At 43.2% G+C, this 72089-nt stretch overlaps 2 long non-coding RNA genes across 2 annotated transcripts; one reads left to right on the plus strand and one right to left on the minus strand.

Moving 5' to 3' along the window:
• Nucleotides 1-14522: 14522 nt before the first annotated feature.
• On the plus strand, nt 14523-18385 carry LOC308477594. The gene is made up of 2 exons (XR_013986649.1): nt 14523-17050; nt 17172-18385. It is a non-coding gene; the product is annotated as an uncharacterized lncRNA (long non-coding RNA).
• A 14329-nt stretch (nt 18386-32714) lies between these two features.
• Nucleotides 32715-36979, minus strand: LOC308477340. The gene is made up of 3 exons (XR_013986503.1): nt 36740-36979; nt 34058-34116; nt 32715-32868 (listed from the first exon to the last, which is right to left on the minus strand). It is a non-coding gene; the product is annotated as an uncharacterized lncRNA (long non-coding RNA).
• Nucleotides 36980-72089: the final 35110 nt, after the last annotated feature.

The raw sequence follows: 72089 nt of genomic DNA on the forward strand, positions 1-72089 counted from the left end.
TGAAGAAAAGCAAATTTACAGTGGTACCTTGGTTCTCGAACTTAATCCATTCGGGGACTCGTTCGACTTCCGAAACTGTTCGAAAACCAAGGCACGGCTTCCGATTGGCTGCAGGAGCTTCCTGCACTCAATCGGAAGCTGTGGAAGCGGCGTCGGATGTTCGGCTTCTGAAAAACTTTCACAAACCGGAACACTTACTTTCGGGTTTGCAGCGTTTGGGAGCCAATTTGTTTGGGAGCCAAGCCGTTCGGGAACCAAGGTATCACTGTAGTTAAAAGATATTAGAGAAAGGACTAGTTCTCATCAAAGGAGTAAAAACCAGTGGCTTCAAGTTACGAGAAAGGAGGTTCCAAGAACTTTCTGACAGTAAGAGCTGTTCGACAGTGGAACAGTCTCCCTCGGGAAGTTGTGGACTCTCCTTCCTTGGGGGGTTTTAAGCAGAGATTGGATGGCCATCTGTCATGAATGCTTTAGCTGAGATCCCTGCATTGCAGGGGTTGGACTTGATGACCCTTGGGGTCCCTTCCAACTCTACAGTTTAATGAGTCTATATATATAAGTCATGACATAATACTACAATTAACAGCCAATGAACAACTAAAGTTGACAAACACTTATTCCAGCTTATTACAATGAAGCATCTAGGTTTCTTAATTGGCTTGTAAAAGTTGCCAATTTCTGAGAAAGACTGAACTCCTTGGCTCCAGCTGGAAAACGTTATGTGTATCACAGTGTTTCTGTGTTTGCCTCCAGCCACCCTCCCAAATTGCTCCCAACGATTATGCCTTTTATTGGCAGGCTAGCAAACTTTAGCATCGCATAAAATTCTTCTTCACAGAGGATGGCATTAGGAACTCAGAATCTTGCTAGGTTGCCAACTAAGGTTGCAATTTTGTAGCACGAATGCTCATTAAGGTGTCTTTGTTTTAGACATTCATGCATCAGAAACAGGGGAAATTGCGGTAGTTCACAGTTTTTTAAAGAAATACAATGAAACTGAGTTTGTGGCTAAAGTAACATCTGTACATTCCTAGGAGCTCCTGGCTGAATAACTCAAGGCAGTTGAGCTGTGTGTGTGTGTGTGTGTGTGTGTGTGTGAAAACACACACATAATATGAATCAACACATGGGCATTAAAATCAGTCAAACGTTTTCCAACTTCCTTTAAATGTAGTTGAGAATGCTTCCAGAACCGCTCAATATACCCCGAGGGATACCAGAACAAGCACCAAGACCTTCCAAAAGAGAAGCCGAATGGTTACTCCCTCTCGACAGGAATCTTCCAGGACATCTGTTGAACACTCAAGTATGTTTTTCCCTTTACTAAGGTAACGGTTGACCTGCTCCCCTGTTCCAGCCTGGGCTTCTCAACTGCAAAGCTAGCATGATGACACTACCATAATTCATCTGGAGACATTTCAAGTCTGAGGTTGGAGGGACAGTTCATGTTGCTTCTGGGAGGCTGGCTTTGGACTCCTTGGAAAAACAGGTGTGTGGTGGAGCCAGCACCCTCTGCAACTGGGAGAGGGTGGGGAACAAGCTGGGCATAGCATAAATGTGATGGGACCTGTCAAGGCGAGCAGGGGAGCAATCTGCAGGCAAGCGTTGCAGAGGCGAAAGCCAGGGTTCATCAAACAGCACAGTTCTGCTAGAAAGAGCTTGGCATTCACGCTCCCTGTTAAGCCCATTCAGAACGTACCAGCAGAACATCTGCACTGACATTTCTGCCCTGTGTCATACAAGCAAGGGGAGAAAAGGCTTGGGTTTCAGCAAACCTGACATGGAGTGGGAATGCAGAACAAGTCGGTAGTTTTATAAGGCAATGCGGTTTCAGACTTTTCATTACCATAGTACTACCACCAATCCAGTCATAGAAAATCCACAACCGTAACAAGCATGTGTCGGAGAGGGGTAACTAGTGAATGAGCTGTCTGGCTGGAAAGTGAGGGAAGAGACCCAACACCCTGCTTTCATTCTTCTTCCTCCCCAATCTAATCACCTTCCAATGCACACCTTCCTTACGGGGTCCTCGCTGCAAGATCACATTCACCCGGTGCTATACCAGCTGCACTGGCCACCGGTGGAGTACAGGATCAGGTTTAAGGTGCTGGTTTTAACCTTTAAAATCCTATACGGCCTAGGACCCTTGTACCTATGGGACCGCCTCTCCTGGTATGTCCCACAGAGGAACTTACGGTCTTCAAACAAAAACATATTGAAGGTCCCAGGCCACAGAGAGGTTAGGCTGGCCTCAACTAGAGCCAGGCCTTTTTCGGCTGTGGCTCCGATCTGGTAGAACGCTCTGTCACAAGAGACTAGGGCCCTGCGGGATTTGACATCTTTCCGCAGGGCCTGCAAGACAGAGCTGTTCCACCAGGCCTTTGGTCAGGGCACAGCCTGACTCCCTCCTTTGGCAATCTTCACAGAACTCTAGCCCAATGGTTGCCATCAATTTGATTTGAATTAATTTTATAATTAAATGATTTTAGAATGTTGTACTATTTTATTGTTGTTAGCCGCCCTGAGCCCGGCTTCGGCTGGGGAGGGCGGGATATAAATAAAATTTATTATTATTATTATTATTATTATTATTATTATTATTATTCCTTTTTACATCCCAAGCAATGTTCACCCCAACTTTCCTCCTCCTCACGACAACCCTTTCCCATGAATATGCCCTATCCCTATCCTTCCCCCTCCTCTTCCCCTCTCTGTGTGGCCTCATTTCACTCCCGCCAGAGGCAGGAATGATGGACAAGAAGGTGGTTGGTGGGGTGAGGAAGAGAGAAGAGAAGATTCTCACCAGCAGGGCTGCTCTGACAGTGGAGCTTGACTAAGGAAATTTGAAAGTAAGCTTAGAACAAGTAGCGGTGCTCAGGCAGCAGCCCCCTCCTCCAATATCACGGAGCCAGGTGACTTGTGCGAGAACACGGCCCCCCAAAACCGGCATCTTTCAGGGCTGTGCTCTCGCAGGATCCAAAATAGGACAGCCTGGGATATATTCTGATTTACATTTCAAAATATTTATTTAAACAACCTTAAATCGATGACGTCCCTTCTTCTCTTTCCATGGTTCATTTTGCATACCATCCATCCCTGCATATTTTACATAAACTAATAATAATAATAATAATAATAATAATAATAATAATAAATTATTTATACCCCGCCCATCTGGCTGAGTTTCCCCAGCCACTCTGGTTGGCTCCCAATCAAGTGTTAAAACAATCAATAATCCATTGTTGCATCCACCGGAACTTATTTTCACTGTTGAATTTATCTTGATGCTACCAGCGTTTTTAAATGAACACAATTTTCACCCATCTCTTCAGTGAATATTTTCCAGCCTTCTTTAAACGTACATTCTTCTTGTTCTCTTCTTCTATATGTTAAATCTGCAAGCTGTACATATTCCATCAATTTAAGTTGCCATTCTTCTTTAGCTGGGACCTCACTCGTTTTCCATTTTGGGGCTAACAAAACATGGGCCGCAGTAATAGCATCCATAAATAGTCTTTTTTGACACCTGGGAATTTCCCTCTGAAATATCCCCAACAAAAAAGACTCCTTTTGGGTGGGGAGGAGTACTTTTAAACATTTTTTTTCAATTCATTATGGATCATTTCCCAATACTCTTTTACCCTTTGACAGATCCACCACATATGAAAGAATGTTCCTTCCACCTCTTTGCATCTCCAGATGCTAGTTTCTCCAGCTTCCAAGAGCTGACTTTGAGTATAGTTAATAGAATCGTAGAATTGTAGAGTTGGAAGGGACCACATGGGTCTTTTACCCTTTTACAAGTCTACCACATATGATAAAACATACCCTCAACATGAGGTTGAGGGACAGCCTGGGATTCAGTCAGAAGCCAAGATGGCTTCTGTAATTCCAGGACATCCTGCTTAAAGCAGGACAGTTGAGGGGTATAGGATCGCAGACAAGCAAACTCTTCCACAGGCTTCCCCAGCAACGACATGCAGCAGGCACCTTGAAGAAAGAAAGCAAAGATGAATTTCAGATAGGGAAGTGCAGGGGAAAGTGTATTCAGCTGCGTAAATTCTTAAAGCCACGTCATCGTCCGAATGCAGAAATGTTTACTTGCCACATAACTTCTCTCTGAAAGTTTGCCTGGCTGCTACTTTGCCCCTTCAAAAGAAAACACCTGCACAAAGCTCTCTCCAAAATATGTCCAGAGTGCAACTCTTGGAGTTTAGATGGTTCATTACTGAGTTATTTGCAGTTTGACACTCTCCTTCCCAGGCTGAGAGGGAAAATGGCGAATACAGTGGTACCTCGGGTTACATACGCTTCAGGTTACCTATGCTTTAGGTTACAGACTCTGCTAACCCAGAAATAGTACCTCGGGTTAAGAACTTTGCTTCAGGATGAGAACAGAAATCACATGGCGGCGTGGCAGCAGCGGGAGGCCCCATTAGTTAAAGTGGTACCTCAGGTTAAGAACAGTTTCAGGTTAAGAACTGACCTCCAGAACGAATTAAGTTCTTAACCCGAGGTACCACTGTACAGGTTATTTGTTGGGACAGTGTGATGTTTGCAGCTGCTGTTAAAGTTGAAAAACAATGAAGCACAGGACAGAGCAATGGAGAATTTCTGAAACAACAATGGGATATTAGTTCCGCCCACGGCAGGATGGAGAACAGCAACAAACAGGTAAAGATAGACATAATATTTTACAAGGACAGGAAGAAACATCATGGACAGAATAATTGCCACACACAGGAAGAACAAGGATATAGTCTGAGTGCCTCACTTGCAGTTTTATAAATCATTTAATGTGCCAACACAAATAGAAGTTATTAATATCGCTGTTGTTGGACTTCCGGAGGTGGCGCCAACGGCAATGGTGGATTCCCTCTAATTCGGAGGGAATCTGCTCCACAGAAATTGGGTCTGACACCGCTTCGGCGCAGCGGGGACCCCTTAAATCACAGGCGGGTGAAGCCTGTGACCCTGGGACTCGGCGGGCACTGTTTGCGCCCCCCCAATCTGCAAAGGAACCCGGCAACGGGCTCCGGAACAGAGCGGGGAAGTGGCGCTGTGCTGTGAGTCGTCTGCTTCTTTTGTGGAGTGAAGCTGCGTAGCTGTTGCCGGAGAGCGCTGCCTTTTTTCCTGGACAATTCGGACTTTAAAACAAATACCCGTGAGTACTTAGAATTTGAACAAATGGGACAGTAAATGAAGATTTGTGAAAAGAACAGAATTGGACTATAAAAAATAAAAGAAAAAAATCTATTGAATTCGGTACGGAGCGGGAAGGGCTAAACAGGAAGTCATCCTTCCGTTCTTTTGTAAATAGAACAAAGCAAAGGCAATTTACACTAGAGCTTTGAAAATCGCTTTTAAAAGAGTGGATTCCAACATTCTAAATTGGGAATATTTTTTTTTGGACTACTTGAAGTAGTAAAAGGAAGTTATTTTCGTCCTGATCCTGGAGCGGGGAAGTCAGGACTGACGTGAATCTATCAAGATAATTGTGTGTGACAGATAGCTAAAAGAAGAGAATCTTTGTGACTTTACTGTTCCCTTTCGCATTTTAAAGCAATATATATGGACAAAGTATTTCAAGTATTTTGGAAATGTAGCAAAAACAAATATAAGTCTTCCCCCTAGGGGGAGCCTTTGAAACTGTAACTAATTCCAAGGACTTGACAGCTGCTACAAAATAACCGTGGGAAAGCATGACAATGTTTTCAGAAGTTGTGGTGTGCCTGCTTTATAAAACAAATACTCTACTGGAAGAATTACATGATAAGGTGAACCGGATGGCCAATTCGACTGGAAATCTTAGACAGGCAGAGGAAGGTTTTGACCAGACTGTGGGAATATATGTGGAGTCTATCCAGGACTCAAACCAGGAGTGTGTTTTGACAGAACAGGGGTTTGTGGCATTAAATCAGGAGTGTGTCTTGACAGAACAGTCCCAACAGGAGTTTGATCCTTCGGATTTGACAAAAGAACTTGGAAAAAACCAGATCTGGGAAGGGAAAGTTCGGTGTGGTTTGGAAATGGGGGGCTGGATTGACCCCCCTATGTCGGGATATCTGGACTTTTTAAATATAGTAACAGGCTGCGATATGTTTGGAATTGTGGGGGCCCACAATTTCGGAGGGCCCTTGAAGCATGCTCTTAAATACTACATGGAATGCAGCGATGAATACGGAAAAGGGTCTGATCTGATGAGAAGGGCTAAAAACACTACTAAGTTGGAGTTATCACGAGCAAGTGACTACAGCCACAAATATGAAGAAAAGCCGCGGAAGGGCCATGGAAGTGACCTGAGGGCCTCGGACATAAGGTCACCGGGTTAGATTGAGGAATAAGGACTGACAAATCCCGGAACCAGGAGGAAGGGACGTTGGATAAAGATTGGACTTGTTTATATGCTTTTTTCTCTCTTTTTTTAATTAATAGAATGTTTTATAAAGTTGATGAATGATAGAATGATAGAAAAATGAATGATAGAAAAATGTTGGAAGAAATTACCTGGCTTTAGTAAAGATGCATAAAGAATTATGAAAGAACATTATGAACACAAGAAGTTGGTAAAGTTAAGACTTAAATTTTAAACTTTAAGGTTTATTTTATTATAGAAAGATAGGATTAAATTAGTTGAGAATTCCTTTTATGTTTTATTTTTTTGAAATATGGAAAGGAAAGGATTTGCTGGGATAATTAATAACTAGAATACAAAGGAAGGGAGGAGGAGGAGGTCTAAGAAAGAAGGTAATGACAGTTAAGGATCTGAAAATAATGAATTTGTTTTGTTTTCTTTTATTTTTCTTCTGTATCTTCCATTTTCTCATATTTTTATTTTTATTTTTTGTAATTTTTTTTGTGTAAGCTTTTGTATTTTTTACTTTTTGTTTTTGTGTAAGCTTTGTATTTTTTGAAATTTCAATAAACATCATTTTAAAAAAAAATATCGCTGTTGTTGTATAAGGGATTATTATTTTGACTGGAGTGTAATTGAAATTAATAAGATTTTGGAACTCAGAAACAAAGTAAATCATCAAACCATCCATTCTAGCAGGCGGGGGGCCACCTAAATTATATAATTTGGTATATGAATTATTGGTGTTAGTAATTGTATCATAATTTGGCATTGTTATAATGAGGCTATTATTGGATTATGGTAATTGAAAACTAATAAAAAATATTATAAAAAGAGTGCAACTCTTGCTACTGCTTTGCAATGTATCTTCAAACACCAGATGGCCCCGGGTTTTGATAAAGGGGGCTGGCGCCTGCCTCAGAGCAGATCTTATTTCCAAAGCTCACGGCTGCAAGATACAAAATAAGACGACTCCACCTGCCAGGAAGGAGAAGCAACTGGTCAAGAAGATAATTTACAGTTGATGTAAACCTACTCAGCAGGATTACCAGCACATTTATATGCTTACAAGCACGCTTGAGTGGCATACGATGCTAATGGATGTTAAAAGGAGCCCTGCATGATGAATGATGGTAATTAATGATTGGAGGAGAGCACAACACATTCAAAAGAGGGAACGCCAAGGAAGCGTTGCAAAGTTCAGACGCAGAAGCCAGCCATTTCAGAGGTCTTGGGGCTTTTCAAGACTCCGATATAAAATAAAAAACTTATTAGCCCTGGCTCTTCACCTTCCCATTTATGGAGGAGACTTAATAATAGTTACAAGCAAAAGGAGATTCTATTTTTGGATTCTATCACTTTAAATACAGTCAGTCAGACACACACAGCCTTTTTTTCTTTTTTGAAAGTCTTGTTCCTCCCAGCCTGCCAACAAATCATGCTTTTCATACAATACAAGATACTCCATAAAAGTTGTCCCTTGGGTTATGTCACCTTTTTTATATGCTTAATTATTCCTAATAACTAGATAAATTGGCTCAGCGGGACGGGGGGCAAACTATCCTACTGATTTCTAAAAGCAATGGCAGGCTGTGGGAAATAAGGTTATGGGTCCATCTCTTTTTATTTATTCTTCAGATTTTAATTCAGTTTTATTCAGGAGGCTCAAGATGTGTAACAACCGATTAGATATGTACACCATGCAATTGCAGGTGCTCACTTCCTCCAGGAGCTAAGTCTCGATTTGCTCCTCTCCACACAAACTACTGGCTGTCACCAAGACTTGCTACTCGTGGTTTGTTTGAAGGAAACAAGCAACAAGCCCAGGTTTAGTCATAACACTAAGCCAAAGCCCATTTCTCCAAAGGAGTCGCAGACAATTTTCTTCCGAGTTTTTGGGTGCATAGATCTTTTTCCCCCAACAATTAACCTAACTGCTTCAGTGAAGTTGCGGTGCTGGTTATCTATTTATTTCCCATTTTGAGCCCCTCCAATTTGCCCACAGCTAGGGTTGTCATAGGGTGGCGCTGTGGGTTAAATCACAGAGCCTAGGACTTGCCGATCAGAAGGTTGGCAGTTCGAATCCTCGTGACGGGGTGAGCTCCCATTGCTCGGTCCCTGCTTCTGCCAACCTAGCAGTTCGAAAGCATGTCAAAGTGCAAGTAGATAAATAGGTATCGCTCCGGTGGGAAGGTAAACGGCGTTTCCGTGCACTGCTCTGGTTCGCCAGAAGTGGCTTAGTCATGCTGGCCACATGACCCGGAAGCTGTACGCCGGCTCCCTCGGCCAATAAAGTGAGATGAGCGCCGCAACCCCAGAGTCGGTCACGACTGGACCTAATGGTCAGGGGTCCCTTTACCTTTACCTTAGGGTTGTCATATTTCAAGAAGTACAATTCCTGACACCCACAAAATGGTTAAGCTTTTTTGGGGAACAGCCCCAAATTGTTTTAAAGCTTTTTGAGCTGTTTCCGCTGCTTTTTCCATTGCGTAGCCATACATCTGGGTTTTCCCTGACATTTTACCACTTCAACAAAATTCCCCCCTGACGCCATTTTTACATCTGAAAACCAGGACGTCAGGAATTTTCCTGATGTATGGCAAGCCTACACACAGCTGTAACACCGTACATACAAGCCGCTGTAAATATAGTCTCTCCCTTTCTTTTCTTTTTAAACAAATGGAGTCTGATATAATCCTATTCATTTATACTCCCATGAATTCAATAGGATATTCTTTGTGCTGTATGTTGGAATATAATTAAAAGTTTTTAAAATTATGCAGAAGGAATAGGCAAAGAGATGTTAGGTCACCCGATGAAATAATTTAACAATAGATTTCAGACACACAAAAGAAACTACTACTTCACACAATACAGAATTCACAACCACAAAGTGTAATGATGGCAAGTTGCTTGATTATTATTATTATTATTATTATTATTTAAGGATTAAGGCCCTAGTGGTGCAGCAATAAAACTGCCAGCACATTTGCGAAGCTAAGCAGGATCTGGTAAGGTTTCAAATTGGATGGGGAACTGTGTGTGAAGAATCCTGCATTGCAGGGAGTTGGACTGGACAATCTTTGAGAGTCCTTTCTACTCTATGATTCTTGATTTGGCAATGTCATGGAGATTAGGCCTAATCAGGGACCATTAGCCCTGATACCTAAATGAAGCTTCCATGTATAGAGGCAATTTTTCATGGAATACCAGAGGCCCAGTGAGGGGCAACAGGAGAAGGCAACCTCTCTCCTGCCTTGTTTCTGAACTCCCAAAGGAATTTGGTTGAATGCAGGATGCATAAGTCTAGACCAGACTTTGGTCTAATCTCTCAAGGCAATTCCAAGGTTCCTATATATAGGCATGATTTTTTTTTAATAATAAAAAAAAAAGATCAGTGTGTTTGGGTATTAATCCAGCACCTCAGCAGCAGATGGATTTGTTCTTTCTCACCTTATACATTCAAGCTGGAGTGTCAACAATTCTGTTTTTAGAAGCCAAGAACTAAGTCGCAAAGATTCCTGCTGGATGCCATGCCAAAGAAGAAGGGCATTCGGTTTCCGTGCTCTCTGAATCTCCAGCACAGCTATGAGGAAGCAGGAAAGGCTAGCAGCGAACTTCTGAGCATTAAAAATAAGCCGACATTCAGGGGGTGAAACATTAAAGCCCGGCCACAATGTCGCCACACAGTTCATCGGCAAGCGAAAAGCATCTGCCTACAGGCATCCAAAGGATCTCACAAACGATATTGACATTTTTAACATCAAGTCCAAAGAGCTGGAGCTAAGCCAAAGGAAGCCTTGGCCTCCACAATCCAAATGTACCTCCGTCATGACAGAACATACTCAAGTATTTGTATGTTGTAGGGCTTTTAAAATAAAGCTTCTTGATATTTCGAACGAAGGTCAGACAAATACTTTCCAAGATGCTGCAGAGATCCTGTGCAGATCCCATTCATTTCAAGAGGGTTTACACAAGAGAATTTGCAAGGCTGAATTGTGACCTTAAAACACTTCAGTTGATTCATAGGAAGAAAACAAATTTAATGGGCGAGGTCAAATTTTAATAGGTGTAAAATAAAATAAAAAGATTAACATATTTTACAGGGAGACTGCTGAAGATTAAGTTCTAAAAATATGTGTTGTGTTATTCAGACATCAGCTAGCACACTTACTTTGATACCTCAGGAAGGTACCTGGATTCAGCAGAAGGAGGGGACTGCCGCCATTTTCTATTTCTGTTGCTTGCATAGGAATATCAGCTGTCAATAGCAAAATGGTGTCCACTTTCTGTCAGATAGCACACGCTATCATCATCATCATCATCATAAATGTGTATGCCAGCCTTCCCCTGAATATCACAGGACAGTTCACAATACAAAAATACAAAACGAAAACGCAAAATATATAATAAAACAAGAACAAAACAAAACAAACACCCCCCACACAAAAAAACCACATTTAAAAGTTCATAGAATGTTCAATCAGCCAAAGGCCTGGTTTTTGCCTGGTGCCTGAATATATGTAATGAGTATTTTGTAATACTGATGTAATACTTGGAGGTACATCCCATTTATTGTTCTGTTGGGGTACTTTACGAGGATGGACTATTTTCCTGTTTTACTTTGTGGTGAAACTTGAACAGCACTGAGTACTGTTCCCCCTGCCCAATACAAAATATTCATCCCCTGTGACAAGCAGCATGCCAGCTTACCACTGCCCAAGAGGGATGGGTTCTCCTGAGCTGCTGGGCTTGAACATTCCCAACATGGGCAGAGAGTTGCTAGAGATCCCATGAAGAAGAAGAAGAAGAAGAAGAAGAGTTTGGATTCGATATCCCGCTTTATCACTACCCGGAGTCTCAAAGTGGCTAACATTCTCCTTTCCCTTCCTCCCCCACAACAAACACTCTGTGAGGTGAGTGGGGCTGAGAGACTTCAGAGAAGTGTGACTAGCCCAAGGTCACCCAGCAGCTGCATGTGGAGGAGCGGGGAAGCGAACCCGGTTCCCCAGATTACGAGACTACCGCTCTTAACCACTACACCACACTGGCTCTCACATGAATGCCTGTTCAATGCACACGTTCTGCTTGCAGCAGTGTAGCTCCCACCGTAGGCTTGCAAGTGAAGAAAAGACAAATGTTGAGCAAAATCAGCTGAACCAAAATGCGGTTACATCAGTCCTGATGCTTGGTATCTTATATCTATATAAAAGGCGTATGATGTAACTGGAAGATGATGATCCAGGGCTATTGCTTTCCTTTGGCTGAATATCAGCATTGTCTATCGCAAGCAATACCATGTGAGCCTGCAGGGGGGGAGTCCCAACAGCCCAATTCAAGCAATTCATTGAAGTGGAAACATTGAGGAGCAAATGGAAAGCAGAGATCAATGGCTCCCAGTGGCAATGTCGCCAATTATGATTTTTTAAATATAGAATTAGAATGAACTTGCCATTCTGGCTTGCTCATTATGGTTATGTCATGTTATGAAAAACATATTCTTCTCGAGTATAGGAAACAAATGAACCACTCTGACTTTTGAAATAGAGCACATGTGAATGGTGAGTAGATTAGTGCCAGGAATGCATCCCAAACTAGGATTTTAAGGAGTCATCTGGCAGCTGCTAATATGTAGTAAAATAATGAATGTCATCATGAGCTCTGTAGTGATGTTAGGAAGTCTTAGTTAGACAAACTTTGGTCAAGCTGAGGAAAAGCATTGTGGGAGAACCAAAGGCCAAAGGATTTATGGGAAATGTGTATCTGTTACTTTACAGTAACAGTCTTTACAGTCGTCATTCTCTCTACATCCATATGCACGTTCTTTGTGATGTAGAAGTCCTGTTGTCTTCTTGAGATGCGGATTCAGTCGAGAACTTTATGACCTGTCCTAAGTTTCTTTGTGTTCTCGTTTGTAAGTATGTTTAGCCAGCTATACTGAACAATGTTTTTATTTTCTTGTTTGAACCCTGTAAGTGATGTGCCTACTTTTAAGTATGATTAATTTTGTTTCAAAACAGCTGAAACTTTGGCTTCCAAGAACTCTCCCTTGTACACTTGATGTCCAGTATTCTCCGGCTTCTCTCCTTTCCAGTGGAGAGGCGACTACAACCTTCCTCCCCCAGCCATCAACATTAGAGGGTTAGGTAAAGGTAAAGGCACCCCTGACCATTAGGTCCAGTCGTGGCCGACTCTGGGGTTGCAGTGCTCATCTTGCTTTATTGGCCGAGGGAGCTGGCGTACAGCTTCCGGGTCATGTGGCCAGCATAACTAAGCCGCTTCTGGCGAACCAGAGCAGCACACGGAAACGCCGTTTACCTTCTCACTGGAGTGGTACCTATTTATCTACTTGCAATTTGACATGCTTTCAAACTGCTAGGTTGGCAGGAGCAGGGACCGAGCAATGGGAGCTCACCCCGTCACGGGGATTCGAATCTCTGACTTTCTGATTGGCAAGTCTTAGGCTCTGTGGTTTAACCCACAGCCCCACCCTATTAGAGGGTTAAACCTGGTATAAAACTGAGAAAACAAACATGAGTAAATCCATAAGTCCATTAACATTAGTACAGGATGATATAATCCCTTCCTAAAACACTTTATGTTTGTAACACATCCACCAAATGTGAAAGAAGTCTGCTCTGTTTTTAACACAGTACCAGCAGTTACTATTTCCAAATTTATAGATCATATCTAATTTCAGACATGTTAAATGCCATTGCCATTTTTGCACGGTCCTCTCTTAAACCTCAGTAAAACCAAGTTCCAAGCCTGAAAAGGAAATACCAAACCTCTAGAGAACTTTCCCTTTCTAAATCCTTTCCCCTGTTTTCGTTAATAACATTTTGCACCTGCAATATTACTGTGTAATATATTTTAAGGGAAATATTTTTGCATGGATTCAGAATCATTCCCCCCCCCCCCCCAAATCAGTCAGATTCCTGAGAAGTTAGTCAGAATTCCTAAAAAGTGAACTTACTGTATGTATACAGGAAAATTCCTCATTTGGAGATACTGAAATCAGGTGAGCTGAAATTGTGTAGCTCATTGACTTAATTCTTGGTAGAAGTGAATATAGTTTTTTATTATTATTATTTTAAAAAGTCTAGATAACAGTCTATTTTATGCTTTCCCCATAAATGAACAATTCCAGCTTTTCTGTAGGGATTGGAGTCTGGATCTCTAAGAACTTAAGCAAGTGAGGAGATTCACTTTCAATCTTTCTGTGTAATTGTCCCATGTGGACAATAATGTATTAATAATAACATTTTGAAACTTTGATATATTTGTATATTCTTCTTTGTTATTAACATGATGGAACACAAAGGAATTTTACAGGAGACTTATTCAATATTTTCAGTTGGTGGGTTGCCTCAACGTTTTCACCAATCATTCATTTTACCAGACAAGTTTATCAAGTAAAAGAAGCAATTTCCACATTCTCCATGGTTCCAGTTACAGATAGGTAGCCGTGTTGGTCTGCCATAGTCAAAATAAAAAAAATCCTTCCAGTAGCACCTTTAAGACCAACTAAGTAAGACCACTTAGTTGGTCTTAAAGGTGCTACTGGAAGGATTTTTTTTATTTTCACATTCTCCATGGTTTACTGTTACGCCGGTGTGCAGCCGTTAGCTTATCTAAGGTCACTTAGTAAGCCCATGACAGAGACGAGATTCAAATGATTCCTAGTAGCTCAGTCTGATAAGCATAAGGCTTATCAGCTCTATGCTATGGTTATAGCATAGAAAGAAAGTCACCAATCTTTCCCATGAGAATCTATGCGACCAGAACATTCCTCACCTGTTTGTGATGTACAATGTGACAATTCTTTCCACTGACCTCATTAAATCTGAACATTGTGAGTGTGCTTCTGGAAGCTAGGACTTCACATCTGCCAGCTCAGAGTAAATGGCCAAAGTTCAGCATATTGCTAATCAATATCATTTATGAAAAGTCTCCAAATGTTACCGGGACAGGAAGAGCAAGGAAAAGAAGGAGCAAGAAAAGCGCAAGAAGGCTGAAAAAGTGGCAGGTTTTATGTTGGCCACCATTCCTTCCATGCCCCTTAGAACAAGGAATTTTGGGGAATCTAGAAATGGCAGTTGCCAGCCAGAGCTTTGAAGAGCTTCCGTAAGTTTCTGCACTCATGAAAATTGGGCTTCTAAAAAAGATGAAGGAGAGGAGACGGTTTCAGTCTCCCTTTTGCTGCTGATCCCCTTCCACAAATTCGGGGGGATGTTTGAATTTTTCAAAGTATAAACTTTAGAGTTGGGAAGAAGCTAGAAATGTGCTGTGTGGAAAAGAGCTTGATGGTTTGGTTTGGTTTGGTTTGGTTTCCTTCTTCGTGACATTTGCCTCATTCTCGGTGAGAAGGAAAAAGGGAACCCTGAAACTTCAAAGTCGAACCTCAGACCTGGCAAAGTTTGGGGAATCCATTATGGACTGGAACCATGAGCCATTTGTGGGGAGACTGTGAAGCTGGATTCCCCACACCCCACCTTTTATCAAGGGCAATGCAGAGGCAACTCTGTTTTCTGTCAGCAGAATCTGGAAAGGTTGGGTCACTCACCCAATGGCCTGTTTTCTAGCGCTCCACTGCAAGCTACTGGTAAGATGGGAAATGTCACCAAGTTGCCTAACAATGCAGGGGTGTCTCTCTCTCTTTTGTGTTCATCTGTTGTGAGCCACAACAATAGGAAGTGTTACCTGGTTGCCTAAGTAATGGGTGCATGCCTCTATTTTCTGGCTCACAACATAGCATGAGAAGGTAGTCACGCAACATTTTATAACCTGAAATCTTCCAAAAATTTGTGCCTAAGCATGACCGAGGTGATACTTTGGGCTCAGCACTAGTTTATATCCCTACTTAGCCATGAAGTGGTGCTAATACAATTACTGCCTCTCATCTTTATTTATTCAAAGGGCAAATATTTGGGGATCATTGCTAATTCCACTTGTCCACAAATGAAGTATCAGAATAGAAATAACTAGATTACCATCATAAAATATATTCAGCTCTGTATTGAGGTCAGTTAAACACACATATTAAGAACAGCACCTTCAGATTCTTTTCACCTCTAATGGTTAAAAACTTTCCGCTGCCTAACAATCCAAATTTGCAGATATCCAAATTGTGGATACTAATTCCTGTATCCACAAGCAACCTTAAATCTAAATGCCTTCGGTTATGTATACAGTGGTCTATGTTTGCCTGAGCTTGAGTATGGACTAGAATCCTACGCCCTGTATTTTGATCTGATACATGCCATCCATTCACATAGTATTGTCAGGATCTGGGCTACTGGCATTGGCTCTTAAGCTCTGGGTTACGATTTGCAGCTTGGGGGTTTAGACAGCCAATCACGTTGAGAATGAGAGTGGCCCAGGCCTTCAGAAATACTTATAAGCAGTTGCTTTGCCCTGTTGGACTGTCCTGTTCTGTTAGCCATTGGCTCACAGAAGTCTCTTGCTGTTATCACTGTGTCTCGCCTCGTAGAAACTCACATACGCTTCACCTTTCTCAATTGGGTTAGTCGTAGTGCTACAGGACATGGTACAAGCAGCACATCTGGAGAAAATGGCTTTTGGCCAGACATTTCCAATCCATCTTAAGTGGCAGTGACTACACACTCCCACCTCCAATATTTCAGTTTAATGAAATATGGTTCCATGCCAAAAGTCCTAATTTGCTGGCGGGTGCCAAGGAACATTTAAAACTGTATGTTCAGAAATAACATTATGTTATGTAAGGTGCAGTATGCATTTCTTTCAGCTGCTCTTGAGCCAGACCAGCAGGAAAGGAGAACTTTAGTCTATTGGTTTCAAAATTCTTCTGTAGCCCAATAGTCATATGAAGTCATAGGTCAAAATAACAGAGCTTTAAACAGGAGCCACGGGGAACAGAAGTGGCCAGTAGCCCCAGATGTTGGCCCAACCAAGCCATTAGGCAAATGTGACATTTGTCTTGACGAAATACCAGCGGCAGTGCTGAACAGTCATCTGTAGCCCACCCATTTTATTTCTTCATCTGCAACAAAGCCAGCCATTTTTCTTACTCCAAGGTAGGAGGTAGAGGTTAAGGAGTGGCAGAGAGGACAACTGAGATAGAAAGTTAAAGGTTTTATTGGACTTTTATTTTTAGCAGAGCTTATCAGTGCATTATCCATCCCTTAATAATTCCCCACTAAAAATAAATGTCTACTAAATGTCTATGATATTCTATTGGAACTGAAGGGAAATGACAGTACATATAAGAGAAAGCGGGAACATCTTTCAGAAAGGACCTTGGCCACAGACAAATGAGCATTTATTTGCAGAAATTGTCCTCCAGGACAATTCACAAGGGCAGGGTTACCATCTCCTGGGGGCTAAGCTCTTTTAGGACCCCCAATAATTTGGGGGGGCATGTGCCCCTCTCATGACAACAGCATCAGAGGAGGAGGAGCTGCCAGCCATTGAAGACATGCTGGCACCACATTCGGTTCTGACTCAACCCGACATCATGGCAGAACATCTCTCTCTCTCTCTCTCTCTCTCTCTCTCACACACACACACACACACACACACACTGTGTGCAATGCTGCCCCCAATCTTCAGCACAAGTTGGCATGCCTGTACCAGGACTTGCAGCCGAACCCTCTTCTGGAGCATCTAAGGGGAAGAGGAGGAGGAGTCACAAGAAGGATTCTCACTCTCAGGGTAAGATTTCTAAGACTTTTGCCCGAGTGCAAGAGTCCTCCTTGCCTGAGATGTTCCAAACAAGTCAGGCTACTGGCTTGAGCAGATCACGATAGAATCAGTTGTTGTTGTTGTTTTCTAGGAAAAAAAGAGCTGGAACTCACCATGAATACCTCCCTTGTTCTCTTATTACGGCAATGGAGCCCACCTGACAGGTGTTGGAACTGAGTTCTGGCTGGGGGAAAAAGCCCTGGCTAGAATCATTTTGCCAATAGAGCCTGTGTTATATTCCTTGGAGGGTCCAGCAAAACTGGAAATGGATTAGTATTTGTTGAATTTGTCCTGCTGAGCTCCTTCGTCTCTTAGCGGAACTTGACACATCTGGACATAGGGAGGATACTTGTGATTTCAGCCAAGAAGCTTGGTACGCATAGGGTACCCAGAGCGGCAGCTGAAGATGGCTGGAGTCCAGGCCGTAGCATAGGAAGATCAGGAGCAAGCAGAGGAAACACTGTTGGAGAAAGCCATGCTTCCATCCATCCTTACTGTACCTATATAAAGGAGCTTCCTTCTAGAGTTGTCAGGCGTCGATTATGGCTCAACTGTTTAGATTTAATTGAATGAGACAAGGATAACACCTTGGAATACATCGCTCTGCAGTGTTGAGTCTCACTATCTAGTCCTGTTCTATAGGTCATAAGGCTCAACATGAACCAGGATCAGGTTCAGCTTCCACCCATATGCTATGTCTTCCTTGGAGGAGAGGAAAACAATTGACTTGGGGACTCTGTTTCGGTGAGAGTGAAACCTACCCTTCATGCTCGATGCTTAGTGGCCTGAATTTGACCATTGGGAACCGCATAGTTGGTTGCACTGTGTCTCTATGTGCAGAGCACACAGTCGTACTGCAACACTTATGGGCCTCGTTTTTACCCATCAAGACAGCAGGCATTTTTGCTAATGTTCAGTGCAAAAGAAATAAGAGTGGTGTTTCTTATGGTGGTAGGGTCACCAATGTACAGACATGTCTCGAAGGTGCTGAAACACTGGACATTGGCGGTTTTGCAAACAGAAGGAGGAAGCCAAAGATGAACCCAGCTTGAAAGTTTGTGTAATGGAAGATACCAGAGTATCTCCTCTGGTGGGGAAGTGAGTGGACTGTGAGAGGAAGTATAAGGTATGGAGGCAAATGTTGGTGAGGTAGAAATATGGGATTGGACAGAAGAGGGGAATTCAGTGTTGGAGCAAGATTCCTCTAGACTCCAGGCCCTAGTTCCTAGTGATAGAAGTTATACAATTCATGAAAGTCCTTGTGTACCAGGAAGTTAATAAATACATCTAAAGAATTGTTCTTCACCATGTGAGAAAAGTGTCTGTGTGGGGAAGGGAGTGAATGGGGAAATTGCGAAAGCCAATCTCATAATAAACATTTTCTGTCTCGAAAGCCAAGCTTCAGAGTAAGTATTTCTAGAAAAGCAAGTACTAACGCTGCACTTTTAGGTGTCAGTAAATTCATTATTGCATTAACTAGGCCTAAATTATTAAACCTTAATGATGTGGGTTCTCCGAATGTGCTGGGCTTCATTTTCCCACACAGAATCAATGTTAAACATTACAGTATAAATTAAGTAATACTTTACCCTGGCATACTGCTGCTTTGAATCGAGTTAGCCCAGGAAGATGTATATATTTGCGACTACAGGCTCTGTCTGGCCTCCTAGCAAGGATGGTATAGTTTATTGTAACAAATGATCACCAGACCCGTAATGACTTAAATGATGCATCCATTTTTGCCAGGGAAAATGTACGAGCCACGACGCTGCGCCGCTTACGGCGATGAGGAGCAAACAGAGATCTCATACTATAAACATAATTTCCATGGAAGCCTGGGGGGCCATCTCCCTTTACAGGGTTTAAAAGCATGACGCATATCACAAAACATTTTAGGGCGGTTAAATTAATAGAACATAGATTCAGGCGAAAATTTGAAAAGGATAATTTTAACCGGATTTGGGCTTTAATCCTCTTTACATTTTAAAGAGAATTCTGAACGGCACAAAAGAGAGACTGAGGAGGCCGTGGAATAGCTCCCTCTGTAGTCATGTGAGGGCCGTACCGGAGAGCAACCTTTTGCACAGCAACCCCATCATTACCCAATAACTTTGTATTTTAGTTCTCTGCCAGAAAGAGGTCCGCCCTACAGTGGGAATGTGCATGGGGAAATGGCTCAGTGGGGAAAAACACCTGCCCCTACCTAACCATTGAAGTGTATTTATGGAAATAGAGCAGGCCCAGACACGTCCACTCAGAAGTAAGTCCCGCTGAATTCAGTGGGGCTTCCCCCCAAGCAAAGGGATATGGTGAGCAACCCACAGGCTAATTTAGGTCTCCCCATTTGGCCCACAAGGCCATTTTGACCAAGCCAGGTCTACCCATCCCACACCTGCTCTCATATTTGATGCCAGGTGTTGAGGTGGGTAAGGACGTGGCTTGAGCTGAAAGGGGGCTTGCAGGAACTGCCTCCCACCTGCCACAACCTGTGCACTTGGCTCCAATGATCAGCTGATCTGCAGAGAAAAAGAGGAAGAGGAGGAGGAGGAGGAGGAGAAGGAGGAGGAGTTTGGACTTGATATCCCACCTTTCAATCCCCTTAAGGAGTCTCAAAGCGGCTTACAATCTCCTTTCTCTTCCTCCCCCACAACAAACACTCTGTAAGGTGAGTGAGGCTGAGAGACTTCAGAGAAGTGTGACTGGCCCAAGGTCACTCAGCAGCTGCATGTGGAGGAGCAAGGAAGCGAACCCGGTTCACCAGATTATGAGTCCACCGCTATTAACCACTACACCATGCTGGCTCCCATGTTGGTTTTCTGCCACTTACATTTGTTTAGAATCTCCTGAACTGTTTTTTTTTTTTTTTTTTTTTTGCAAGGGACTTGGATTTTCTTATTTATAGCTTGTGGAACCAGCTGCACTGGGCTTTGGACAACCCGACCATCAGCTCTTTGTTGGGCTTGCAGAGTGCTATGCAAGGGCTGTGCCGGCACCTGATTTTGGGTGGTTCCCTCATACAAGGCCATGGGGATGCAAAATTGAGATGATCCATAATTGAGAATATCCATTTGGGGGCACCCAATTTTGGCCTTGCGCAGGGCACCATTTTACAAAAGATTACCAAAGTCCACCTTTGCCTACATGGTTTAAGTTCAAGCCATGCAGGCAAAAATGGGTCACTTGGCATCGGGTTATTGACAGGTGGGCAGCCCCACCCACTTGTCAAACTTGGCCCATGAGAGGCGGGGGAGATAACAATTGGGCCCACTGGCCAGGTCCAATTCCTCACTCTTGATATAGGGCATCAGCCTTGTTGAGATCACTGGTCCAACTTTCTGTCCTGATTGAAAGCAGCTGTCCAAGTTTGTGGTCCCACATCTTTTCCAGCCCTTGTAGTACTCAACATCATTTTTTCACTGGCAATGCCAGGTTCTGAAGCTAGCAGCTTCTGTATGCAACGCATGCACCTTACCAGTGAGCAATGGAAATCCACTGGAAATTAAAAAAAAAGCTTTCCTTTCTTGTTCTCCACTGGCTTTGCCTGTTACTCACTCAAAGGGTAGTTGACGTTTGCTTATCTCGCTCTTCCATGTGAATTATAAACGACTGGTTTGCCTTGAATCCAAATCGTTTGTATATGGGCAACAGCAGGACACGCCAGATGTCTTCAGACTTAACAATTATTTTTTAAAACTTATAGAACACAGGCTAACAATTTTAACTCATAAGAGGAACATAAACATTAACTGAATAATGGCTTGATTGCTGCTTATCTTGGCCAGAATTGCTCAGGACTTTTGAGGGCTTAGCAGACCCAAGGTCTTTCTCACGTATTGCATCCAAAAGTGAAATCATTCACTTCTTTTCCTCTCACATGATCTGCTAAGCTGAAGCCTTCTGAGCTTGCCTCTCTAAGACATTTTATCACATGTGGTGGTCATGTTTTAAGGTAAAAGACTTCTGGGAAATGATTTATAATGAATTAAAGAAAATGTTTAAAAATACATTTGTTAAGAAACCAGAAGCCTTTCTTTTAGGTTTAATAGGTGAAGAAATACCAAGAGAAGATAAAATACTTTTTACGTATGCAACAATGGTGGCAAGAGTGCTACTAGCCCAAAAATGGAAAGAAGAAGAATTACCAACAAAGGAAGAATGGCAGACAAAACTGATGGAATATGTGGAAATGATGAAGCTGACGGGGAAGATTAGAAACCAAGAGGATCAAGTATTTGTTAGAGACTGGAGTACATTTGTAGTTTATTTAAACAAACCACTGTAAACAGTTAAAATCATTGGTAGCATTGTAATGACATTTTTAATGTGAAATTGGTTATGTTAATTGGGGATATACAATAGTTGGATAAAGCACAGGATGCAGAAAAATTAAACTTTTAATATATGAACCCATGGGAGGGGGGGAGGAAGTCTGAAGGTTCAGAGAACCTTGTAATTTGATGTTTGAATTGGTGAGAGATAAAGTGTATAAAAATGTGAAAACCTAATATATATAGATTTTTAACTTTCCTATACAGGGCTGCCTTCAGATGTCTTCTAAAGGTTGTATTGTTACTTATCTCCTGGGCTGGGGGGGGGGTCACATAACTCTATACCCTCCATCATTTCTCCAGTGAAAATAAGGACATTCTGGGATCAAATCAGAAACTGGGACGGCTTCTGTAAATCTGGGACTGTCTCTGGAAAATAGGTACACTTGGGAAGTCTGAGATTTGAGGAGGCCTTCAGCAAAGTACTGAGTCCTAGGCAAGTCCAAGGCATTTTGCTGCCTAAGGTGGAACAGGAAATTGCCCCTTCCACCCCAAGTCAAGGAATGTAGTATATAAGGCTACCTTTTTTTTTTTTTGGACAACTTAGATGGAAAAATTGTGAGTAAATACACACCATAACAATAAATTAAGCAATTGCCCATTTTACTCCCCGTTCATGACACCCAAATTTAACTGCCTAATGGTAGGAGAGCATTCTTTCATTGATGGATCATCTCAGGTTTACTTGGCGGTGGTGGCAGTTCCAATGTTGGCAGCTGCCATTTTTAATTTCCCACAATGCCGCAGAGCATCCAACATAGGGACACTCCAGGGCAAATTAAAATGGAATCCTAAACTGGGACCCTAAAATAGTTGCCCTAGAGTGTTGTGTGCTTATGCCAGGCCTACATTCTTCTACATGTCTCAAACACAGCCCTGGGAGCTACGTGAATCACACATTTTGTCACACACACTTGATGAAACCAGTAGATGCCGAGCGCAAGGATTGTACCTGCCTTCAAGGATTTATATATCCAAGCATCCTTTTAAAATTTGGGAGTCGCATTAGTGTCTGAGTGATTTCATGGGCTTCCTTAGACAGGTATGTAATTCAAGCTCAGACATGGTTAATTCATAACAGGGTAATTTACATTCTTGTTTTTGAAAACACAGACGCACAGGGCAGATTAAATGATTTAGGGACCAAAGAAAAGATTCCCTTTGACACTGGGAGGGGACAGCAAACTTGGCTGCATGCGTTGCAAGGCATAGCCAGGCAATCATAATTCACTTGGCAGAGCAAGGTAAACAGAGATGAACCAACCCTTCTCAACTCCATCACATTAAAAGGGCTTTTTGAAATAAATTACGCATAGGCTATCAAGGTTAGGCAGGGATGAGGACCTACAATCCTGCTCAGCCTCAGACCTTGAGAAATTATTAGCTCCAATAGCTTATACAGTGGTACCTCAGGTTAAGTACTTAATTCGTTCCGGAGGTCCGTACTTAACCTGAAACTGTTCTTAACCTGAAGCACCACTTTAGCTAATGGGGCCTCCCACTGCTGCCGCACTGCTGGAGCCCGATTTCTGCTCTCATTTTGAAGCAAAGTTCTTAACCTGAAGCACTATTTCTGGGTTAGCGGAGTCTGTAACCTGAAGCATATGTAACCTGAAGTGTATGTAATCTGAGGTACCACTGTATTTAATAAAAACACAACATGGGCCTTCATAAGTATATAAGCAAACCAAACACAATAGTAATAGTATTAGTATTCATAGAATCATAGAATCATAGAGTTGGAAGAGACCACAAGGGCCATCGAGTCCAACCCCCTGCCAAGCAGGAAACACCATCAGAGCACTCCTGACATATGGTTGTCAAGCCTCTGCTTAAAGACCTCCAAAGAAGGAGACTCCACCACACTCCTTGGCAGCAAATTCCACTGTCGAACAGCTCTTACTGTCAGGAAGTTCTTCCTAATGTTTAGGTGGAATCTTCTTTCTTGTAGTTTGGATCCATTGCTCCGTGTCCGCTTCTCTGGAGCAGCAGAAAACAACCTTTCTCCCTCCTCTATGTGACATCCTATTTTCCATCCTATCAGTATGTGACATCATATTGATGATGATGATGTTTGTATCCTGGCCATCTTGACTGGGATGCCCCAGCCACTCTGTATGGCTTACAACAAATGTAATAAATAAAACATGAAAGATCCAAAACATCCCTATATAGGGCTGCCTTCAGATGCCTTCTAAAAGTTCTATAGTTTTATAGTTATTTATCTCCTTGACATCTGATGGGAGGGCACCACTGCCAAGAAGGCCCTTCAGAGTGCATTGATGTTTAATTGCCTTAAGAGACTCTGGATTGTATATTGCACATTTCTGGTTGCATTTATTTATTTAATAAACGAGGGTGGTGGTGGTTGCTTAAATAAGTTTATAGCACCATTATGATTTTACTGTAATTACCTGTGCAAAAAAAATTGGGGGGGGGGGTGTTGATTCTGTGTGTGTGTGTGTCACAGATTTTAGCTTGCCCATCTCTTTGCAGCAGGCCAGCCACTTTATCCCTTGCTATGCAAAAGAAATTGCGTGAATGAATCACAGAGTTAAACCTACATTTACAGTTAAACACATTCATTCTAACCAAGGCTGCGTGCCTGGTTAATAAGCTTGTGCCATTAGCTAATGTTAGTATAACTCACCCCCAGAGCTAACTGCAAAGGAATCTCAATTGCAGAATACCCCTCTGGTGAACTCTAGATAAGTATACTGCTATAGTTAGGAAGGCGGACAAGAAACCTGAAACTGGATTTCCATTTAAATAGTATACTTGTGATTGGAATTATTGGTATTTACCCATTTCCTCTTGGGTTTCACTCCTGACTCGATAGGTCTTTAATCTATAGAACCCTTGTGCAACATTATTCTAATATAGCAATTCAGGTACATACTTTAGTTGAAAGTTCAGAGTATGCAGTGTCCCCAAAGGAATTAGCTTTCTATTCACACAGCTTTAAGTACATAGAATGCTATTCCCAGTGAGGTAATAATAAGCCCCTTCTTTGACCTCTTTAGCGGAGCCTTTTGCTGGCTGAGAGTATAACCTTTCAGCTCCACAATTATTGTGGCAAAGAAATGTATTGAACTATTTCTGTGGCCTTCCTTTCCGAAATCTATTCAGAAAAGCCTGGCAAGAATACACTGTACCACCAGTTGTTGATATAGACAAGCAAGTGTCCAGAAAAGCAGCTCAAGGCAGCAGCACAGTGGAGTCAGTAGCACCTAAGACTTAATTTCAGGGTTGTGGGTTTGAGACCCACGTTGGGCAAAAGATCCCTGCATTGCAGGGTGTTGGACTAGACAACACTAAGGGTTACTTCCAGTTCTATGATTCTATGAAAAGGAGCTCAGAACACAAGTCCTTGAAAAAGAATTCATCTCTATGAACAGTACCATTGGTTGACGAAAATCTTGGAATAGGCAGAGATGGCAAAACTGACAGCAGTGATAAAAGATACAAATTTAGAATCTTTTAAAGAAGACTGGAAGCCCTATCTAGTCTATCTAAAAAGTTACCTTCCATATGCAAAGACCACAGCGGGGTTTCAAGGGTAAGGAAACAGCAGACTGTATTAATAAGCATGTTAAAGGTAAAGGTAAAGGTAAAGGGACCCCTGACCATTAGGTCCAGTCGTGACCGACTTTGGGGTTGCGGCGCTCATCTCGCTTTACTGGCCGAGGGAGCCGGCGTCCAGCTTCCGGGTCATGTGGCCAGCATGACTAAGCCGCTTCTGGAGAACCAGAGCAGTGCACGGAAACGCCGTTTACCTTTCCGCCAGAGTGGTACCTATTTATCTACTTGCACTTTGACGTGCTTTTGAACTGCTAGGTTGGCAGGAGCAGGGACCGAGCAACGGGAGCTCACCCAGTCACGGGGATTCGAACCACCGACCTTCTGATCGGCAAGTCCTAGGCTCTGTGGTTTAACCCACAGCGGCACCCGCATCAATAAGCATGTTAGAGAAGATTAAATAAGACGGAATCTTTAAACACAATTGTATGTAATTTGAGTTATAGACATTGATGTTAGGTGAGTCACTAGTTTTGTGGAACAGGAATAGAATTGTAATCAAATGTAACTTTCTATATGTGAAAAAAGAATTAAAGATTATTACAAAAAACAACAACACAAAGACTATGGGCAGTACCATGGACAGTAGCAAATAGGTTGCTGTTCACCTTACGCAATATCTGTACAGTGGTACCTCAAGTTACAAATGCCTCAGGTTACAAACGCTTCAGGTTACAAACTCCGCTAACCTGGAAGAGCTACCTCGAGTTGAGAACTTTGCCCCAGGATGAGAACGGAAATTGTGTGCCGGCGGCGCAGCGGCAGCAAGAGGCCCCATTAGCAAAAGCACACCTCTAGTTAAGAACAGTTTCAGGTTAAGAACGGACCTCCAGAACAAATTAAGTTCATAACTAGAGGTACCACAGTATGTCTATCCATCCATCCCTCAGCTTCCATTCTAGGGAGGTTCAAACCATTTCCTGCCATACGAGAAAAAACTGCAAGGGGGTGTAGCAGGGCCACACCAGCTAGCCCGCCAAACCCCAACCCACTCCAGCCACAAGTGGCAACCAAATGCACCACCATAGCCCTATGTGCGAAAGAGCTGTACAAGTGGACCAGAACATTCACAGGGAAACCAAAATGCTTATTTACAAAGCTATTGCACTACTGATCTTACTGTAGGTTTGTGAAAAATGGACCGCTTATAAATGCCATTTCCAACTCCTCAAAAGATTGCATCAACGGTGTCTCCGGAAAAATTTACTCATCACTTGGGAAGACAGACGAACTAATGCCAGTGTACTGGAAGAAGCAAAGATCACCAGTGTCAAAGCAATAGTTCTTCAACATCAACTTTGGTAGACTGGCCATGTATCGTCTTCCAAAGCAACGACTCTATTCCGAACTTAAAAATGGAAAGTGTAATGCTGGTGGTCAACAAAAGAGGTTTAAAGACTCTCTCAAGGCAAATCTTTAAAAATGTAGTATAAACACCGACAACTGGGAAACACTGGCCTGCGAGCGCTCCAATGGGAGAACAGCCTTTGTCATGGGCTTTGAAGACGCTCGAACTCAGGACGAAAGGGAGTAACGTGCTAAGAGGAAGGCATGTTTGGCAAACCCTCACCATGATCAACTCCCATCCAGAAACCTAAGCCCCCCTCCCATCTAGAAACCTATGGATGGATCCAGAATTGGCCTCCACAGTCAGTTAAGGACTCACTGTTAAGACTGTGTTCACGGAAGACAATCCTACTTGGCTACGAGTGATCGCCAAAGAAGAAGAAGCCAAATCTCATCCATTTCCAGTTCTGCTGGCGCCTCCAAGGGACTTAACACCATAGCCACAAGCTCCATTGGCAAAATGATACTATCCAGGCCTCCCCCCCCCCGAAATCAGGTGGGCACCACTGCCGTTCTAAGAGAACGGGAGAGGTGTTCATGGCAAGTTGCGGCACCTCTTTAAAAATAGCACTGCCCTTAACACAAGAAACAAAACTGAGAACAACATGCTATGCAGATAGGAGCAAGCTCAATGCAACACTTTTTGTGGGGCAGTCCTTGCCCCCAAACAGTGGGTCCACCACAGACATGAGGCAGATTTCGTCCTGGAACAATTCTGAACCTGAAAACAACCCTTCACCTTTGTCCGTATAAATGAGAGCTTACCATTCCATACAACCTTATGCCATGGTAACCAATGTGGTAAACTCTATATGTTGCTGCCCTGCAACTTTCATCATTCCATGCTGCCTGGGGCTGCTGGGAATTATAGTCCAACAACCTGTGGAGGGCGCCCCCTCGACTACGCCTGCCCTGCGTAGTGAATTCTCTTCTGTGAGCTTGTAGCTTGGATTATTCTCTATTCCAGTTTGTTTCATGAACTCGTGCGAGGAGATGTTAATCTATGCAGATAAATTTCGAAAGGTGAATGAGCTGCCGCACTCCAGTGTAATTTATGTGCAATAATAGATGTTATTTATGTACTCTGAAGGCTCAGCGAGCCAAAACATCACCATTTTGTCTACTTTCAGAGTGACTAAGTAAGGCATTGCATTGTGGTGAAATTATGCGGGTGTGCAAAAGCTCGCCTCTCTTGTGGTAATCCATATACACAGCCTTTACCACAGGAGAAGAAAAATGGTTCCCTAGAAAAATGCAGGGATGTTACTAGATGGCTGAATTGTGCTATTTGTTATTTTACTAGTACTAGTTGCTTGTCATGATGAGCAAAGCATGAGGAAGGAAGAGCCTCTATACGAAGAGGAAACCCTGTGAATATGATGTGCAGTCCGGACACAGATACTTGCATCCACTCCTATTAAGTCCCTGCTGGGGACATCATTGTCAAGGGCAATGAATGACTTCCCTTTCCTAACAGAAAATGGCCCTGAACCTGTTGCCAGCAGGTTTGCTGCATGCATGAAAGACATTCCGTGATGTCATGGCAGCACAGCCAAACACTGCGAGGGGTTTTCAGTACCACAGTTGTGATCAAATATAGACACAGCATTGCTAAGTGACTATTAAAACCCATGAGAATAAGTTATAGGTGACCGAGTGCATCTTGAGGTGAATTTGTTTTTGACTCAGCATCATTTTGTCCATTTTTCTCAGGATTGTGGTGCATTCCCACCACAATACTGTCAGCCCACAGTATTTATCAGGGAGATTTTCAATTATATACTATAAGTTAATTTTCTTTAAATATTGAACCCATTAGTAATTTAATAAATACATTGCAAGTTTTCAAATGTACCTTTGTCCAGTTATATTTTAATAAATTTTCAAAAATTTCACATATACACCCCAATACATAATAAGTTTTTATTCTGTTTTTGCCGACTTCCCATTTCCCATTGAGGTTTTTTTTCTCCCTCTTTGCTACACCTTATCTTCTATCTCTTATACCATAACAACAATACAATAATTTCTAATGCATTTTTCAGGCGTAAGTGTTTGAAGAAAATAACATAACAGTAAAGTGCTGAAAAAGCCACATTAACTAAGAGGGAGAATTATTTGGAATAATTCAAACAACTCTCTCTCTCTCTCTCTTTCTCTCTCTCTCTCTCTCTCTATATATATATATTGAGGTATTATGTCAACACCTTTTCTTCTCTCCTGAAATAAAATCACACTTTATCTTGCAACCTAGTAAAAAGTAGGCCGGTACTATTGCCACCATATTGCAGATGGAGGCTGATTCAGAGAACAAAAGGTTTGCCAAGGGGGTTATCAACTCAGCTCATTGCAAAGGTAGGATTTCCTAACTCATAGCACACTTCTAAATGTTCTGTCACCTGGCGGCAAGTCCCAATGAATTCAACCAGGCTTACTTCGAAGTAGACATGTATAGGAGTTTGCTCTTAGCATCTTAAAGCCTCTCCTCCTTACAGAGGGGGGAGTTGTGAGTAGGAGCCATTTCCCGTGTTGGCAGGGGTCGTTCCAGCCCCCTGCCCAGCTGGCCTGGCTGCCGTGCCACACCCCCAGGTTGCCAACCAACCAGGTGGAGGCTTGGGGGCAGAGTTTTGCCGCTCAAACGTGGCCGCAGCAGCACTTCCCTTTCATTCCACTGCTGGGTGGCGGTTAGGCATTGGAATACCGTATGTTTGTGTATTGGAGAGCAGGGTGTGGCCATCGCCTACCCCTCCACTTTATGGGTATTCAGGTGAAGGAATCCGGCGGTCGTGGATCCTGTCCGACGCCCTTGCTGGTGGCTAGGGCCATGCCACGACCCTCGGTGACATCAGGGGGAGCTTTCAGTTGTATTTGCATCAACAGGCTCCTCCCACTAGTGGTTAACCCTTGTTAGACTCGCCCCTCCCTGAGGGGGTGGAGTCACGCTCTGTTGTTTTATCCAGTGCCTAAGCCAATACCTCTTACATGCTGGAATCAATAAAGTTGTGGCCTTTTTTAGCCCATTAACCTAATATACTGTGTCCATGTGTCTTTCTTATCCCCAAGCGGGTGGCGGGTCCTTGAATCACAAATACAAATGGCACCAGAACAGTCGTGGCTTTCAGTCGCGAGGAGTGACTCCCAAGCCTTCTATTTCTCTCTTCCTTTCTGCGTTTCGAATGTTCAACATGAGACAGGGTAAGAAGCAGCCACATTTCTAAGGATTTTCTTTTTGTTTGCTTTTTAGGCTACCCCAACCCCAAGCAAGCACGAATTCAAAGGCCTCGTTGGGTGGAAATGGAAAGCAGCTTCCTTGCATTAATTAGCCAAGCTTTGCTACGATTGCACTAAATACTTTGTTAATAATTTATCTGACGGGGAAAAAATTAGGCACTATTCTCCCTGACTTTGATTTTCAGAAATGTGCTTGATATGTGGAATTATTTGATGTATCTGAACACATTTCTGCCTGTGGCTTGCTCATGCATTATTCACTGCAACAACTAAAGTATTTGCTTTATAATTTGCCCTTTTTTGCTCTCCACTCATTCCTCACCTAAGTCACGTAACATCATTTCCACGCGGCGTGAATCCTGACCCAATGCAGAACAAATGCACAGTGGGAAGGGGGCTGGTTTTAAGGTAAAGACTGGCCACTGGATGTTGGGGCCAGAGGATCTATACTAAAGGAGACACGGGACTGTTCTCTCCAGAAGGCTGTCAGTGTAGGATTTCTTTCACAGAGAGTTCAGCTGGTTGGCCTCTGTCTGTCTCGGGAGACAGTGGAAGAGTGCTCCTTCGGATGTTAACTCAAACCGTTGGAGAGTTACAGAACCTTCTGTGGCTGTAGAGACCACAATATGGGTTGTTGTTGTTTAGTCGTTTAGTCGTGTCCAACTCTTCATGACCCCATGGACCAGAGCACACCAGGCACTCCTGTCTTCCACTGCCTCCCGCAGTTTGGTCAAACTCATGCTGGTAGCTTCGAGAACACTGTCCAACCATCTGGTCCTCTGTCGTCCCCTTCTCCTTGTGCCCTCCATCTTTCCCAACATCGGGGTCTTTTCCAGGGAGTCTTCTCTTCTCATGAGGTGGCCAAAGTATTGGAGCCTCAGCTTCAGGATCTGTCCTTCCAGTGAGCACTCAGGGCTGATTTCCTTCAGAATGGAGAGGTTTGATCTTCTTGCAGTCCATGGGACTCTCAAGAGTCTCCTCCAGCACCATAATTCAAAAGCATCAATTCTTCGGCGATGAGCCTTCTTTATGGTCCAGCTTTCACTTCTATACATCACTAATATGGGAGAGACTGTCTATTGAGAGGTTTCTGGTCATGGTGGAGCCCAATTCAACAAAATCATTGACCACCTCACAGACCAGTGAGACATGACGATCTCTCCTGACGACAAAGGCAACCTGTGGTGTTTCTACCTTAACGCCAATCAGGTTGAGCTTATAACTTGCAACTGCTCCCTCCAGCGTTGTTTTTTGCTGTGTTAGCAGTACCAAAATGATCTCTCCAGGGTACAGGCCTGGGCAGTGCGTATTGAGGTCCTCAGCTGCCCAGATGACATGATGCCCCTCTCAGCTTTGCTGATGTGGTCCAAAGGAAAGCAGAGCAATGCACTTGGCACCAGATTAGCTGAAGGCGTTGTGGGAAGGAAGCATAAAGATGACATCCGACTACCTTAGGGACTCCATTCCAGATTTGTGTAGGGTTTACTCCTTAGTCTTTTCTTCTTCCAAAGATGTCCTACAAGGCAGCAAATCACCAGATTTAGGGTTCCCAAGAAACGCTCAACCCGATGATGGGAGAAAATGTACCAGGCTGTTGTAAGCCTCTAACCATGCTTTAAAGTACCTGGTCTTCCCTTCGTGAGCCATTTAAATTGTTAATGCATGGTTGCTTGACTTTTGCTGCAACCAGTCAGGTTCTACTGATGGAACCCAGCTGAGGAATAATGGGTATCGTTATTTTGGAGAACGTGGGGCAACTTTGTTATGGCTTAGGCCAGGGCTAGGTATGGAGGACCAGGGTTACCCTCCAGTTGTGTTGAACTCCATCTTCCATCAGCATCCAGCCCATCATCACAAATGGTCAGGGATTATGGGAGTTGCAGTCCAACATTACCTGGAGGGCCACCATTTCCCCATCCCTGACTTAAGCCAACTTAACTTTGGTTTTTATGCTGATTTGTGGCCTATACCAATGCTAAGATTACAGGCCTTGAGGTTGAGGAAGATTTCCTAGTCCTTGTGTATCTGCTGTGATGGAAGGAATGAAGATTGTGTTGGTCTGGAGGGCCGCTACAGTTTGATTTCAGAAGTACTGATCTGTTGGGGATGACCAGAATGGAGTCATCACTTGGGAGGTGATGGGGCTGGGAGGTCAATAGCAAAACAAAAACCAAACATGCTCATGGGTCTCTGTGCCAGGTGAAAGGCTGCAAGTTTCCAAACACGGCCTATTACGTTCATCTCCCAATTAATTTTCAAACCATTTTTCTGCCTCTGGCAGCAAAGTACTGCAGCAAGAAAGCATTGAACTGCATTAGAACATCTGAAGTCCTTTGGCTTTCCATATCCCAGTACTAGAGCCCCATTTTATTGGCTAGACTTGAAAAATAAAGAGTAGCTGGCAACCCAGATTCCCTAAAAGGTAAAAGTAAAGGGACCCCTGACCATTAGGTCCAGTCGTGACCGACTCTAGGGTTGCAGCGCTCATCTTGCTTTATTGGCTGAGGGAGCCGGTGTTTGTCCGCAGACAGCTTCCAGGTCATGTGGCCAGCATGACCAAGCTGCTTCTGGTGAACCAGAGCAGCGCACAGAAACGCCATTTACCTTCCCGCCAGAGCGGTATCTATTTATCTACTTGCACTTTGATGTGCTTTCGAACTGCTAGGTTGGCAGGAGCAGAGACCGAGCAACGGGAGCTCACCCCGTCACGGGGATTCAAACTGCCAACCTTCTGATCGGCAAGTCCTAGGCTCTGTGGTTTAGCCCACAGCGCCACCCGTGCCCCTCCAGATTGCTTATTGCAACTCATAAATTAAAATATGGAACCCAATAAAAGCCAAATATGCATATATTTTTTACAAAGCATGGAAGTATAATTTGCTTATGAGGGACGTATCTCAAAGGCACAAGTCCTTTCACTTTTAAAAAGTGCCTGTTGTGCCTGGGTTGAAAACATTGCTATATCTGTTACAAGGTTTAAAAGTAACCACAACAAAGAATGTTACTTGCCCAAAAATGGAAAGAAGAAGAAGTCCCAGCAAAAGAAGAATGGATACAAAAACTTACAGAATATGCAGAAATGGTGAAACTTACCAGAAGAATAAGAAATCAAGACAACAAATTTCTTATAACAAAATAGAAATGGGTTACTGAATATTTACAGATAAATTGTAAACAGACATTTAAAGCAGTGTGTGTGATTCTTTAAATTCCTCACTGTTTCGGATGATTCCTCAGGATCCAAGATACTCACATGCAGTTTCAAGGCCAACCTTCTACGCGTGTGCCCCGGCCATTTATTCACTGATAATTAGATAAAACAAACTGGAGGATTTTTAAGGGATAAAAAATTTGCACGTAGTAACGGTAATATATTACCGGAGGGTTGCACTTTGTTACATCCATTTGTTAGTCAAGACGGCAGAGCTGCAATTTAATAGGCAAGAAATAAGTACAGTAGAGGAACAGGGGGAAATTAAATTCCGCATGATCAGCAAGGTTTCGAACAATCGCTAGCCAGCTGAAGTGGGTGCCATATCTATAAGTCATTTTGTTTTATAGGCCATTAGGATCTCCTGAGAGAGGCTGCATGGAGACCGCTGCTTTTTGTTGAAATTAAAATGTCAGAGAAAAAGAAATAGAACAAAACAGGGAATCTGCAATTAATTACAAGGCCATAAAAATTCAATAATCAGGAGGCAGTGGTGCTATAGGCACAGCGGTATCTGATTCAGGCTAACAGGAATGGAATACATTAATCTTTTCAAATTAGTTTTTTAATCTGACAGGGATATATAGTGACGTGTTCTTTTACTGTTCAAGCAGGGCTCCTGTCTAATATATAACGCTGAGTGTCTTGAATTAGGACATCTATAGCCATTTGGTGACTACAACATTTTCTCGGCATTTATTCAACCCTATCTGTACACCTGTCCTACAGCAATCAGGCGCAACATGTTCAAAGTTCATGTCCCTGATACTGCCACCGGAAGGAGGAGAAAAGAAAAGGATTTAAATGCCAAGCACAAAGGCAAAAATATCAGCTCCCCAAACAAGCTAGCACAAATGCTTCGAAGAGACAGCCTGTTCTTTCGCAGACTTCAGTCGCAGGCGAGGGAAGAGGTTGTCTCATTTTACATGGGTGCAGTGGAATCGCCCAGTTCACTAAACCCACCCTTGTAACATCCCAGTTGTTAACATTTGCACCAATGTATCTGTCCGCACCAACTGAATGCTTGGACTATGCCAGCAGAAATCCTCATTTTGCAGCGCCCTTGCCAGTTAGCTAGCATTCCACCCAGATGGTTGGCAAATAAGAATAAGCAGTACGTGGAGCTATCCATCACTGGTGCTCTGAAACCAGGAACTCCAGAGTGCATTAATCTCTGCATTGTGGGAGTTTGCCAAAAACGAGAGAGAGAGAGAGAGAGAGAGAGAGAGAGAGAGAGAGAGAGGAGGGAGTTTTGTTGGCTAGATCTCTTGCTTCACTTACCCCATTAGGTGGCCAGACAGTGTCAAAGTGGTTTGCTTTGATCTCCAAAGTTGCTGTGTCTTTAAAAAAAGAAAGAAATGCTTTTCAGGTTTATACCTTTCACTAATTTGACAATTATTTTAACATTTCACATTGTTGACTTCCTTCCCCCTCTTTCTGTGGTTCCTTAAATTTATTTTTAATATCTTCTGCATATCATGACTTAATTTGCTCATTTATTCATCTACTTTAAATACATATTTATAAAACTGCAGGTTATTACAATAATCTTGCCAATGTTCTTATGTGTTTACAATTTATCTGTAAATATTCAAGAAACCATTTCCATTCTTTATCAAAAGTTTGTTATCTTGATTTCTTATTCTTCCTGTAAGTTTTGCCATTTCTGCATATTCCATAAGTTTTTGTATCCATTCTTCCTTTGCTGGGACTTCTGCTTCTTTCCATTTTGGGGCAAGTAACATTCTTGCCACTGTAGTCGCATACAAGAATAAGTTTCTGTACAGTTTCAGTAGTTCTGTCCCTACAATTCCCAAACGAAAAGCTTCTGGGTTTTTCACAAAAGTTGTTTCAAACATCCTTTTCAATTCATTATACATCATTTCCCAGTAAACTTTAACCTTACTACAAGACCACCACATATGATAAAAAGAACCTTCTTCTTCTTTACATTTCCAACACTTATTTGATTTAGATTTATACGTTTTTGCCAATTTACTCAGTGTTAGATACCATCGATATATCATTTTCATATTTCTTAGACTATAACAAGCTGTAAATCTGATATCCATATTCCACAATCGTTCCCATGCTTCCATGTCTATATTATGACCAATATCTATTGCTCAATGTATCACTGAGGATTTTACTTGCTCATCAAAGTTGCTGTGTCTACTTTTTCCAGCATAACTTCTCTTGAGCCAGTGTGGTGTAGTGGTTAAGAGCGGTGGACTTGTAATCTGGTGAACTGGGTTCGATTCCCCGCTCCTCCACATGCAGCTGCTGGGTGACCTTGGACTAGTCACACTTCTTGGAAGTCTCTCAGCCCCACTCACATCACAGAGTGCTTGTTGTGGGGGAGGAAGGGAAAGGAGAATGTTAGCTGCTTTGAGACTCCTTAGGGTGGTGATAAAGCAGGATATCAAATCCAAACTCTTCTTCTTCATCATCCTGCTTGCCTCAGACAACCAGTCCTGAGATGCTAGTATCTATTCTATTGTTTGCTATCAGATGTCAGTGGTTAGAATGATTACTGTGAGTTTGATTTACAGCAGGAATTTGACTGGGCCGGGGTGGGCCGGGGGGGGGCGACCTGTGGTCTTTCAGATGCTGTTGGACTACAATGCCCATTGTTCATGACTATTTACATGCCGGTTGCAGATGATGAGAGTTAGAGTACAACGCAACTGGAGTACCAGTCAGTTGGGAAACAGAGAAAGGAAGAGATAACGTTGAGCCCTGGAATGTACTTTTGTGGGGCTGCATCTCTGGCAGATCATTTGTGATGCAACGGATTGGCTGTTGTATTGTTTAAGCTGTCTGCCTTCCTCCTATGCTCAACCTGTATGCTTCCTAATAAACTCAAATTTTGCACAATGTCTTAAAGGCTTCAGTGCCTTCCAGAGGAGACCAGACCTTCCCGCTATAAAGCGGTACCTATTTATCTACTTGCACTTTGCCGTGCTTTTGAACTGCTAGGTGGGCAGGAGCTGGGACCGAACGACGGGAGCTCACCCCGCCGCGGGGATTCGAACCGCCGACCATGCGATCGGCAAGTCCTAGGCACTGAGGTTTTACCCCCAGCGCCACCCGCGTCCCCCGTTTTACAATATAGAATACTCATTTAAACATCCTTAAAATATCCATGACTTCCGTTCTTCTCTTTCCATGATTCATTTTGCATATCATAAATCCCTGCATATTTTACATAAACTAAACCTTTCCATATTCCATCATTGCATCCATCAAAACTTATTTACACTGTTGAATTTATCTTAAAGCTGCCAACGTTTTCAAGTGTACACAATTTCCCCTCATATGTTCAATAAACATTTTCCAATCTTTTCTAAACGTATGTTCTTCTTGTTCTCTTCTTCTATATGTTAAGTCCACAAGCTGTGCATATTCCATCAGCTTAAGTTGCCATTCTTCTTCAGTTGGGACCTTGCTCGTTTTCCATTTTGGGGCTAACTAAACCCGGGCCGCAGTAGTGGCATACAAAAATAACCTTTTTTGACACCTGGGAATTTCCATCTGAATTATCCCCAACATATTTTTGGGGAAAGTACTTTTAAATTTTTTTAAAAAATTTCATTATGAATTATTTCCCAATACTCTTTTACCCTTTAACAGGTCCACCACATATGAAAGAACGTTCCCTCAACCTCCTTGCATCTCCAACACTTATCTGTTTCAGTCTTATAAATCTTAGCAAGTCTGCTCAGAGTTAAATACCATCTGTAAATCATTTTCAAGTAGTTCTCCTTCAAAGAATAACACCAAAGTTCAGTATTACAAGTTGGGTGGGGTATAAGTATTATTATTATTATTATTATTATTATTATTATTACTACTACTACTACTGACAAAAAATTCAGGATCTGGGGAAAGCTGGTAATACAGACAATGAAACTGTTGTTCTTTGAGAACTACCAAATGTTCTCGTTGACATCAAATGCTTACTTGCTTTGGAAAAAGTTGACTTTTTTTTTAGTATGCTGATTCTGCCAAAGCATTTTGAAAGAGATGGATGAGACTGAATTCTAATGTAATTTATAAACGTGCGAGGTTCAGTTATATTTATCTGCATAGTCCATGTTTAATTTATGTAAAGTCATCATTGCAGGCTTAAAAAAAATCCTTTCATATTTTGTTATAAGAACATAGGCAGAGCCCTTCAAAAGTCTACTGAGTCCAGCATCTTCTTGCCAACAATGGCCAACTAGATGCCTCCAAGAAACCCTCAAGCAGAACATTGTTACCATTCCTCTCCCATTGTTACCATGCTAGTCACTGAACCTGAAGGTTCCATTTGGCGTTATCATTCTCTCTGCATGCATAGCTCAGAAGCAAGCGTTTATCTCTCTATAGCCAAAAGCCACAAGAGAGAGAGGTGTAAACAGGCTTAGGTGAACCCTAAAGGTAGGAGAACCTCCCCCCAAAATCCAATGAGAACTGAGCATGCTCACTTGGTATGGAGCATTGAGTCAGCTGAAGATTTTTATTTTATTTTATTTTTGTAAGGGTACTCCAAGTCTATAGAAGTTCAATGTTGGTGGAAAGGATTTGGGATGGGATAATTATGAAAAATGTTGGATTGAAGTGAAAAAAGACTTAGAAATATGGTCAAATTTGAAGTTATCATTGTTGGGCCGAATTGCTGTGATAAAAATGAATGTGCTGCCAAGGATGTTGTTCTTGTTCCAAACATTACAAATTTTGGATAAGATGGATTGTTTCAAGAAGTGGCAGGAAGATATTTCCAGATTTGTTTGGCAGGGCAAGAAGCCTCAAATAAAATTTAAGATATTAACTGATGCTAAAGAAAGAGGTGGATTTGCCCTGCCAGACCTAAAACTTTATTATGAATCAGCTGCTTTTTGTTGGCTGAGAGAATGGCTGCTACTTGAAAACACTGATGTGTTGGATCTAGAAGGTTTTAATAATGTATTTGGTTGGCATGCATATTTGTGGTATAAGGTAAAAGCACATAAAGCGTTTAAAAATCATATTGTCAGAAAAGCATTGTTTAATGTATGGATAAGATATAAAGATTTGTTAGAAAAGAAAACCCCAAGATGGTTGTCACCAATGGAAGCGAAGGCACAGAAAAAACTCAATATGGAGGCCAAATGGCCGAAATATTGGGAAATTCTGGAACAAGAGGGAGACAGACTAAAATTGCAGAGCTTTGAAAAATTGAAAAAGAAAGTGTGAGATTGGCTCCATTATTATCAAATAATGGAGGCATATAATTTGGACAAAAAAGTTGGTTTCCAGGTGGAAAAATCAAAATTGGAAACAGAATTGTTAGATTCCAAAATCAAGAATTTGTCAAAAATGTATAACTTGCTGTTGAAATGGAACACTCAGGATGAAACGGTGAAATCAGCTATGATTAAATGGGCACAAGATGTTGGACATAATATAATGATGGCTGACTGGGAACAGTTATGGACCACAGGTATGAAATTTACGGCATGTAATGCCTTAAGAGAAAACTTAATGAAAATGATTTATAGGTGGTACATGACACCAGTCAAGCTTGCAAAAAATTATCATATGCCTGACAATAAATGTTGGAAATGTAATGAGACTGAAGGCACATTCTTTCACCTTTGGTGGACGTGCCCAAGGATTAAGACATTCTGGGAGATGATTTACAATGAAATGAAAAAGGTATTTAAATATACCTTTTTGAAGAAACCAGAGGCCTTTCTCCTAGGCATGGTCGGCCAAATGGTGCCAAAGAAGGATAGAACCTTTTTTATGTACGCAACAACAGCAGCAAGAATACTCATCGCAAAGTATTGGAAGACACAAGATTTGCCCACCCGGGAAGAATGGCAGGTGAAGTTGATGGACTACATGGAACTGGCGGAAATGACTGGCAGAATCCGAGACCAGGGAGAGGAGTTGGTGGAAGAAGACTGGAAAAAGTTTAAAGATTATTTACAGAAATATTGTAAAATTAATGAATGTTAGAAAAATGTTGAAATGAAGTTATATGGCTTTAGTAGAAATATTATAAGGAATTAAGTACAGATAGGTTAATAGAATATTAAAGGAAAAAAATAAGGTTAGAATGAGTTAAGATAATTATAGGATAGAAAACAGAGGAGGATGGAAAGGAATTGCTGAAATAATTAACAGAAGTGGAATACATAAAGGGAGGTGTGAGGAGGTCGTGGAAATAAGTGAATGAAAGATGGGATAATGAAATTGGATGATTTATCTTATTGTCTTAGTCTTGTTTTGTTAATTTGATGTGTTGTATTGTATTGTTTTTCTTTTTCTTTTTTTTCTTTTTTCTTTTAGTGTTTTTGGAAAAATAATAATATTTTTTTTAAAAAAAAAAAAAAGAAAGGATTTGGGATGGATCTACTATGAAACCAATGAAGCTTAAGCTTCAAGGCCCCTAACCACAGAGGGACCCCAGAGGCAATTTTAGCCCACGTGGCTTTTTAAAAATGGGTCTATTCTAACACACACAGCTTCAGAAATTCGTGAAAGCCAGGGAATCCAGAGTAAATTACAACAGGGGCTGGGAAGCGGAGAAGAGCTTTCATTAAAGCACAGTGGAGTGGCATGATGGGGGGGGAGCACCCAGGCAGTGGTTTTTGGAGTGGAAAGGGACCTTATAAGTCCATACGAGTGTCCCTACATTCAGCTGTGAAATGTTGGAGGGCACACGTTCAGCAGAAATTTTCTCTTCAAGCTCTTGCTAAGCCTCGATGTGAAAAGCTGGTCAGAAGCTACTCGGAGATATAACCAGTCTGGTTTTTAAAAAACAGACACCCACACACCCGAGTGTTGCAAGCGCAGAAAGGCCAGAGGTAAAGTATTTTCCCATCCTGCACAAGAATGATAATATCCCAGGCACAGGGAGCGAATGAGCTCTTGGCCTTAATCTCCTCAATGGAGCTTTCTGTGGCTTTGCTCGAAGCACTGGAGGGAGAATGAATCTGGATGAGGGGATATCGGTGACTGAAAGGCTCTGCTCAGTCGAAAGCTGAACAAACCCTTGCCTTGTCTGTTGTTCAACATTTCTGCTACGGCTGTCAGCAGCAGCCCTCTGAGCGGGGGCCGTTTTGACTTCTTTATTTTGGCTTTCAATTCCTGGATTGGGTTTGTAGTGGTTGCTTTTGCAGGGGGGGGGGCGTGTCCTCGAATGCTATCCTGCCCTACGTAACTTGTGACCCATGAAGACTATTGCAACCCACTAACCACGTTTTGTGACCTGCCAGGTGACTCCTCAGAACATTACATAAGAGGGCTGGGTGATATCACGTTTTCAACATCACAATGCATTGTGTGTTGAGACCCCGCAGCCACCCCCTCGTTGGAAATAACTCACACAAGGACACAGATATTAGGTTTATGTTATTGGGCAAATTTTGGCCACAACTTTATTGAAATTACAGAATGTGAGCGGTATTGGCTTAGGCATTGATTGGACCTGACTATATCTGACTCCTGCCCATTGTGCAGGAAGTCCTGTAAGGGTAAGCCACCGGTAGAGGGAGCCCTGTCGATGCGAACCAACTCAAGCTCCCCCTGGCGTTCCCGTCGGAGTCGTGTCAAGGCCTTAGCCCCCCAGCCGGGCTTCAGACTAGATCAACACCCCTGGGTTCTTTTAACAGAATACCCTTAAGCATGGAAGGGCAGGTGATGGCCACACCTCACCTCCTCCACACAAGGTCGAACAATGCATAACCGCAACCCTAACAAAGTTGTGACGATTGCTACGAGGTAGGCGAAAACCAAGTGGCCAGTGCCAATTTGCCAAGTGGAAAAATTCCTACCAGTCCCCTCGGACAACCAAGGCGACCAACCGAAGTACATAGCAAGGCCATTGCCTAACCTGCAAAATAGGGAGGGAGGGCGGGTGATTGAGGAAGCGAGCCAAAGAGGAAGTCCTCTGGCTCGCTCCTCTGTTTAAACGGCCCTGGCCACTCCCCCCCGGCCAGTGGGTTGGCTGGCCGGGCTCTGACGTGGCCGGGATCCCCCAGGCAATGGGGGACAAAGTCCCCCACCCCCGGTGGGGAGCGCGTGGCCACCCGGTCCACCGCAACTCCTCCCCACTGGGAAGTGGAGCAGATTTACTGGCTAAACATCGCAATATAGTAATACATCGCGATGGTAAAAAGGAAGGAGCATTGGCACCGGCCCCAGGGTGAAACCGACACTGCTCCCACTGTCGCCAGTGTCCGGCACAGGGAGGGAAAAGGCAAACCACCCCCTCAGCCAGAGAAGGAAGGTAAGGGACCGGCCAGCTGGCTAGCCCCACCCACAATATACTACCAGGTGAAAACACCTTTGCGATCTAGCCCTCAAACTGGTCCTGAACGATGTATCAATACATCACCCAGGCCTATTAAATACAACTGTCTGTTCTTACAATCCCAATGCAACCTGGGATTATTTATTTCATCTACAATGAATCCAATTTGTCTAATTCTGGGCTTTTGTAATCCTGAAACAAGAGAGGACTGTAAAGCTGTGGGTGAACATATCAGGCGACACAGTGATTCTTCAAACAGCTCTTGTTTATTCACAGGCCCAGAACAGAACTGGGCTGAAGGGTTCAGCCAACCTGCTTATATAGAGCTCAGCTATGAAACAACAGTAACAACTTTCTGTAACTATCCAATCACTGAACGTCGCTTTCAATTCCTTATTTGCATATGTGGACCTGAGTGAAAACTATCTACAGTATCCCCCTGCTGGCCCAGGGTGAGAACTTCAGTACATAACAAGGACAGACAGTGAACCCACCAGAGGAGACTTCGAGCTACACAAAAGCCAAATTTTTTTTATTTATCTGGGGCTCTCCCTGAGTGGAGAACAGCATCAAAACAACACATGGTGCATCATCGTTATAATAGGAAAGCAATTTTAAATCACAGAAAATCTAAATCAAGTCACAAAATTAAAAACAAAACAAAAATAAGTAACTAAAATATACATCCGGGCAGGCTTGCTGAAACAAAATAAGTTTTCAGTGGGCTTCTCTATATTGAGGGTGCCTTTCTAATATCAGGGAGTTCCACAGCACAGGTACTCCTGCCACACAATAATCTCTCCCCATAAGGAGCAAGAAAAGAACTTGAAGAATGTGCTGGAGAATAGTAAGGGCTTAAAATGTTTGCAGTCTGAGCCACTGGTGGATCTTCAACACAAGAGCTGGTTTGGGGGAAACCATAGTTGCTCGCTACAGATCCTTAGGCAGCTCTGCTTTATATTTTGAAGACCAAGAACTTAGGGTGAATCGCCACGCCAAATTATGTCCACTAACCCATAAAGAACATATTTTGTATGGTACTGGTCTGTATATTGGAAGTCCTAATAACATTTTAACACCTTTGATCACATCCTGTGCTAAAACGTCATTAAAAGTGCGACTATTGGCCCTAACGGAGCCCAGCCCTTTCCATGTGAGCTCGCTAAGCCAGCCAACTCCGTCTTTTGCCCTCCTTGTTTGTCATCCTTCCTAATTAAGTCTGCTTCACAGTGGCTCCAAAATGCACAGAATCCCTTCTCAAAAGGCTTTTATTTTTAATCCTCCATGACAAGCCTTATATCATGTTTGATAGAGAACTGGGGGTGCGTCGGAGAGAGAAATGAATATGCCCTGTGACTAGAGGAGAGGAGAGGCAGTGTTTGTTGTAACGGCCTTTAAGCTATCTGTCTAGAAATACAGCTTGTTGATGTGAGCTATTGATTTCCCCCACCTCACCCCAATTCACATAATTCATCTCTTGGCTTCAAAGTTATATAAGCAGCAGGAAAGAGAGGTACTATCCCAGGATGTACATACATCAGCTCACATATACATCTATTGCATGCTCCTTTTCCCAAGCAGCAAATAATGAGGTATTTTTGCAAATAGGGGCATAAGGAATATGCAGCTGTTTTGGGTGCACAACAGTCTCTTGAAGAGCCGCAATCAGCGGCAGAGGAAGCCTCTTGGGCACCTGGGGCGGCGTGCCCAGGGGTGGGGCAAACAGCCCAGAGGGGCACGGTGCACAGCACCCATAGGGATAGAACAGGGCGCTCGGTGTCCCATGCCATCCCTATGGGCACCGCAGTGCTCCCTGTCCCTATGGAGACCGTGGCGCACCCTGTGCCATGCCATCCTGTGCCGTCCCTATGCCACTGGGTATATTTTCGCGATTGGATGTTCATGGTTGGCACTGCATGTCAGCCGGGGGTGCGAGCACTGCCCGCCGGCGGTGCCAGGCGGCGCCACCCACCGATTGCAAAAGTCCGACTGGCAATCACATAAAACCACCCATTGGGAATGTGAGCGCCGCCTGGTAGGGGGTGCCAGGCTGATCGCCAGGCGTATTTGCACAATCAGTGGGTGGATTTTCACAACAACAATCGCACCGATCACGAAAATCTGCCCGCCAGGGGTGCGAATGCTCCACGCAGATCGGCCCAGGGGGATTTTGTCACACACACCCCGGAATGACACCCAGGGTGGATCGCACCCCCCGCACCGCCCTTGCTTGAGTACATGCTTCTTTCTTTTGTCCTGTTGTTGTCAAACCAGATTCTCCAAGTGTGCCTCTTTTCCAGGGACAAGTCATGGATTTTCAGAAGGCATCCTGGTTTCTGATTTGATCCCGGAATGTCCTACTTTTCCTTAGGACATCCCTATTTTCATCGGAGAAATGTTGGAGGGTAGGGTTGCCATATTTCAAGAAGTGGAAATCCAGACACAAATAAATAGTTGAGCTCTCTCTCTCTTTTTGGAAGATTTCAGTTAGGTTGCCAAAGAACCAACCCCCAGACGTCACTTCTGCCATTGAAATCCCAGGAATGTCTGGGAAAATCTGGATGTATAGCAACCCTATTGGGCAACGCAGTCAGATGGGTGAGGAACAATAGTAGTAGTAGTAGTAGTAGTAGTAGCACACAAAAGCTCATACCAATAACAAACTTAGTTGGTCTCTAAGGTGCTACTGGAAGGAATTTTTTTATTTTGTTTCGACTACGGCAGACCAACACAGCTACTTACCTGTAATAATAATAATAATAATAATAATAATAATAATAATGGAATAACACGTCCCTATTTTCATTGGAGAAATGTTGGAGGTTATGTCTGTCAGTATGCATTTCTTAGTAAAGACAGTATTTTTCTGATGTGTAAAGATATTTCCTATTCTACTTAGTTCAAGAGGGTTCTGGAGGCTTCTCTGTGTGAAAGAAAGCAGAAGGTTTGTGATGTTTGGGTTATTCTTTCAGAGAAGCTGAGTACAGCTGGTCTAAACTGGTTCTGTTATCTCTTCTGTCAAAGTCATGCTGACTATAATAAGTGGCCAGAAGGAGCCTGGGTTTCCCATTTTCTTTCTATCTCTCTTTAGTTCTGGTTTGGTGTTCTGTACACAGTATGCTTAGTGTTAGGGTTTAGTCTTATTATAAGTTTGTAAGTTTAAAGTTAAGTCTGCTGCAACTGGATTTCTTATGGACGGTATCAATCCTGAATGTATTGGATTTGTGACTATTCTGCTCGTTTGCCTTCAGTAGCAGTAAAGTTCTGTTGGATGAAATGCCTCTGGTCTATTTTGGGGGGAATCCTGCAAAGTGTTTTAAGTTTTACTCTGCTAACTATACATTGGAATCTGCTCTGGATCAATATTGAGTAGAATTTCAATGACAATGTCGAACTGGTTTCATAGGTTTGTAAATCACAACATAAAACTGCAAAACTTGCTTGAGGGGTGTGGGGCAGGGGTAAATGGGAGTTTGCACACCACAAGCAATGATAGCTCTCTCATACTGCCTTCAGTGTCCAAACAACAAGAAGAAGAAGAAGAAGAAGAAGAAGAATCCAGGATGTACCAGTGAATGCTGACAGCCATCTAAATGGGATTGTCAGCTTTCACTTGCAAATCTTTGAAAAATGAGGAAACACATTTCTATTCTCAAGCATTAAAAAAATTCACCTGGGATCATCAGGATTCATATGTGAATGTCGACAGTGACCACATTCTGGACATTCCCTGTAATATAAATATATGTGGGATTGACTGAAAACCCAAATTCAGAAAGAGCTGCTAACTTATAGTGAATAAATAAATCTCCCTGTGGGTTTGTAATGATCTCTTCTCCCACTGAAATACGGCTCCTTCTTCAATTTACAGCAGAGGATGTGAAGGGTGGAAAGTGGCTAATCAGTGGAGAGAATAATCAATTCTAGTAAATTATAGGGAACAGCTGTAAGAGATTTATAGAGAGAGTGTTTCAGAGCAACACACATATACCATCCTTCTGATATTGAGAATCTATGTGTCATCCATGTACAAATAAAGATAAATATATCCCCAGGTAGTTGACATTTTGTTGCAGTAGAGGGGAAAAACTCATCCAGTAATTTAAGCACTTGCTTCACAGAAGTGATTTATGAACCTGAATGGTCTGATTGGAGGTACACAGTTTGAGTCTTAATAGAACCCCATTTTGAGAATTCATACATCCTTAAGAAAAGAAAACCCAGGATACACAAGACGTTTTATGTTACCCATCTATACTTTAAAGCATCCTATGTCTCCCACCAGGGTATCCTATGAGACTTTGAATATGTTTTTATTATCCTCTTATTTTTTAACATTTATTAAATCATTTTTTTCTGCCACAGGCACTGACAGTGATTTGCAATAAGTTAATCCTACAGTTTCAACACTTAAAAATAATTTTGAGAAACATCAAATTACAGCTAGTGGTTGCAATCAAGCATTAACTCTGGCAACATTATGCTGATAAGTAGATAGATTCGACCAGCCCTGCATATGACTGTGTATCAAAGTGACCAGGATGGGTGCCAGGGGTTTCTCACTTATCTGACATCTAAGTGCAAAGCAAAAGCCCATGGTTCGGTCATGGCCCCACAATCCCAAGTTTGCACATTGTACTGGGGTCATTGTGAAAAGGGTGAGTTCCATGCTAGAAATTGTTAGAAAAGAGATCAAAACTAAAATTGCCAAAATCCCAGCTTTTTATACAAATCTACAGTGCAACCCACAATACTGTGTACAGTTTGTTTGTTTGTTTGTTTGTTTGTTTGCTTGCTTGCTTGCTTGCTTGCTTGCTTCATAAAATTTATACACTGCTTGATTGTAAACAAAAAACCAACCTCAAAGCAGTTCACAAAAAGACAAAGCAAGATTCAAATACAACAATTACAACAATAATTTTAAAAGTACAACAATAATTTAAAACATACTGAAATATACTTGGAGTTGAGAATGGATTTCATGCTATTTATTCTGCTCATAGTGGTGAGGAGGAATGGAAGTTCCCCCACAATATCTGCTTTATATACATTATATACACAAAGGGCTGCACGTGATTGGCTAATTCCAGGATTCTTCTGTAGGCCAATCAGGTTGTGGATTCACTTCCACCTGGAGCTGGATTGGGTGGCTCCTGCAGACCAGTCATACTTCTGCATTGTTCTAGGACCAATCAGACTGCTGCATTTTGGATCTTATTGTTCTCAGTTCATAACACATACAAAAACTTAAAATACTACTACAAGTTAAAATTCACATGAGCATCAAGTTCTGGCCATCGCACCTCGTAAAAGATATTGCAGAGCTGTAGAAGATGCAGAAAAAGGAACCAAAATGATCAAGGGACTCGAGCAACACCCATACAGGGAACAGTCACAGTGTTCGGGACTTTTTACTTTAGAAAAAATATGGGTAAGGGAGAGACGTAATAGGAGTGTAGAAAACGATGCGTAGGTTGGTGAAAGTGAAGTTTTCTTCTGAATACCAGTTGCTGGGGAATGCAAGCAAGAGAATGCTAGCTGGGACTTAAGGGAATTGGAGTCCTCCGCATTTGTAGCATAGCTGTCAAGTGTCCCTTATTTGAAGGGACAGTCCCTTATTCCAGCGCCATGTCCCGCTGCTGTCCCTTATTGATGGATGTCCCTTAAATGTCCCTTAAATGATGTCCCTTAAATTTCAAAGGAAGCAGCTCCTCTCCCTACCTCCTTGCCGGCCAGGGAGGAGGGAGGCTCCAACTGTGTTGCTTGGCTGTGTTGCTCACCCAATAAGAAGTCTAAGAACGACTGGGGGGTGGAGCTTGCATGCCTTGTGTGTGGCTAGTTAATGCAAGCTGAGGGGGTTTTTGAATGCTGGACGCCATTTTGTTGCATGTGCTGCTCCAAACTTTGCAGTGCAAAGCCAGGCCGGGGTGTTAGGATACCTGAACCTAAGGGGTCCGGATCCAGTCACCTCGTGCCCTTGCCGTTAGCATGAAGGAGTCAAGCAAACACCAGGGTGGGTTTCACAGAGAAAAAGGTTTATTGCAGAATCTGCGCAGAGACAGCCAGTGGAATAGCTTCCAAAGACTGGCCGCCGCCCCTATTGTCTTCCGAGCATTCTTATACTGAAGCTGCAAGCTTGGCTCCCCAGTTGCTCCCCAATCAACAGGCAGAGATACACTTTATTACCTTATTAGGCTAGCTAAGCCCCCCCCCTCCCTTTTGCAAATCTTTGCAGATATTATTTGCTTCGCATAAATGTTTGCATCTTTGCACAGCTGAGGTGAGAAGTCAGACAGGAAAACCACTACCGGCCTGCAGAGCTGAGCCAGACAGGAAAACCACTGCCGGCCTGCAGAGCTAGAAACAATTGTTAGCTGGAGCTAGCTAAAACACAATGGAGTTTTACCTCCCCCCTCTTCTCTCCTCTCCCTTCAGGGGAGCCATCTTCAGTTGAGGCTGCATAGGCCTTGTGGTGCATGTGATTCAGATTCTAGTCAGTTGAACCTCTGGTTACAAAGTTGGTTGGACAGTGTTCCCGAAGCTACCAGCATGAGTTTGACCAGACTGCAGGAGGACAGGAAGACTGGAGTGCCTGGAACAGGTGAGGCTGCAGGTCCCTTATTTTCACGGCTGCTGGTCCCTTATTTTCAAATCTGTAAGTTGACAGCTATGATTTGTAGGGCACCACATTGGAAACCCCTGCTGCATAGGATCGGAGCCTCTGGCAAAGAGGTTCCCAATTCAAGCCCCAGAACCCCTGACAGCTTCAATGAAAACACCAGTTTGGAATTTGTCAGAAAAGTCCCCAAATCATGTTGGCTCACAGCTCAGATTCTGATATAAGAGAATGCAGTGAGCCTGTAGTGAAAGATATATAGAAGGAAATATTTCCCACTGCCAGCAAATTAATTTTTTCCTGTCGGGAAAAGCAGTATTTCTGCACAAGATTTTTTCATTTATACTTTTTTTTGCGGTAGCCGAACTATTCTGACAGAACTTCCCCAAGCAGCACGATTTATAACATCCAGAATCTCTTCCAGGAAACATGAGACAAGGCCTCACTTAATTCTAAATAAAAGGTCTTTTGGTGATGATGCTGTTAAGGGGAAGTAAGTTATAAATGTAGCTACACTTTGACAGTAAACTTATATTCATTTCAGAAGATCAGAAGTTATGAGCTCAGTTACAAGATGAGCGCAGGGCTATAAAAAAAAGCTAGAAGTGATTGCTCACGCTGACACAGTATTTGAGCTTTTGAAAATGTGTACATTTGAGAATTTCAGAGAGAAAAGAATTTCTGTGAGTCATGAAATTTCCTCATAATGATTTTTTTTAATGCAAGAAAGAAAGTAACATGGAGAATACTCATGTGTATTTAGATACACTGGATTCGAAAGATTTGTATGTTGTGTTTGTAAGGAAGTTGTAAAATACAAGTTGTTCGTTCAAAACATGGTCTGTTTGAGCAGCAGAAATGTTAGTAGATTTGGGGGCATGATTGGAGATTTTGGGCAAGAATCTTATAGAGATATGTGAGTATGTAAATGTGAGCCATGTCAATAGATGATGTTTTTGACGCGTGGCTGAATTGTCTGTTCACTTCTTAGTTTAAACCAAGCTTTCCCACAGAAGTGTGAATGGTCACAGAAGATGCTTCAAAGCACCATTACATGAATATGTTATTTCCCCCCTCGTGTACAACATAGGGCTCGTCTACATGTTGTCATCGTCATCATCATCATTATCAGGGCTTTTTTTCAGACAGAACTCTCCAGAACTCAGTTCCAGCACCTCTCAGGTGGGCGCCATTGCCATAATTCATGGTGAGTTCCGGCACCTTTCTTTCTAGAAAAATTGCACTATTATTGTAAATATTATTGTAAAAATATGTACAATATTTTTGGCAAAGGATTAAGGGGGTAACAGAAATCACTGACCGAAAGTCCAGAGGTAGCATTATTATCAACTTATGATGGAGTGGAAGGTTCACAGGCTATGAAGGACTTGCTCACAAATTTATTGACAGCTGCACGAATTATAATAGTTAGGAAGTGGAAGGGGCAAGCAGAATATAAAATGGAAGAATGGAACAAAGAGGTGTGGGATATAGCTATTAATGATAAATTAACACGTGCCATTAAGGTAAAATGGGGAATATGCAGGAGAAATGATTTTGAGGAGATATGGAAGGTGTTTGTAGAATTTGTACTGTTAAAACGGAAGGGGGTCAAACCATCGCAAGAGGTGTTGAAATTTTGGGAGGTTGGATAGTTACAATGGAATGGTCTCAGTGGTGGGGTGGGGTGGGGTGCACATTTTTATTCTTATTTATTTATGATGATTACTTTGTCAAAAATAAATAATAAAATTTATTAAATAATAAAATAATTGAAATAATAAAATGCATTTCAAAAAAATTAAAAATTGCACTGCTATACAGCTTTAGATGTTTAAGGGGGGGATCTTAAAATGGTTTACAACCTACATTAAACCATCAAACAAAACAATCCAGAGTAAAACAAAAGTCAAGCAGACGTTCAAAGCAACAGAATTTACAGGAAACTAAAATATTATCTTCAAGATTTCAAAATAAACATGACTAAAGGAAGCCACGTTTAAAACAGCGAGAGAAGAAAATATTATTATAAGCATGCAACATATCTGCTGCTGTTAATCCTGCCAATGGCAGCTCATGGCAGCCGACTGTGGAAGCTCAGGCTTGATCACCTGGGTCTGCCCTAAGAGATGGTCTCTGGCCTCCTCAGCAGCCTCAGATTTTGTAGCTGGAGTCAATCAGAGCCCCTTCAGGCCAGGCGGGAAAAGGGCTTCCAGGGCTTCCAGCTACAGGGGTGCCATCGGGGGGGTGAGGGCCCGAGGGCTCCCAACAAATTTCAAGAAAGGGGCAAATCCCCTCAATATTCCATGGTCTTCAGCGGAACCTGACAGGCTTCCGTGCGGCTGCGGCGGGCCTTGTGGCCTCCTTCCGCCATGTGACATCACATGTGCATGTCGTGCGGGTGATGTCACGCATGTGCTGGGCTCCCCCAAAGTTGGGTGGCACCCAGCGCCTCTGCCCATTCAAGATGGTCCACTTCCACATGTCCCTTGGGAAAACCTGCTCTTTACTGCTGGATCGGAGCAAACTTCAAGCGGATTCTCTGCAGATTGAAGTTCGCTCTGATTAAGTGGTAAAAGGGCGGGTCTTCCCTGGGAAAACACAGAACAAGTGGGAAACCACTCGGACCTGTGCTTTGTGGGCACGGGACAATCAGAAGTGTGAACAAGCCCAATATAGCTTTGCTAGATCTTCTGCAATTCCACACTGCAAAATTTCACCGATTGTACTTAGTGCATGATTGATTTATTTATAGATTTCTATTCGCCAAAATGATCCCAGGGCAATTTTCAAAAAGGAAGGTAATAGAAAACAAAATGCATCACTAAAAACATCAAAATATATTCTCATAAATAACATAGTAAAGGTAAAGGGCCCCTGACCATTAGGTCCAGTCGTGACCGACTCTGGGGTTGCGGCGCTCATCTCGCTTTATTGGCCGAGGGAGCCGGCGTACAGCTTCCAGGTCATGTGGCCAGCATGACTAAGCCGCTTCTGGAGAACCAGAGCAGCACACGGAAACACCGTTTACCTTCCCACCGGAGCAGTACCTATTTATCTACTTGCACTTTGACGTGCTTTTGAACTGCTAGGCTGGCAGGAGCAGGGACTGAGCAACAGGAGCTCACCCCGTCACAGGGATTCGAACCGCCGACCTTCTGATCGGCAAGCCCTAGGCTCTGTGGTTTAACCCACAGTGCCACCCGCGTCCCTTCATAAATAACATAGCAGTGTCCTAAAAATGACTTAAGCACCTCTTGTGATGCCTCAGTACAAGATGGCAGTTTCAACCCATTTCCTGTTTTAAAAAATCTCAAGTAGCATGATTAAGATCCTGGAGAGGCATTGACAGGCATTCTAATTATTGGACTACTTCGCCTCCACATGGGCACATTTATAGAGCTAGTACGACGGTGGGAAAAAATGTCCCTCTTGCAATCTGAGCCAAATTTTGTCTTGTACTGTTTTCCATCTAAATGGGCGAATGAGAAGGCAGCTTCACACATCCATAATAAGATAGTGACAGAGTACTGGCAAGAAGGGAAAAGCATGAGACAGTCTGAATAAGCAACAGTTATTATTACAGTCTGAGTAATGGGACAGACTAATGAAATTTAAAAGCTGCAATATTTGTCAACTGTTCACTTTATTTTAGAGCTCCAAGAACAACTGTATCATTAAAGTGAGAATCGTTCAATATTCTTCCACAGCACGGTCTGGAAATTCTGAAGAGCTCCTGTTCATTGTAATATGCTTTCTGAATAAGAACCCGCTGGATTGTTTCCCAAATGGATTGACAAAAAATGGACTACAGATTCTCCTAATGTCCCTATTTGTCAGGGACAGTCCCGGATTTACAGAAGCCATCCCAGTTTATGAACTGATCCCAGAATGTCCCGCTTTTCCTTAGGAAGTCCCTATTTTCATCAGAGAAATGTTGGAGGGTATAGAGTTATGCGACCCATGAGCCAAGGAAATAACTAACTATGCAACCTTTAAAAGACATCTGAAGGCAGCCTTTATCATTTCCCATACACAGAAACAAGTGTGCTAGATTTGTGGACAACAATTCTTCACCACCCTTTGTCCCCGTTTTATTGCCTTTGGGTTCAGTTCCTAAACAGCTTGTTTTTACCAAGGAAGTGCAACAGTCTAAGGACTCAGCTATACAGCTGCAAATAAAACATTTTAAGTGTGTTTTAAGTGCATTATACAAATGTGACACAAGATGGCGATGATGAGCTTATGGCAAATTCAATATATTTTTCCAAAACGCTTTTTAAAAAAGCATTTTCATGGCATTTTTTATATGTGTCTAGCTTCCACCTGAGCTGTCCCTTTTGCAACTTGAATCAACATCATTCCTGCAGTTTTGGATCTGGAAACCCAAATGCCAGCTTAAAACTTCTTCTTTTCCCCCATTTCACTCTTCAAATCCCTTGCCTTGTTGAACTTGTAATACTGAACTTTGGTGTTATTCTTTGAAGGAGAACTACTTGAAAATGATTTGCAGATGGTATTTAACTCCGAGCAGACTTGCTAAGATGTATAAGACTGAATCAGATAAGTGCTGGAGATGTAATGAGGTCGAGGGTACGTTTTTTCATATGTGGTGGACCTGTAAAAGGGTAAAAGAGTATTGGGAAATGATCCATAATGAATTGGGGGGGGAAATGTTTAAAAGCATCTGTCAGGGAACTGACATCGGAGCTAGAGGTGGAGGGAAGGCTCTCCAATGATGCTGGAGAAGGGCCCAGCAGGGAGAGAGGCAGCTCAGCAGATGGGGAAGCAATTCAGTGCAACACCAGGAATAAGGAGGGGCAGATGGGGGAATCGGCGAGAGGGCTCCCAGACTCTTCACCGGACACCAGCGGGGAGAGCACTGGTCCTCCGCTACCCACGCCCTCCCTGCGCAGAAGACTTCCGCGCAGAGAAAGTAGGAGGAGACTGGGTGTCAAACAACTTTTATGTTGGAAAAGGTTTAAGAAACGCCCACGGACGGATTCTGCTAGCGACTGAGGCAGCCACAAATTGAAGGGCTGTCCAGACAGAAAGGTTTAACAAGGCAACATAGCCAGGAGAGGCGGCAACTTACGCACGAGCAACCCCACACCATTATAGCATCTTTCCAAAAAAAAGTCCTTTTAATTAAGATGGAAATTCCCAGGTGTCAAAAAGCCCAAAAAAAGAAAACGAGCGAGGTCCCAACCAAAGAAGAATGGCAACTTAAACTGATGGTATATGCACAGCTTGCGGATCTAACTTATAGAATAAGAGAACAAGAAGAACATTTGTTTAAAGAAGATTGGAAAATGTTTATTGAATAGATGGGGGGTAATTGTGTACACTTGAAAACGTTGGCAACATTAAAATAAATTCAACAGTGTAAATAAGCTTTGATGGAAGAATGGAATACTGAATGGTTTAGTTTATGTAAAATATGCAGGGATCTTGACATGCAAAATGAACCATGGAAAGAGAAGAAGGGAAATCACTGGTATTTTAAGGTTGTCTAAGTGAATGTTCTAAATTGTAAAACAAAAAATTTAATTTTATACACACACACACATGCATACATACACAGTGGTACCTCGGGTTACAGACGCTTCAGGTTACAGATGCTTCAGGTTACAGACTCTGCTAACCCAGAAATATTACCTCGGGTTAAGAACTTTGCTTCAGGATGAGAACAGAAATTGCACAGCAGCAGCACGGCAGCAGCAGGAGGCCCCATTAGCTAAAGTGGTGCTTCAGGTTAAGAACAGTTTCAGGTTAAGAACGGACCTCCGGAACGAATTAAGTTCTTAACCCGAGGTACCACTGTATATATAAACTTTGGTGGTCTGGTAACAACGAGGCAGTTGAGTGAAGCATTTAATTGGCTAAATTTGCAAGGCACTTTGAAAACAAATCTTTGAAAGGCCAGGCAGCCTGCCTGAAGCAGGGCGGGAGGATGGAGCAAGAGGAAGAGAACGTCAGCATCTGTTACGGAGAAGCCTCATTTGAGGAGCAAAGGTGAGCCGAGCCAGGCTCACCCTCCAGCAGAAGAAACTGCACCAGTCCTTGTTTGCCGGTCGGTCGGAGCGCAGCCTGGCGTCTTCTACTTCTCATCTGTGCTTCGGTTATATTAATAAATATTTCTGCGATGATGGGTCGCAATTGCTTTCACTGAGGAAAGCTTCCAACACTCCTTGGCTTGTTCCCCCAGGGACTGGGATTTGTCTTTCGTTAAACAGCACTCGGTGCAAGTGAAATACCAGCGGGCCTGACCTCATGGCACAGGGCAAGATAATCCAAATAAACTCGGGTCGGCCTGCCAGGCATCAATATTTTGATTCGTGAAGCTGGCCTAACGAGAACGCCGATCTCGGTGAAAATCAGCGCTCGGGCACGACTTCCCCAAATCAATCCCAACCCCAGTATTTGTGTTGGACAGCTGTGACAAAGAAAGCAGTCATGGAGATGGATGAGATTCAGCCACAGGGCCCAAAAGCAACATTCTGTTTGGTAGCTTGCCACGTCACAACTAGGAGGTCCAACCCAGTCAGTTTGACGGGGCAGGGGGGATAGCTAAAAAGAAACTCTTTTGCCACCACCTGAAATCGAGGAAACATTCTTTTTTTCTTTCTCTTTTTTTCAGGAAGGAGCAAATCAGTGGCCAGGAGACCTGATCGTTTATTTGTTGCAACAAAGGTTTCTTTTCTTTTCTTTTCTTTTAATTTTTATTTATACTTTTCAAGTTTCACTCATTTTATACATTTCACTCATTTTATTTTATTTTTAAATAGTTTTTTTTGGATTTTTTTTGGATATATACATCCTTTATGAAATATCTCTCTAACAGTTTTCCATTTTTTCCTGCCCCCCTCCCCTGGACTTCCCTCATACTTCCACTTTGTTTTACTTTCAATTTCTTCATCCTGCATATTATTTCCCCAATTAATTCCTAATACATTTACATCATACACACACACACACACACACACACACACATTTGTGAATGTTTACTCAAACATTTCACTCATTTTACAATCATTTTGACATTCCAAAACTTGACCTCCTCCCCCCTCTTTCTGCGGCTCCTTAAATGTATTTTTAGTATCTTCTGTATATCCGAATTAACTTAATTTGCTCATTTATTCATCTTCTTTAAATATATACTCTTATGAAACCACAGGTTATTACAATAATCCTGCCAATGTTTTTATCTGTTTACAATTTATCTGTAAATATTCAACAAACCATCGAGGAAGCATTCTGACCTGAAAACAGACCATAAACTCAGGATATCTTGGTCTAGAGTGGTGGTTTTCAAACACTTTCCTTGTTATTTCATTTGCCACAGTATCCATGTATGCTGCAGAGAATTATGAACCATATAGTACAGAGGGTCTTTTCAGTGGTGGCTCCCCTTTCAGTGGAATGCTCTCCCTGGAAAGGCCTGCCTAGTATCTACAGTTTCATCCTTTTGCCACAAGGCACAAGCTTTTCCATTTAGCCCAGGCTTTTTAACATCGTTTCGTAATTTAAAGCTGCTATTGTTATTCTGGAGTGCAATCCTAATCATGTCCAGTAATCGTATTCCTTTGCATTGTCATTCATTTTATTTTATTTTATTTGGATGTGAAACCTTCAGGCCACAGAAAAAAGTGTTAAAGCAGATTGGATTTTAGAGCTTCGTTCTCAGATTGGAGGTGGTGTTGTCTTCTGAAATCTTAGCAAATGATTTAAAACTTTTTCTTTTCCTGGTTATGTTTCAGAAAATAAAAGCCATTCCCAGCCCCTAATTTATCACCCAAGCAAGGCTGACATTAATTGCATTCTGTTATTACAAGCAGGGGTCTTGTGTGTATTTCATAATAAAGTGCGTTATCTCTTTTTTTATAGATATATCCATGCAGGCTAAACAACATTAAGAAACCTAAGGTCAAAGCCCAGTCAGTTAGAAAGAATAACAGGGGAGGCAATGGGTGGAAGCAATTTATAAAAGAACCCAGTGTTTTCCTTCTAAGATTATACCAGGATGTTGTATTTAATTTAATTTATTAGTAGCATTTGTACCCCCACCCTTTAGCCCAAAAGGCTCTCTGAATTGTAAGTCAGTGTACCTCCACCGCTCTGTTCAGTCTGCTGCAATCTCTGCCATTCTGCGTTGTCCTAAAATCTATTTATTTTATGACAAATCTGGGTTGCCTGGCTCCCAGGATTCTAACCCCTCTGTCAAGTGGGACACACAGCATTCAGATGTTAGTTCAAAGGCAGAAATCTGCTCTCGACCATGGTTTCCAGGGAGCGCTGCAACTGTATTTGGTCTGTTGAAGTACTTGTAGCCAATGGCTTTGCCTCGGGCAATACCATCTTGATCATGAGTATTCAGAACAAGAATTTCCCCCTTAATTAAAAGTGTACCTAAGACAAATGTGCCAAGCAACGGCAATGGGGTGGGGGGCAGGAGAGAGAACACTAAATGACCTCAGAAAGAAAAGAGTCTGGAGTCACAGAGTGTGCATTTAGTTTATTACCTTGTATCCGCAAAATATTTTGAGCACAATTCTCCAGGAAGCTCCATCAGACTAAATGGGAACACTGGTGTACAGCTCCTAGTCTTTTCAATGGAGTTTGCTCAAGCAAATCTCCTGCCGCATTATCTCCATTAATAGAGGCTTTGACCAAATAAAGAATTTGAATTGATCACCTGACTTTTAACGAATTCATTAATTGGTTGCCTATAATCAGATCCTCAGATGCATGACTTTTAAAGATTAGGGCGCAAGAACCTGCAATAATTTAATCACCGATGGAAGTAAAAGCCATTTTTAACATTTACTTTTTCACTGCTTGCTACGCTAACACCCCAGACCTCAGCCTAGCAGATACAGCCGTGCCTTGATTTGCATTGATTAAACTCCCCACAATTAACCCAACTCACCTACAATCATTATCCCACTTCCCTGGGAGTAAGCCCCACTGGATTGTGGTACGAGCACAGCTCAGGCAACCTTTGTCCGTTCTCGTTCATTCTGCCAATACCAAAGTGGCCTATGCAGATGTCCTATGTAAGGTTATCATCCCCAACTCTGGCATTGAAATCTCCCAACAGGAATAGGTGTTCCCAGGCTCAGAACCTCCTGGCAGTTTCCTGGTTCCCTCTTCCCCATTAATTCCAGGTATTTGGACCTGAGTGCCTTACAGTATGACGAGAAGAACAGGTCATTCACAGATCAGAGAAAGAGGGTGAAACAATTGACTAACTTAGAGTTAAAGTAAAGGTAAAGGGACCCCTGACCATTAGGTCCAGTCATGACCGACTTTGGGGTTGCGGTGCTCATCTTGCTTTATTGGACGAGGGAGCCGACGTACAGCTTCCAGGTCATGTGGCCAGCATGACAAAGCCGCTTCTGGCGAACCAGAGCAGTGCATGGAAACGCCGTTTACCTTCCCACCAGAGTGGTACCTATTTATCTACTTGCACTTTGATGTGCTTTCGAACTGCTAGGTTGGCAGGAGCATGGACCGAGCAACGGGAGCTCACCCCATTGCGGGGATTCAAACCACCGACCTTCTGATCGGCAAGTCCTAGGCTCTGTGGTTTAACCCACAGCGCCACCCGTGTCCCTTAACTTAGAGTTAATCTCTTTATTAAGGAAAGCAGGCCAAAGAACGAACGGTGACTTCTAGAGGCTGCTCCTGTCTTGATGAAGCAGTTGTATGGACTGGCTTGTAGCTCCCCCTTCACTCCCAAACCCTCTGTGTCAGGCCCCTCGCTCTGTCTACGGCTAGATCCAAGGGACCCTCTCTGTGTCTGCCTGGCTCTCTGCTCGGCAACGTGCAATAAATACTTCGTTCTGGGAGTGGTTGGAGCTTGCAAGCTGTCAGCAGAGAAGCCATCAGAGTGGCTTTGTGGTAGAACGGCCAAGTCTGACTCCTGTCCCTTCCTTGTGCTGGGGCAAATGCCTCTCCCCTCCTCTCCATCATCCTTCTAGCTCCCAGCCTCCAGTACTTCCCAGCTCTTCCCCTCCTCTGGGGTGTGGCCAGTTTCCCACCACCAGGAACCCGGATCCAAATCCTCTGTGCTTTCCCTGTGCCTTCCTCATCTAGTCAGTCCCTGACACAGTAGAGAAGCCTTTCCTAATGCGTGTCAAGGTCCCCAGGCCACCCCAAATAACTCACACATCACACAGAATTTTTTGTTTAAGGTTTTTGGCATAATTTTGGCCACAACTTTATTAAAATACAAAAATGTGAGTGGTTGCTTAGGCATTGGTTGCGACTATCTGCCCCCCAGTGGGGGACAGACTGACATTTCGCAAGCCTGAGAAAGTCAGAAAAGGGGAATACATTTGGGGGTAGCGACGGAGCAGGGAACCTGCCCTCAGCCTTCCCCAAATGCAACCAGGGGCTCTTGCATGGCCCTAGCCCCTTGACAGGGTTCGAACAAAAGCAATAGTGAGCCCCTGTATTCCTTTAATGGAATCCCTTGCAGCAGTAGCAGCATTAGAGGGGCAGGCACAGCCAATCCATGCCCCTCAACCAACCAAACCATAAACCAATGCCTAACCGCAACCTTACAAGTTGTGACGATTTGCTACGCAGTAGGCAAAAACCAAATGGCCCCAGCCAATCAGCCAAATGGACAAAATTCCTACCGGGCCCCTGCCTCTAGAGCAGACAACCCCATGACAGGCACAGCAAGGTCAAAGCGAACAACCCCTAAATATAGGGAGAGGGGGACGGGCAATCCGATGCACGGAGCGAAAAGCGGAAGCTCTGCACCTCGTGCAGGGAGTTTTAACATTTCTGGCTGTCAATCATCAAATGGCAACATTAACTTCTTCTCAATAACAAGGGAAGCCCAATCACAACAGTGGCCAATGATCAATTAGCCCGCCCCACAACTTTGGAGTGTCCTGTTGGCCCCCACTGCAACACGTGCTCTCCATGAAGGAGAACATGCTTTGTCATGGATCAAAGCCTCTTCTAACTAGAGTCGTGGTACTGAGTTCTCACATGCTGTCCTATGACTCTCACTCACTCAGATCGTTGTTTGCACACTTTCCAATGCGTCTCGTCTCTTTAATGAGAGAGTCTCGTTTCAGTGTTTTCAGTAAACTTCCTGCCTTTCTGAGAAGTCAACATAGTTCATCAGCAAAAGCTCTAATGAGATGGTACACAGCAGCACGCTCGTGTTCGCTGTATAATAATTTACATTAAGTCTTCCTGCTAAATACATATTGTTCCCATCAGCGAACAAACAGCTTATCCAAACGTCCAGATAATTTGAACAACATGTTACGGTTGCGGCATAATGCGACAAAGCAGGCAGTCACAGATGAGTGAGCAATATGCCAATAAAATGGAAAGAAATAAATTAGTATCATGGTAACACATGTGTATTCACAATTAATAAATTCCACTCCATCAGCCCATGATTTAATTATGCATTATGTATAGAGGTACCATGAATCATTCATGAATCCTGTTAACTAAATTGTTATTTGCAAGGCATGTGATTTACATTAAACATATTTACATTAAATTCTCAAAGTGGAGGCAAGAAAAACCTCTTGGCAATTTTTTATATATATATATAAAAAGTTGGGGGTTGTTGTTGTTTAAAAAAAACACATGATAAAGATGAGAAATTGTATCTTATAAATTAGAAAACAACATCTCCATCTACAGAAAACTAAAACGAAGCACACACTTCAGTCTATTCCGATTCATATATAGGGTCTCTTTCAGTGGCATGCAGTGATTTTTTTTTATGTCAGTGACATCACACATGTGACATCACGAACATGACATCATGAATGTGATGACATCATGAGTGTGAGCATCGTGCCTCCCTCCCTAAGCTGGACAGAAGTTTCCTGGGCTTTGGGGATGAGGCACCCGGGGAACATTTAGGGGACTAGCCTAGTCCCCCTAGTGATCTAGTTCATTGACCGCTTATCACTGGTCTGTTTGGGCTGCTGGTCTGGGGTCAGCAGAGCCTTTTAAACTAAGGCACAATGGTGGGGTTCTGTTGCCATTTTAAATGCACCCAGTCCTCTGGGTCACTACACCCCCACCCCCACATAGTGACTCCACAGATGGCAGGGCCAGTGTTGATGTTGGAAGTCTCATAAGCTCTCCAGGTGTTTAATACAAGGTTGAACTAAAGAACCTTTTGCAACCTTTTGTAGAAAACTAGTCTTTGATTACTACAGCTAAATAATAATAATAATAATAATAATAATAATAATAGTAACAACAACAACAACAATCCCATCTGACTGGGTTAGTTGAGGAAACAGTGCTTTGTAGGGAATAGAGTAGCTGCTTTGGAAGTTGATAATCAGGCATCCGCACAACATGGCCAGTCCAACGAAGTTGATGTTGAAGAATCATTGCTTCGACACTTAAAAATGGAAAGCGTAATGCTGGTGGTCGACAAAAGAGGTGTAAAGACTCCCTCAAGGCAAATCTTTAAAAATGTAGTATAAACACCGACAACTGGGAAACACTGGACTGCAAGCACTCCAATGGGAGAACAGCCTGTGTCATGGGCTTTGAAGACGCTCAAATTCAGGACGAAAGGGAGAAATGTGCTAAGAGGAAGGCATGCTTGACAAACCCTCACCGTGATCAACTCCCGCCCAGAAACCTATGTCCCCTCTGTGGAAGGACGTGTGGATCCGGAATTGGCCTCCACAGACACTTACGGACTCACTGTTAAAACCATGTTCATGGGAGACAATCTTACTCGGCTAAGAAGAAGCTTTGTGGAGATCAACCATTCAGTCCAAGCATTCTTAGGTAAATTGAGGGACAATTGCTGAAAGATGGTGAAGATACAGCACTTGGGGAACAATCTGAACAGAAAATTTATATCCCAACATTTCCCCTTGACGTAGTTTTGATGGTCTGGATACCGAAGAATAATATAACTGCCTTTAGCAGATTTTTTTTTTTAATGACCATTATAATTTTCATATTTGATACTCCTGCCCTGGTTAGGTTAATGCTATTTGCCTGCAATCATAGAATTGTGGAGTTGGAATGGGAACCCAAGGGGTCTTCTAGTCCAGCCCCTTGCAAATGTATTGTTTTTTAATTCCTGCTAGTATTTATTGAATTTCTATACCGCCCTTCATCTAAAGGTCACAGGGCAGTTTACAATATCAAGTGTATGCTCTGCCAAATGGAGCCCAATAGCTCTAACGTGGTTCACAACGCAGTCAAAGATATTCATTTAAGATAGTGATTAAAAAAACCAAAACATTAAGGACAAGCTGCACATAAAAAATCTTTACTCTAAAGTAAGGGCTTTTCTATGGTGGTAAGGTAAAGGTAAAGGGACCCCTGACCATTAGGTCCAGTCGTGACTGACTCTGGGGTTGCGGCGCTCATATCGCTTTATTGGCTGAGGGAGCTTCCGGGTCATGTGGCCAGCATGACTAAGCCGCTTCTGTCGAACCAGATCAGTGCACGGAAACGCCGTTTAACTTCCCACCAGAGCAGTTTACCCATTTATCTACTTGCACTTTGACGTGCTTTTGAACTGCTAGGTTGGCAGGAGCAGGGACCGAGCAATGGGAGCTCACCCCGTCGTGGGGATTCGAACCGCCGATCTTCTGATCAGCAAGTCCTAGGCTCTGTGGTTTAACTCACAGCGCCACCCGCGTCCCTTTTCTATGGTGTTAAGAGGGTGCAAAAAAGAGGAAGCCCTCATAATTTATTTATATTATATTATATTATATTATATTATATTTTAGATTTGAGCATGTAAAGCAAGTCTCCATGACATCAATAATCTACAGTCATTTCTAAACAGTTTTAGACAATTTGTATTTTAGTTCACGGATGAAAAAAAGGTCTTTTTCTGGACCTGCTCATAAAAAAAGTTGCCAGATTAATCTTTACAGCCCTGATCCCAGTTTGGATGCACGACATCTTGGGCTTCTGGGGATGCCTTGAAGCACAAGAGCAAGGTGTCTCAGCCAATTAAAGCAGAGGAAAGAGAGGACGAAGCATGACAGCTTCCTAGCTGGTCCTGGACCGCAAGCGTTCTGCCCGATTTAGAAAACCATTATAATAAAAAGGTTGGTTGATGTTCCTCAACTGGCTTGGTTTCATGAAATATTCAGATGCAGCCATTGAAAGGGAGAATGACTCTATGGTAAAACGACATGCCATTAATACTGCACTCTGTTGCATTTGGGTCGCTGGCTTGGCTTTTTGTGTTCTCAGGAGCCCATTTCCTCAGAAGCATCAGCACAAAGGCGGACAATTCCAACAAGAAAGAAAAACTGGAGGCACCTAAAGAAAGCAGCAGGGCTGCATAAGGAGCTTGCAGGGTGAGGAAGGGAATGTATAAGAAATGGAAGAAAGGAGAAATCACGAAGGTATTCAGGAGGTGCTCATCCAATCTATTAAGTTGTGAGTGGACATAGCAGACGACACAGAGATTTCTCCAAGCGGCTCTTTATTGTAAGCTGGAACTGAACTGAACACTCAGCCGGCCTGCTTTTATAGGCTGTCAACATTGTAACAGCAACAACCCAGGGTTTCCCGCCTAAATTAACTTACGTGGACCTGAGTGAAAACTTTATACACAATACACCTGGTGGCCAGCGTGAGAACTTCAATACATAACACAATCTGCAGATGACACCAAACTGGGAGAAATAGCCAATGCCATTGAAGAGAGAACTGGGATTCAAGATGACCTCAGCAGATTGGAGGACTGGTCCAAAACTAACAAAATACATTTCAATAGGGCCAGTGCCAGATTTATGTATAGGCTTAGTAGGCTGAAGCCTAGGGCCTCTAAATCTAGGGGGCCTCACCAGCCCGCCCGCTCCCCAGTGGGCAGTCTCCCTCTCCCAAAATTGCAAACCCAAGACTTCATGCGATGGCAGGGCAACTCGGGCCTCTAAATCTAGGGGGCCTGGCCAGGACGAAGGCCTGTAATATACTCTGGGCTTTACGAGCTTTACAAGGCATCTGACCCTCACCTGAGCCTACTTCCCAAGCTACCAAGCCCCACCTGGGCTATTTCACTATTCAAGTCAACTTTACAAGGTTTAATTCCATTCCTCTCATCAAACCGTTTTTTGGCAGGTCCGCTATAATCCTGATTCCGGAGCAAAGCACACAAGCCACCCCACCCGCAACAGATCCATGATTTTCAAAATTTTGTCCATACAAAACACCATCTTTGGCAACTGCACATTTGCTGTGATTCAAATTTACATTAAAACCACGCTTGGTCAGGGTTGTCACACTAAATAAATGCCTTTTTTTAAAAAAAAAAAAGCAAAAAACGAAACAAAACAAAAAATGTCTCCTCAGGGCCCTAATCTGCGGGGTCAAGATTTAGCCAAAAACTCAACATTGTACGATTCACTCCAAGGCAGCGCCAAACGTCAGGGCAAGGCTCCCTTTGATATTTGGCGTCAAAAAATCCACATTTCCTGGCGCTCCACAAAATGACCCCTTGGCGCCGTAACCCATGTGGTGAACCTTTACCCCAAACCCAATGTCGTCCAATTCACTCCAAAGCAGTACAAGTCCCACTGCAATGTTTGGCGGTTTTGAGTGAATCGGACAATATCGGGTTTATGATCCTAAGATGGAGAGAAGTGGAGGGGGGAGCCTGGCCAGGAAGCCTGACTAAAAATTGCTTTAGTCAGTAAAAGAGGTCAGCTGGCCAGTTAAAGAGGCCGGAACAACTGGGGAGTTGGCGGCCAGCAAAACTGAATCTGCTGAAAGTGAAAATCAATGCATACAGTCAAAAAAAAGGTCTAAATTTCTCATGCCAGACTCCAAACGAGCACAAGTAGCACATGATTCGAGAGCCTTCCTTGCTCATTCACTGCAGTTATTCACCTACAACTCACTAAGAATTACAGGAACATGCTTTAATCTTCCCTAAGATAAAATTGAAATGTTAGAGATTTTTCAAGAACATTGAGACTTGTCTTTTTCCTCCAGTTTACTACATTAAAAAGGTAAAGGTACCCCTGCCCGTACGGGCCAGTCTTGCCAGACTCTAGGGTTATGCGCTCATCTCACTCTATAGGCCGGGAGCCAGCGCTGTCCGCAGACACTTCCGGGTCACGTGGCCAGCGTGACAAGCTGCATCTGGCGAGCCAGCGCAGCACACGGAACGCCGTTTACCTTACCGCTGGTAAGCAGTCCCTATTTATCTACTTGCACCCGGAAGTGCTGGGACCGAACGACGGGAGCGCACCCCGCCGCGGGGATTCGAACCGCCGACCATGTGATCGGCAAGTCCTAGGCGCTGAGGTTTTACCCACAGCGCCACCCGCGTCCCATTTTACTACATTAGTTGTAGTCTAAAACATATTTTTGGCAACCTGAAATATATATATATATATATATATATATATATATATATATATATATATGATTTTATATAAATCATATACAGTAGAAACAAACTCACAAACATGCACACAAATCAATTATATTCTGTATCCTTTAGGAATAACCTAGTTTTAAAAGATATCAGAACATAAAAACATTAAAGCCTTTGCTCATAATATCTTAAAACTTTGCCTGTGGTCCACTATTGAAATTGGGCATGAACTAGTCAAAGCTAAATACTTGTAAATCCCATTGATTTAAACTGCGGAGATATAAACACATGCTTTTCTCTTTCATTTAAATCAACGGGGTTTGGCCTGCTTCCCTACATAAAAGAACAAACTAGAGGCAAAAACATATGAGCATGAGCTCAAACATTATAAAGATGACACAATAGATCATGTGTTGCATTTATTACTGTGTAGCTTATGAATACATAGTTTGTCAACAGAACATTGTAAACATTTATTTCCCAAGAGCTGAAGGAACACTGGTCTGCCCTGTAACTGATAGAGCCTTTGCTTTCAGGAAGTTCTGGGAGCAGAGTATTTCTTAATGTATGGACTGGAGAGCAAACAGAATTCCTTAATTTCAGATTTGTTACCCTAATCACCTTACCGACAAAGGTCCGTGTAGTTAAAGCTATGGTTTTCCCAGTAGTGATGTATGGAAGTGAGAGCTGGACCATAAAGAAGGCTGATCGCCAAAGAATTGATGCTTTTGAATTATGGTGCTGAAGGAGACTCTTGAGAGTCCCATGGACTGCAAGAAGATCAAACCTATCCATTCTGAAGAATATCAGCCCTGAGTGCTCACTGGAAGGACAGATCCTGAAGCTGAGGCTCCAATACTTTGGCCACTTCATGAGAAGAGAAGACTCCCTAGAAAAGACCCTGATGCTGGGAAAGATGGAGGGCACATGGAGAAGGGGACGACAGAGGAGGAGATGGTTGGACAGTGTTCTCGAAGTCACCAACATGAGTTTGACCAAACTGCGGGAGGTAGTGGAAGACAGGAGTGCCTGGCGTGCTCTGGTCCATGGGGTCACAAAGAGTCAGACACGACAAAACAACTAAACAACAACATCACAATGGATTCTGTAATAAACACTGCTCTGGGTGTCTGCTTCTGAGAACTGTAAAGGGTCCATTTGGATTCAAAATTACATGGGTTGGGTTTGGGGTATGGTCGCAGACCCATCAAGTGTCCCCATTTTCCAAGGACAGTCCTGGATTTACAGAAGCCGTCCCAGTTTCTGATTTGATCCCAGAATGTCGCACTTTTCCTTAGGATGTCCGTATGTTCATCGGAGAAATGTTGGAGGGCATGGTAGGATGTCCCTGTTTTCATCAGAGAAATATTGACAGGTATGTATCTATGCAACCCCTGAGCCAAAGAGAGAAATAACTATACAACCTCTGTAGGGAAGTTTTTTTAACGCTTCTTGCTTTATTATGTGTTTATATATGTTAGAAGCCGCCCAGAGTGGCTGGGGCAACCCAGTCAGATGGCAGGGTTACAAATAATAAAATAAAAATATTTTATTTTTATTATTAATGACGTCCTATTTAATAATTTCCATTGGAGAAATGTTGGAGCGTATGCAAAAGCCTACTGGAATAAGAAGGTCTTCATCTGCTGGCAGAAGGAGGGAGCCTGTCTAACTTCTCTAGGGATGGAATTCTAGAGTCTGGGAGCAGCTACCGAGAAGGCTTTGTCGAAGTAATGATTCTTCAACATCAACTTCGTTGGACTGGTCATGTTGTTCGGATGCCTGATTATCGTCTTCCAAAGCAGCTACTCTATTCCAAACTTTAAAATGGTAACCGTAATGCTGGTGGTCAACAAACGCGGTTCAAAGACTGTCTCAAGGCAAATCTTTAAAAATGTGGTATAAACACCGACAACTGGGAAACACTGGCCTGTGAGCACTCCAGTTGGAGAACAGCCTTTATCAAAGGTGTTATAGACTTTGAAGTTACAGATAGGTAGCCGTGTTGGTCTGCCATAATCAAAATAAAAAAAATCCTTCCAGTAGCACCTTTAAGACCAACTAAGTTAGTTCTTGGTATGAGCTTTCGTGTGCAAGCACACTTCTTCAGATATCTGAAGAAGTGTGCTTGCACACGAAAGCTCATACCAAGAACTAACTTAGTTGGTCTTAAAGGTGCTACTGATAGACTTTGAAGACACTCAAACTCAGGACGAAAGGGAGAAACACGCCAAGAGGAAGGTACGTTTGGCAAACCCTCACCATGATCAACTCCCACCCAGAAACCTATGTCCCCACTGTGGAAGGATGTGTGGATCCAGAACTGGCCTCCACAGTCACCAATGGACACACTGTTAAAACCGTAGTGATTGCCAGAGAGAGGGGGGGGTGGCAGGACTAAAAGAAGGTAGTCTTCACAACCAAGCTGGGCTGACAGAGCCACTAAGTAGATTTGATCTGGGCAATCGGGCAATTGAAGCCAAGATTCTTTGCGCATTCATCCCGGATGAAGACCAGCTAAAAGTTATCATGTTGCCTCCCTTACAATTTCCCATCGTGCCGGACATCTCCCTGCTCCCCTGCATGCTTTTGCACAGAGACTTATCACAAAATAGATCTCACGGAGGGCAAGGAAAGTCGTTTGCTGTTGTGGTTAAACATTAAAGACCGCACTGGGCTGTCACTTGCAATTTGCATTTACAAACAGCTGTACTGGAATCTTCTATGTCCAGCAACACGCTTTCTTCTGCGCACAAAAAATAAATTTGTTCATCCAATTAGCAATAAATTATCTTGACTTAACTTCATTAGTGAGCAGCATTTTTTCCCCAGATCCAGAGGACTAGGAAAGCGGAAAATGAATGCTAGTACAGCCAGACTGCTATCTATCTATCTATCTATCTATCTATCTATCTATCTATCTATCATCTATCTATCTATCATCTAGCTATCATCCATCTATGTATCTATCATCTATCTATATCTATCATTTATTTATTTCCCTCTCGGTGGGAACAGTTTCAGTCCTGCAGGCCCAGCTCAGCACCCTAAGCTGCCACCTTCCTCTCCCACCCTATCTTCTGCCTCAGGGTGGGAGAGTTCAAATCTGCAGGAAGGAAGGTTTGTCCTTCATTTCTTCTCAGTGACTGCACGACCATGTTTGTTTGTTTGCTTTGTAGGCGACTTCTCAGTGCTCACAGCTATGTTTGATTTGAAACTCCTTTTGTACTTCAGTTTTCACTTTTCCCTCCTCCCAGAGAGAGCATGGGGCAGGGAGGGCATGTTAAAAACAAAACAACAGAAAGAAATGGCGAGAAGGAGAAGAGGATCCCCCAGGAATGACCGGGATGGGAGAAAATGTCACACACATATCAACAAGGACCCTGTTACCATAGAGGTTTCTGGTGGGTTGCTAGACTGCTACTCTTTATTTAGGGAACCAGCCAATCTCCCTGCCCTCTCCATGCATGTGAATGGAGAAATTGCTCTCCTGTTTAAATGGCTGGTGGAGGAAATCTCAAGCACACCAAAAAGACTCCTTTTACCACAAGGGTCAGTGGTGAGGTTTCTCCTCCCCACCAGTAATTTTTTGGAGGACCGGCCTCGTCTTTTCCCCTATGCAGGTAACAGAGAGATGGCTCCGTCCGTTAACTCGTATTAGTTAACCAGCTTCCGTTAATTAACTTTTCCAAAGTGACCTTTAAAGCACCACGCACTTGCCATGCAATTAGAAGTCATCGCAGAGATGTTTGCCACAGAGTTGTGTGGTAAACAAAAACGTGATGGCTCGGTGCCCTCCTCCTTTTTATTGAACTTTCCTGTGGCATGCAAAGTGGGCTGGCATAATAAATAAGGGAGCTGGGATGCGGGTGGCACTGTGGGCTAAGCCACAGAGCCTAGGACTTGCTGATCAGAAGATCGGCAGTTCGGATCCCTGCAACAGGGTGGGCTCCGTTGCTCAGTCCCTGCTCCTGCAGTTCTAGCAGTTCGAAAGCACGTCAAAGTGCAAGTAGATAAATAGGTACCGCTCTGGCAGGAAGGTAAACGGCGTTTCCATGCGCTGCTCTGGTTTGCCAGAAGCGGCTTAGTCATGCTGGCTACATGACCCGGAAGCTGTACACCGGCTCCCTCAGCCAATAAAGCGAGATGAGTGCCACAACTCCAGAGTCGGTCACGACTGGACCTAATGGTCAGGGGTCCCTTTACCTTTATTTTAATGCTCTATTGCACGGGGTGCCCCGTGAGAAGGAATGGTGTTTGCAAAATGTACCGGCACCACAACACCTCACACCCTAAAAGAGTTTTAGTGTAGTTCCTTGTATCGGAAGAGTAGAGAGATAATGGAGAATAATACATTCATTCTTGGTTGGCGTAGGGTTCCTATATTTTTAATAGTTGTGTAGAAGATGGAATTTCAGCAGGTGTAGCTAGTCATGGTCAGGGCTCTTTAGTTTTTAATACCTATTATATTTCTTCAACCACGTGCTGGACACGGGTGGTGCTGTGGGTCTAAACCACTGAGCCTCTTGGGCTTGCCAATCGTAAGGTTGGCGGTTCAGATCCCAGCGACAGGATGAGCTCTTGTTGCTCTGTCCCAGCTCCTGCCAACCTAGCAGTTCGAAAGCATGCCAGTGTGAGTAGATAAATAGGTACCACTGCAGTGGGAAGGTAAACGGCATTTTTGTGCGCTCTGGCACTCGTCATGATATCCTGTTGCACCAGAAGCAGTTTAATCATGCTGGCCTTGTGACCAGGAAAGATGTGTGGACAAACACCGGCTCCCTCGGCCTGAAAGCGAGATGAACGCTGCAACCCCATAGTCGACTTTGACTGGACTTAACCGTCCAGGGGTCCTTTACCTTTACCTACCTTCAACCATGGGCAGCCAGAGGATGATGCTAATGGCCATGGTTAAAGGTGAGGATGTATTTGGCAAGGCTGATGATGAACCAGGTGTCTTTACTCTCCTAAATATGGAGCAGCTTGAGAATTTGCCCCTCAGAATATATTGGGAGATATCAGTGCCACTCCTTTCTTCCTCCTCCTCCTCCTCCTCCTCCTCCTCCTCCTCCTCCTCTTCTTCTTCTTCTTCTTCCTTTGGCTGCTTCCCCCCACCAGTCCCACCAAACTGCATACACATTTATTTATTTTACAGCTTGACAAAGGGAAAGTAGACTACAAAGAAGCGACTGCTTTTTGGGATTCGGGTTTTCAGCCAGTTGAAAGGAAGTGCAGAACACCTGACAACATCCTCAGGTTTCTAAAGCTCACCCATTCTACAGGGGTAACTGACAGCCCTTTCAAGGAAGAAGCTCCTGAGTACTTAATAACAGAGAATTAACAACCTGACAATAGGCAAGGCACTTGCTCAGGCATTAGTAAGAAAACAGAGTGACACCTTCCATGAAAAGCTCCTTGAATGCCATTTAAACTTGTCACATTGCAGAAAATAGAGCTGCAAATTGATAAAAAGAAAAAGAAATCAGGGCTGTTCATTATGCAAGCTAAATGTCTAATTTTCTTAAATTGCATCCATTTTTCGCATGTTAAAACAAGAGGCCTTCTTTGACGGAAGAAATAGCAGCGAGGGGAAATTCTGGTGGTCTATGCCAGTTAGCCCACTTAGGACAAGAAGAACTACAAGGGTTAAGGCCGAAAGACTGGGAGGAGCAGGCGTTGTAGCTGTAACAAACATGTTCCTGCAACAAGGGAAATGATTTGAGCAAGGCGCAGCACAATTAAAAAATATTGTCAAGCTAATAACTGGAATATTGATGGCATACGTAAATATTGTGTGACCAGGCGGCGACAGCCCCAGCCCCCAGGGATCATAAGGAAGGAATAAAAACTCTGACAATCTTATATGGAATTAAAATTAGGCCACAACTTTATTAAACTTCCAAATGTAGGAAGACCTTGGCTTAGGCCTTGGGCGTGTATAATAATATAATATATAATTTAATATAATAATAATAATAATAATAATAATAATAATAATAATAATAATTTATTATTTGTACCCCGCCCATCTGGCTGGGTTTCCCTAGCCACTCTGGGCGGCTTCCATAGAAACAAAAAATACAGTAAAATATCACAGATTAAAAGCTTCCCTGAACAAGGCTGCTTTAAGATGCCCTCTAAATGTCAGGTAGTTATTTATTCCCTCCCAGCCCCCCAGCCAGGGGGAACTGGGGCTCATCAGGGTAAATGGGATATGGGGGTGCTCTGCGAGACATAAGTGTAGCAGGCAGCCCAGCCCATAGCCCCACACGCAGGGTAGGTCACTGACGACCTTTCGGTGTATGGTCAGTGACACCCATTATATATAACCCCTTCAAGAGGGGACCCTGGAATCGCTGCTGCAGGGGGGTGAGTCAACACTTTGCGTGCGCGCGCCCCGCCCCCCATTAAAAGGAAGAAAAGACTAAAGGATTCCACCTAAGGCCATAACCACCAAAGTTGTGACAAATTGCTACAGGGAAGACAAAACCTGCCAATACAGGAAAATTTCTTCCCAGTCCTTCAACAGCAACCAGTCATAGACCGTAGCAGCGCCCGCTAAACAGGAAGAAAAAGTTAACCAGCAAACAAGAAAACATTAAACTAAGGGAGGGTAGGGAGGGTGAATCTCCAGAGCCGACTGCCTGGATACTGGATACTTATATATATGGGGCTGGCCCCACCTTCCAGCAGTGAAACTTGATTACTGAGGCTGGACGTCAACCTCCAAAAATTAACACTGAGAGGCAGGCCAGTCCCTGTTTGCCAGTAAGTTCCCTGGGAACTGTAGCACCGTGCGCGATCCCGCAAAGGGCACCCACAATGTAAAGTGTGAGTTCTCATCATTGATACCTTCTGTTTCCATTGCAAGCACACTTCACTGTAGGTCCAGTTTGTACATTCTGCAAACCAAAAAATAAAGCTATTCCTGGACTGCACCATGAAAGGTGACCGTTTGCATGTCTCAAGTTTGCATGGAGCAAATTATCTTGCACATCTTTCTGCTCTGCTAAAATTCTCCCCCCCCCCCCCCGACTCACCAACGGGAGGCCATTCAAACATGCAACGCACACTGCTAGTCTGAAGTGTTCAATCGAGGAAAATCTTTGCCGTTTGGTTCTGCTAAACGCGTCAACTGAGCCCTGGAGCCAAGCGACGCATGGTGTTAACCGTTAACCGCTTAAAACTACTGTGCCGCTTTTCTGCTGGAGAAAAACCAGCTATGGGCCCCAGATCTGTCAAGTGCTCTCAATCTAGACTGTTTTCTACTGAAAAGCATCGCCTGCCTGTCTGCTACTTACTGCTGATTGTGATAAACAGAACTTCTGGAGGCAGAAAGCAGCCAGGGAGATGTTTTTCAGCAGAAAACAACCTGACGCCTTGTGGGATGCACTCTTGGCACAAAGAAGGATGACAATAGATTGGGGGCTTGCTTCGGGGACCCCATGTTGGCTACCCCTATCTATAGAATGGAAAATTCAGACACCACCGAAAACAGAGGTGTGCGTTTGTCCCAAAAGTGGTTCAGAAATGAAAGCATATGAAATTAAAAGCAAACAAGTGGTATAGCTAAAGTAAATGCAGGTTTATTCTCTGGCTCAGTAATTCTCCAACCTCTTGTTTTAATGTGAACCGACATTCCCGAAATAATGTCTTTTTCTTCTTTGGGGAAAGCGTGTTCTCCTTCATGGAGAGCACGTGTTGCGGTGGGGGCCGCCAGGACACTCCAAAGTTGGGGGCGGGCTAATTGTTCATTGGCCACTGATGCGATTGGGGCTTCCCTTGTTGTTGGGAGGAAGTTAATGTTGCCATTTCTTGATTGACAGCCAGAAATGCTAAAACTCCTTGCACGAGGCTAGGGCTTCCTCTTTTCGACCGTGCATCGGATTGCCCGTTCCCCCCCCCTCTAGAATTAGGGTTGTTCACTTTGACCTTGCTATGCCTGTCATGGGGTCGTCTGCTCTTGGGGCAGGGGCCTGGTAGGAATTTTGTCCATTTTATGAGAAATTGGTATAGATAAGACTTAAGTTTTAAGTTTTAGGGTTTT

Source organism: Podarcis pityusensis (genome assembly GCF_964106645.2).
Source record: "Podarcis pityusensis genome assembly, chromosome: 5".
NCBI lineage: Eukaryota > Metazoa > Chordata > Lepidosauria > Squamata > Lacertidae > Podarcis > Podarcis pityusensis.